At 42.7% G+C, this 52,835-nt stretch overlaps 3 protein-coding genes across 12 annotated transcripts; 1 reads left to right on the forward strand and 2 right to left on the reverse strand.

Annotated features, from left to right (window-relative positions):
- Positions 1–9,485: 9,485 nt before the first annotated feature.
- Positions 9,486–16,088, reverse strand: MRPL9 (mitochondrial ribosomal protein L9). 3 transcript variants are annotated; one of them, XM_067036236.1, is made up of 7 exons: positions 15,873–16,046; positions 15,557–15,713; positions 14,964–15,088; positions 14,699–14,749; positions 12,663–12,764; positions 10,327–10,410; positions 9,486–9,695 (listed from the first exon to the last, which is right to left on the reverse strand). In XM_067036236.1, exons 1-7 carry the CDS (start codon positions 16,011–16,013, stop codon positions 9,636–9,638), a joined length of 720 nt encoding a protein of 239 aa, XP_066892337.1. In that variant the 5' UTR covers positions 16,014–16,046; the 3' UTR covers positions 9,486–9,635. The 3 variants fall into 3 exon arrangements, with proteins under 3 accessions (XP_066892337.1, XP_058897275.1, XP_066892343.1); XM_059041292.2 differs by lacking the exon at positions 9,486–9,695 and adding an exon at positions 9,697–10,215 and having other exon boundaries at positions 15,873–16,088; XM_067036242.1 differs by lacking the exons at positions 9,486–9,695; positions 12,663–12,764 and adding an exon at positions 9,697–10,215.
- A 2,768-nt stretch (positions 16,089–18,856) lies between these two features.
- Positions 18,857–21,814, forward strand: OAZ3 (ornithine decarboxylase antizyme 3). The gene is given in 6 exon segments (XM_059065230.2): positions 18,857–18,943; positions 19,237–19,297; positions 19,299–19,373; positions 20,136–20,311; positions 20,805–20,890; positions 21,556–21,814. Coding segments are annotated over 6 exon segments (561 nt in total). The 5' UTR covers positions 18,857–18,923; the 3' UTR covers positions 21,699–21,814.
- Positions 21,815–23,288: 1,474 nt separating this feature from the next.
- On the reverse strand, positions 23,289–47,392 carry TDRKH (tudor and KH domain containing). Of its 8 annotated transcripts, none has more exons than XM_067036302.1 (15): positions 47,293–47,365; positions 37,251–37,300; positions 30,941–31,077; positions 29,734–29,840; positions 28,933–29,122; positions 28,074–28,213; positions 27,645–27,966; positions 26,263–26,423; positions 25,902–26,074; positions 25,596–25,660; positions 25,166–25,341; positions 24,833–24,934; positions 24,479–24,575; positions 24,187–24,274; positions 23,289–24,005 (listed from the first exon to the last, which is right to left on the reverse strand). In XM_067036302.1, the coding sequence occupies exons 3-14, from the start codon at positions 31,062–31,064 to the stop codon at positions 24,222–24,224; spliced, it is 1,710 nt and encodes a 569-aa protein (XP_066892403.1). In that variant the 5' UTR covers positions 31,065–31,077; positions 37,251–37,300; positions 47,293–47,365; the 3' UTR covers positions 23,289–24,005; positions 24,187–24,221. The 8 variants fall into 8 exon arrangements, with proteins under 8 accessions (XP_066892403.1, XP_066892377.1, XP_058897740.1 ...); XM_067036276.1 differs by having other exon boundaries at positions 25,166–25,317; positions 47,293–47,350; XM_059041757.2 differs by lacking the exon at positions 37,251–37,300 and having other exon boundaries at positions 25,166–25,317; positions 47,293–47,392.
- Positions 47,393–52,835: the final 5,443 nt, after the last annotated feature.

Here is a 52,835-nt window from a genome sequence, read left to right on the forward strand (position 1 = left end):
TGGTTCTTCTTTCTCTAATTGCTTTAGGTGCAAAGTTAGGTTGTTTATTCAAGATGTTTCCTGTTTCTTAAGGTATGATTCTATTGCTATAAACTTGCCTCTTAGAACTGCTTTTGCTGCATCCCATAGGTTTTGGGTCATCGTGTCTCCATTGTCATTTGTTTCTAAGTATTTTTTGATTTCCTCTTTGATTTCTTCAGTGGTCACTTCATTATTAAGTAGTGTATTGTTTAGCCTCCATGTGTTTGTATTTTTTACAGATCTTTTCCTGTAATTGATATCTAGTCTCATAGCGTTGTGGTCGGAAAAGATACTTGATATGATTTCAATTTTCTTAAATTTGGCAAGGCTAGACTTGTGACCCAATATATGATCTATCCTGGAGAATGTTCCATGAGCACTTGAGAAAAATGTGTATTCTGTTGTTTTTGGATGGAATGTCCTATAAATATCAATTAAGTCCCTCTTGTGTAATGTATCATTTAAAGCTTGTGTTTCCTTATTTATTTTCATTTTGGATGATCTGTCCATTGGTGAAAGTGGGTTGTTAAAGTCCCCTACTATAATTGTATTATTGTCGATTTCCCCTTTTAAGGCTGTTAGTATTTGCCTTATGTATTGAGGTGCTCCTATGTTGGGTGCATAAATATTTATAATTGTTATATCTTCTTCATGGATCGATCCCTTGATCATTATGTAGTGTCCTTCTTTGTCTCTTGTAATGGTTTTTATTTTAAAGTCTATTTTGTCTGATATGAGAATTGCTACTCCAGCTTTCTTCTGATTTCCATTTGCATGGAATATCTTTTTCCATCCCTTTACTTTCAGTCTGTATGTGTCCCTAGGTTTGAAGTGGGTCTCTTGTAGACAGCATATATATGGGTCTTGTGTTTGTATCCATTCAGCCAGTCTGTGTCTTTTGGTGGGAGCATTTAATCCATTTACCTTTAAGGTAATTATCAATATGTATGTTCCTATTACCATTTACTTAATTGTTTCCGGTTGTTCTTGTAGGTCTTTTCCTTCTCCTGTTTCTTGCCTAGAGAAGTTTCTTTAGCATTTGTTGTAAAGCTGGTTTGGTGGTGCTGAACTCTCTCAGCTTTTGCTTGTCTGTAAAGGTTTTAATTTCTCCATCAAATCTGAATGAGATCCTTGCTGGGTAGAGTAATCTTGGTTGTAGGTGTTTTTCCTTCATCACTTTAAATATGTCCTGCCACTCCCTTCTAGCTTGTAGGGTTTCTCCTGAAAGATCAGATGTTAACCTTATGGGGATTCCCTTGTGTGTTATTTGTTGTTTTTCCCTTGCTGCTTTTAATATGTTTTCTTTGTATTTAATTTTTGACAGTTTGATTATTATGTGTCTCGGCGTGTTTCTCCTTGGGTTTATGCTGTATGGGACTCTCTGTGCTTCCTGGACTTGATTGACTATCTCCTTTCCTATATTAGGGAAGTTTTCAACTATAATCTCTTCAAATATTTTCTCAGTCCCTTTCTTTTTCTCTTCTTCTTCTGGGACCCCTATACTTTGAATGTTGGTGCGTTTAATGTTGTCCCAGAGGTCTCTGAGACTGTCCTCAGTTCTTTTCATTCTTTTTTCTTTCTTCTGCTCTGCGGTAGTTATTTCCACTATTTTATCTTCCAGGTCACTTATCCCTCCTTCTGCCTCAGTTATTCTGCTATTGATCCCATGTAGAGTATTTTTCATTTCATTTATTGTGTTGCTCATCGCTGCTTGCTTCCTCTTTATTTCTTCTAGGTCCTTGTTAACTGTTTCTTGCAATTTGTCTATTCTATTTCCCAGATTTTGAATCATCTTTACTATCATTATTCTGAATTCTTTTTCAGGTAGACTGCCTATTTCCTCTTCATTTGTTAGGTCTGGTGTGTTTTTATCTTGCTCCTTCCTCTGCTGTGTGTTTTTCTGTCTTCTCATTTTGCTTATCTTACTGTGTTTGGGGTCTGCTTTTTGCAGGCTGCAGGTTCGTAGTTCCCGTTGTTTTTGGTGGCTGTCCCCAGTGGCTAAGGTTGGTTCAGTGGGTTGAGCAGGTTTCCTGGTTTGGGGGACTAGTACCTCTGTTCTGGTGGATGAGGCTGGATCTTGTCTTTCTGGTGGGCAGGTCCACGTCTGGTGGTGTGTTTGGGGATGTTGGTAGCCTTATTATGATTTTAAGCAGCCTCTCTGCTAATGGATGGGGCTGTAGACCTGTCTTGCTCTTTGTTGGGGATAGGGTATCCAGCACTGTTCGTTGCTGGTCCTTGAGTGAAGCTGGGTCTTGGTGTTGAGATGGAGATCTCTGGGAGATTTTCACCGTTTGATATTGTGTGGAGCTGGGAGGTCTCTTGTGGACCAGTGTCCTGAGGTTGGTTCTCCCACCTCAGAGACACAGCCCTGGTGCCTGGGTGGTGCGCCAAGAGCCTTTAATCCACACGGCTCAAAATAAAAGGGAGAAAAAATAGAAAGGAAAGAAAAGGAAGGAAGGAAGGAAGGGAGGGAGGGAAGGAAGAAAGGAAGGAAGAAATGAAGGGAGGAAGAAAGCAAGAAAGGAAGGAAGGAAGGTGGAGAGGAAGAAAGGGAGGAAGGAAGACAGGAAGGGAGGAAGGAAGGGAGGAAAGAAGGAAGGAAGAGAGGGAAGGAGGGAAGAAAGGAAGGAAGAAAGGAAGAAAGAAAGGGAGAAGACAAAATAAAGTAGGATAAAGTATAGTTATTAAAATAATAAACAATTAAGAAAAAAAATTTCTATTAAAAAAAAAAACAGAAAAACGGGTCGGTCTAACCCTAGGACAAATGGTGAAAGCAAAGCTATACAGACAAAATCTCACACAGCAGCACACACATACACACTCACAAAAAGAAAAAAAAGGGGAAAATAATAGTATATCTTGCTCCCAAGGTCCACCTCCTCAACTTGGGATGATTCGTTGTCTATTCAGGTTTTCCACAGATGCAGGGCACTTCATGTTGATTGTGGAGCTTTAATCTGCTGCTTCTGTGGCTGCTGAGAGAGACCTCCCCCTCTCCTCTTTGTTCACACAGCTCCTGGGGTTCAGCTTTGGACTTGGCCCCACCTCTGCGTGTAGGTCATCCGAGGGCGTCTGCCCTTCGCTCAGACAGGCAGTTGATTCGGGGGCTCCGGCTCACTCAGGCTGGGGGTAAGGAGTGGCACGGGTGCGTGGCGAGTCCGCGACGGCAGAGGCCGACAGGACGCTGCACAGGCCCAAGGTGCGCCGCGCGTTCTCCCGGGGAAGCTGTCCCTGAATCCCGGGACCCCAGCAGTGGAGGGCTGCACGGGCTCCCGGGAGGGCCGGTGTGGAGAGTGACCTGTGCTCACACATAGGCCTCTTGGTGGCGGCAGCAGCAACCTTAGCGTCCCACACCCGTCTCTACTGTCTGTGCCGACAGCCGTGGCCCGCGCCCGTTTCTGGAGCTCCTTTACGCAGTGCTCTTAATCCCCTCTCCTCACGCCCGAGGAAACAAAGAGGCAAGAAAAAGTCTCTTGTCTCTTCGGCAGCTCTGTGCCCGTTTCTGGGGCTCCTTTAAGCAGCGTGCTTAATCCCCTCTCCTCGTGCCCAGGAAGCAAAGAGGGAAGAAAAGGTCTCTTGCCTCTTCAGCAGCTCCATACTTCAACCGGACTCCCTCCCGGCCAGCCGTGGTGCACTAACCCCTTCAGGCTGTTTTCACTCTGCCAACTCCAGACCTTTCCCTGGGATCCGACTGAAGCCCAAGCCTCAGCTCCCGGCCCCTGCCCGCTCCGGCGGGGGAGCAGACAAGCCTCTCGGGCTGGTGACTGCCGGTCGGCACCGACCCTCTGTGGGAATCTCTGGGCTTTGCCCTCCGCACCCTATGGCTGCGCTGTCCTCCACGGCTCCGGAGCTTCCCCCTCCGCCACCCGCAGTCTCCACCCGCGAAGGGGCTTCTAGTGTGTGGGCATCTTTCCTCCTTCACGGCTCCCTCCCACTGGTGTAGGTCCCGTCCCTATTCTTTGTCTCTGTTTATTCTTTTTTCTTTTGCCCTACCCAGGTATGTGGGGAGTTTCTTGTGTTTTGGGAGGTCTGAGGTCTTCTGCCAGCGTTCAGTGGGTGTTCTATAGGAGAAGTTCCACGTGTAGATGTATTTCTGATGTCTCTGTGAGGAGGAAGGAGATCTCCGCGTCTTACTCTTCCACCATCTTTAAGCCATCTCCTGTTGCATTTCTTTCATGAGTGTTGGTCTTGGTTCTGGCATACTTGGTATTAGTTTGATCCTTTCAAGGGTTGCTTTCAAGCTTTGCATGATGGTCCAGAGTAGCCTTTATTCTAATGTCCTTTTGAGGACTCTACCTGGTGCTCTACCCACACTGGCTGTCAGGAACACAAAACATTCCCAATATTGTGTGAGTTCTGGGAATTGTTTCGCTTACTTCTTTCTGGTGTTTCCCCCATGCCGGCCTCATGGAGTTTCACCTGATGCATGCACAGATCAGTATTCAGACAAAGATTTGAGGGGACCCCACCGCAGATCTTCAAAGCTCTCTGTATCACTCCGTCATCTAGTGTTCTGCTTCTCAATTTCTCACCAACTTATCCTCCATCAACTCTAATCTCTGTCTTCCCCACTCACTGACACTGCTGGCTTTACTTGGGTTCCCCCTTCTGCACTGCTCACAACAGTACAGTGCAGGAAACTACCTCTAGGCTGTAAACTCAGGCAGTCAAAGGGCTCACCACATTTGTTTCCCTTTTCTCAGTTAACAATGTTCTGCCTTACCTGCTTTCCAATACCTATAAACATTTCTTTTTTCTTTTTTTTTTTTTTTGGCTGCACCATGTGGCTTGCGGGATCTTAGTTCCCTGACCAGGGATCAAACCTTGGCCCACAGCAGTGAAAGCATGTTGTCCTAACCACTGGACCGCCAGGCAATTCCCTGTAAACATTTCTTTTTAAATTTGTTTTTCTGGCTTTATAGTTATTTATATTGGGAGAGCGATTTAGGTAGCAGTAATTCCTTTATGAGTAGAAGTGGAAATCTTTCTGAGTCAGTTTTTGAGCTGGAAACAACTAATGAAAGAAGATGCTAGGTCCCTAGGAGAAAGGACCATGAAACATCATGTCAAAAGTATAAGGTAATAATTCCCCCAGTCCTATCCTGTAGGGACTTATGACCACTTATTTGCATAATACACTTTGGAGAAAGAGGAATATCCAACTATTTCAAGACTGTTGGATACAGGGTCCTATTTGACTTTGAAACCAAGTATCTGAAACATCATCATGGCCCCATTACAGTGGCAGTGTATGGGGGCTAGGTAACAAATGTATTCCAGGCCCAGGTCTGGCTCTTAGTAAGTCTACTGGGTTCACAGATCCACCTAGTGGTCATTTCACCTGTCCTTAATTGGACAGTTGAGATGGACATAGTTAATAGTTGGTAGACCTACATTAACCATGACAGGTTAAGAGCTATCATAGTGAGAAAGGCCAACATGAAGTTCCTGAAATTGCCTCCACCATCTCAGGCTAAAATAATAAATTTAAAAAATATCACATTAGTGCCCCTCTTGAAAACCTAAAGGATGCAGGGATGGTGGTCCCCACCATAATGCTATTTAGTTCACTAGTCTGGCCTCTGCTAAAACCAGACAGTTCCTGGAGAATGACAGTGGATTATGGTAATCTCAGTCAAGTAATTTCAATTTTATCTGCCATGCCAAATGTGGTTTCTTTGCTGGAGCAGATTAACAGCCTCAGGTAGGCAGTAGGTGACCGTTAATCTGAGCAATATATTCTTTTCCATCTCTATAAGAAACGAGGATCAAAGTTTGCTTTCACTATTGAGATGAGCAATAAAATACAATTTACAGTCTTGCACCTGAAACATGTAAACGCTCCCACGTCTGTTGTAATATAATCTGAAGAGACTTGGACCATCTGGACGTTCCACAGAATACCACATTACTCTATTAATGACATTATGGTAATTGTACAGGATGAGCAAGAAATAGCAAGTCCACTGGAGGCCTTGATAGGATCAACATTCTCAAGTGGTGGTACATAAACCCTGCAAATATTCAGGGAATTTTTTAGAGATTCAGTAGTTTGGATAATGCTAGGACATTTCCTCCAAAGTAAAGGAAAAATTTTATATCTCACGCATCTCACCACTAAGAGTGGGCACAGTGCCTGGGTAACATCTTCAAGGTCTACAGATAGCTTATTCCCCACTTGGGAATACTGCTCTGACTCATATATTGGGTGCCACAAAAGACAGTGAGGCCTAGAGCAGGAGGACTCTGCAGCAGGTCCAGACCATGCTGCAAATGCTCCTGTTGCTTGGTCCACAAGACACCCTATTGTATTAAAGGCATCAGTGATGGGAAAAGATGCCACATGCTGTTTATGGCAAGCCGCAGTAGGAAGTCACACATAGACCCCTACCGTGCTTGAGCAAGGCCATGCCTTCTGAAGGGGTATTATATACCTTTGAAAAGATAGCTCCTGTCGTGCTACTGAGTCCTAGTTGAAACAAAGTGCTTCAAGTGATCATGTAGCCAAAAATGCCTGTTATGACCTGGGGTTCTATCAGACCCAAGTCATAAGATTGGATGGGTCCATCAGCAGTGCTTCATAAGATGAAAGTGATATGCGTAGAACTGGGCATAAGCTGGGCTGGAAGGTCAAAGTAAGCTGCATAAGCAGGTGGCCAGACCCGTTACCCACTATTGCACTGCTGCTGCTTTTTCAGTTCATATCTATAGCCACATGGAGTGGAGGAATCCCTCATGACCATATGACAAAAGGCTGGGCTTGGCTAATATATGAGTTGTCTCTGTAGGTGGAAGCTAGCTGAAAATACTGTGGATGTACTATGGCCCCACTTTGGGGTAGCCTTGAAAGACAGCAGTGAGGGGAAATCTTCCCAATGGGCAGAGCTTCAGGCAGTACACCTGCCTGAGGAAAGAACATAGGCTCACAGACAATGGTGAGTGGCTTGGCTGGTTGATCAGGAGCCTAGAAGAAAAATTTGAAGGCTGAAGACAAGGAAGCCTGAGGAAAAGGTATGTAGTTTACTTGAGAATGGGTACAGTGTATGATGATCTTTGTACTGCATGTTAATTCCCACCAAAGAACATCCACCACAGAAAAGTCACCAAACAACCAAGTAGATTGAATGACTTAGCCAGTTGATGTTAGCCAGTCTCGGTCACTGGCACCCCAATGATGGCAAAATGGGCCTGTGAATGGAGAAGCCATGATTGAAGCTATGCATGGGCCCAACATCATAGCCTCACCAAGGTTGATCTAGCTACAGCTACTGTGACTGACTGTCCAACTCATCAGCAACAGACACCAACACTAAGACCCTGACATGTCACCATTCTTCAAGGAAACCATCCAGCCACTTGGTGGTAAGTTGATTACATTGACTCCCTGCTACCCTGAAAGGGGCATTGTTCCATCCTGACCTAAATTGATGTGTATTACGGGTATAGGTTTACCTTTCCTGCCACCATCATCCAAGGGCTTACAGAATATTTGATCCATTGGCATGAGATCTTGCATAACAGTGCACTGGACCAAGAGACCACATTATAGCAAGGAGGTACAGCACTGGGTACATGATCATAGGATCCATGGTCTGATCATATACCACACCATCCAGAAGCAACCCACCTGATACAATAATGGAACATCTTGTTAAAGGCACAGCCGAGACACCAGCTTGGAGTTGACACCCTGTAAAGATGAGACAACTGTCCTCCAGGATACAGTATATACCCTGGAGTATATATACCCTAGAGTGCTATCCCCAAGTAAAATATATGGGTATAGGAGTAGCCCCCCATTATCATCACTCTCAGTGAGCCAACTGAGGAAAGAGCTATACCTCCTCTCCCAACTCTGCGCTCTGAGGGCTTAATCAGGTAACCCATGTGGACTAATAGAAGTGTAAATTGAGGGGGTGTGGGGAAGAATCTAGAATGGGTAGTAGGAGGTAAGTACCAGTTTTAGACTTAAGCTACAGCAGCAAGGGCTATAGTCTGTCCCAGATCTTCCTCCAAGTTTTCCCAGGAAAGGAAGCCCATCAGGATCCTGAAGGGATCGTTTTAGAACTTATGAACAAACTGATCTGACAGCACAAGAAGTGGACTGTAGGGCTTCCCTGGTGGCGCAGTGGTTGAGAATCCTCCTGCCTATGCAGGAGACACGGGTTCGTGCCCTGGTCCGGGAAGATCCCACATGCCGCGGAGCGGCTGGGCCCGTGAGCCATGGCCGCTGAGCCTGCGCATCCGCAGCCTGTTCTCCGCAATGGGAGAGGCCACAACAGTGAGAGGCCCGCATACTGCAAAAAAAAAAAAAAAAAAAAAAGAAGTGGACTGTAGAGGAGACTATGGTGGGCTGCCCAGATTGCTCCCTTCAGCACCGAAGCACTCACTTCCCAAGCTGCTGAGAATGCGCACAGCTCTCATCTGAGTTCCCCTCTGGGAACTGCCTGTGCCTGAAATCAGTCACCTCACCCAAGACCCTTTCCTGGTCAGCGTGGGGTTCTATAGGTCTGGCCACTTGCCTCAACATGGTACACACCTAGATGGCTCAAGCCGCCCTAGCTTGAGCTCCCCGGGGGACTAAGGCCTTTGTTCAGACTGCATCAGCTCAACTTCTCCCTCTACCAAATTTTGCTTCCTTCACTCCCCAACAGGTGTTAATCTAGAGTACACCCTCAGTAAACTTCCTGCACGCAAATCTCCCAACTCAGTCTGTTTTACCAGGAACTCACCTCATGACAAGGACTTGAACACTTTCTGAGATTCGCTGTGTGGAATGCTGCTCCTGTTGCTCAGTTTCAGAGAGCGTCGTCATGGTGATGGTGGTGGTGTGGAAAGATGTGGTATTAAGTGAGCTTTCCATTTCAAGGACAGCAGGGATTGATGGCAAATCTGACAATCAAATGGCAATTGCAAACAATACTAGTGCTAGACCTGTTACAGAGTTCTGGCAAGTGTGAGGTTGGATACAGATATTAGTGCAACAACTGATGACAGAATGCTCAATAGCAGGGATGGCTTTGTGTGGATGAAAGTAGTCAGTTGGCTTGGCAAGGCAGGTGAGCTCAAATAGGATGATAGAAACCAATTTCTCTGGTAAGGGTAGCAATAGAATCAATGGTCTCATCTTTATCCTTCCTAAACTGCAAAATCTCATATTTATTTGAGTGACTCTGGCACAATCCACTTGTCAATAGTTGGTCTTTTTTCCAGGAATGGACCTTGAACTTATGCAGAACTATCTACTTGCCTCATCTCCTATTCTGTAATTACCTATGAACTAGTCCCATATCTTAACCTTGGTCTGGAAACCAAGGTATTTTCTTTTTCAAAATTTCAGGAGCCGGTTGAAGAAATAAAACAGAAGTTCCCTTTTTAAACTTCTTTCATCCCAGCATCATTTTCTCCAACAGTTTCCCTTAGGCCTTATTCAGATCTCCTTAGAAAAGTAGACTCCATTGTGCTTATTTGTACTGAGGGCTTTATTAGCATACCTAATAAGTTTTAAGACCATAAGGCATATCAACTTGTTGAGTAATTTGTCCATAGCAACTGTGGGCTGTAGCCTGCAAATGTATTCTCTTTTTTCCTTTTTAGCAGTAAACCCCAGTGGCTCAAGAGGACATCCCACTTAGAGGTCCTGCCGCCAGTCTACTCAGTCCAGGAAACAACACCTAAAAAGAACACAACCTTTTTATTTTTTTTTTAGACACAAATGTTTAGTTTGGATGATGAGAAAGAGCTAGCTCTATCATTTATTCCAATGAATTCCAATGTAGGAAGAGGCTAAATAGATCTAGACTCTTGGTCTATTAATATTTAGCTTATCAAATCTACAGCCTGGTACTTCTGCAGTAGGCCTACTCCAATAACGCTAGATGTGATAACTGTTGAAGATGGCAAATATGGACAATTCAACGTATATTCAGTCTAGTCTGCTGTCGCTGTCTCCATATGCTTTCTAAAATTCCATGTTTGGTCAGAGCTGGGAGTGATATCACGGTGCTGGCCCATCTTCGCTCCACCACTCCTCTGATTCTGCTTTGCTGCTTTCGAGGTACAACAGGTTCAGATGGTCTGGGAGCTTGTGAAGCTGGCAGCTTGCTGTGCTAACCAGTACTTATATCTTTTGGTCTTGGGCCTCTCAAAGTTCACCACAGACATAGGTACCCTCACAGTGTCAAGCCCATTTACCTGTACACAAAACAACAGGAATCTTCAGATCGGTGGGGCAGATATGAACTAACACCATCCAATCCCAGCTTTCTACCCAGTGAGAAAAAGGAGACAATGTGAAACACTCACCGTCACCTCACACCAGTACTCGCCCCTCTGTGTGATAGGCTCTTCTGGTAACTTTAATGCATGTGGGGCAACCACAACACCAAGCTGCAAAAAAAAAAAAAAAAAAAAAAAAAAAAATCAATCACAGCCAAAGGGAGCTCTGTTTACATGGGCCACTCCAGGCGACCTCTAGATTTTCCTGTACATGGGTGAATAAAAGTGGGGGATTTACCCTGGCTGATCCCATGGAAAGGCACAAACCTCCATAAATAGTGGCAGAATAACTCAGTCCTAATTTCTCAGAAAGGGAGGTGGATTCACAAAGAGAAACAGGGCTTGAGATCAAACTCACTTCATTCACAAAAGTAAAAATTCTCCAGTGAGTCACATTTCCCCAGGTTTTCCCTAGCTAGAGAAAATAAATGATCCCACCATCTTCTCCTATCAGTCTTCAGATTCTATGTGACCATCCTTAGTTATTTCCCTCCCACACCCCTGCAAACCAATCAAGAACGCTTTCCCTAAGATGGACAGCCGCATGTAAATCAGCGAAGTTAGAACACTTCCTCACACCATACACAATAAACTCAAAATGGCTTAAAGACTTAAAATATAAGACAAGACAACATAAAACTCCTAGAAGAGAATGTAGGCAAAACATTCTGACATAAATTGTACCAATGTTTTCCTAGGTCAGTATCCCAAGGCAATAGAAATAAAAGCAAAAGTAAACAATTGAGACGGTTTACAAGCTTTTGCACAGCAAAGGAAACCATAAACAAAACGAAAAGACAACCTATGGACTGGGAGAAATATTTGCAAATGAAGCTACTGATAAGGGCTTAATTTCCAAAATATACTACCAGCTCAAACTCAACAAAAAAAACAACCTAATCAAAAAAATGGGCAGAAAACCTAAATAGACATTTCTTCAAAGGAGACGTACTAATGGCTGACAGGCACATGAAAAGATGCTCACCATCGCTAATTATTAGAGAAATGGAAATCAAAAGTACAATGAACTACCACCTCACACCGGTCAGAATGGCCATCATTAAAAAGTCTACAGATAACAAATGCTGGAGAGGGTGTGGAGAAAAGGGAACCTTTCTACACTGCTGGTGGGAATGTAAATTGGTACAGCCACTATGGAAAACAGTATGGAGGTTCCTCAGAAAACTAAAAATAGAATTACCATATGACCCAGCAATCCCACTCCTGGGCGTGTACCTGGACAAAACTATAATTCGAAAAGATACACACACCTCTCTGTTCACAGCAGATCTATTCACAATAGCCAAGACATAGAAACAACCTAAATGTCCATCAACAGATGAATGGAAAAAGATGTGGTACGTATATACAATGGAATATTACTCAGCCATAAAAAAGAATGAAATAATGCCATTTGCAACAACACAGATGGACCTAGAGATTATCATACTAAGTGAACTAAGAAAGACAAATGTCATATGATATCACTTATATGTGGAATCTAAAATATGACACAAATGATGTATGGAACAGGACTTCCCTGGTGGCGCAGTGGTTAAGAATCCACCTGCCAATGCAGGGGACATGGGTTCAAGCCCTGGTGCGGGAAGATCCCACATGCCACGGAGCAACTAAGCCCATGTGCCACAACTACTGAGCCTGCACTCTAGAGCCCATGAGCCACAGCTGAGCCTGCGTGCCACAACTACTGAAGCCTGCGCACCTAGAGCCTGTGCTCCACAACGAGAAGCCACCGCAATGAGAAGCGTGCGCACCGCAACTAGAGAAAGCCTACGCGCAGCAACGAAGACCCAATGCAGCCAAAAATAAATAAATAAATTGATATTAGAAAAAAGATCTATGAAACAGAAACAGACTCACAAACGTAGAGAACAGGCTTGTGTTTGCCAAGGGGCAGGTTGCATTGATTTACATGAGGCTGTCCAACTTAGGGAAAGCGTTCTTGATTGGTTTACACAGGTGTGGGAGGGAAATGCTTGTGGTTGCCAGGTGGGGGAGGGATGGATTGGGAGTTTGGGATTAGCAGATGCAAACTATTATGTATAGAATGGATAAAAAATGAAGTCCTACTGTACAGCACAGGGAACTATATTCAATATCCTGTAAAAAACCATAATAAAAAATATGAAAAAGGATGTATATATAACTGAATCACTTTGCTATACAGCAAAAAATTAACATAACATTGTAAATCAACTATGCTTCAATTTAAAAAAAAATGCTTTCCGTAACTCCAGCTGGATGATCATACCCTTTCCTAACAGAGGGACCAATCCTGGGGTAGCTTCTTCCCAGGGGTAGTTTCCACCCTCAGGGATATAGCAGTGTTTGGGAATACTCACATTTCTGAGGAAGTGGCGGGCAACTATTTCAGGGTTTAACTCCCATTTGACATTGTTCTTCATCCCTACCTGCAGGTGACATTTTCTCAGAAATTTCACTGTCTGAGAGGAATCAATTATACACAAAAGATAGGTTAGAGTTGTAATCAAAGGAGAGGAAACATATTAGCAAGAGGCCAAGAGGCACACAGTCTGAGAGTTCAGGCAAAGCACAATTTCTGCCTCATAGCCAAGACAGGTGAGACAATGAATACGAAAGATAAAAATTCTCATTGTCTCAAGGCTGATATTATGGAAAGATGTTTTAGCAATGCTCTGGAAGGAAATGCTGCCTATACGTGGCTATTCCTAAGCAAGGAGAAACAAGCCATGTCAAGGTTAGGCTCATCAGGGACTTCCCTAGGGGTCCAGTGGGTAAGACTCCGTGCTCCCAATGCATGGGGCCCAGGTTCAATCCCTGGTCAGGGAACTAGATCCCACATTCACGCTGCAACTAAGAAGTCTGTATGCTGCAACTAAGACCTGGCACAGCCGAAAGAAAGAAAGAAAAATTAAAAAAAAATTTTTTAAGTGTTTTTTAAAAAAAACCCCAAAACCAAGGTTAGGCTCACCAATGGGGGCCGCTGGTATATCTCAGGATGGAATGATTTTCATAGACTGTTTTAACACAATATTCTGGCCCTTCAATCCCACCCCTACACCATAACGATTCCTCCCTGCTTACAGAACGAAGTATAAATTCATTAGCTGAGGATTAAAGATGTTTTGTAAATCATGCCCCAACCCTCTTTCCAGTCATATATTTCCTAATAGAAGTCCTCTGTTTTAGCTAGACTGGTTTACTTTCTATTTTAAAAGATGCTTTAACTGAGATATCGCCTCACACCTGTCAGAATGGCTATCATCAAAAAGAACACAAATAACAAATGTTGGCGAGGATGTGGAAGAAAGGGAACCCTCATACACTGTTGGTGGGAATGTAAGTTTGTGCAGCCACTGTGGAAAACAGTATAGCGGTTTCACAAAAAACTAAAAATATGACCCAGCAATTCCACTCCTGGGTATATGTCCGAAAAAAACAAAAAAACTAATTTGAAAAGATACGTGCACCCCAATGTTCACAGCCGCATTATTTACAATTGCAAAGATATGGAAGCAACCTAAGTGTCCATCAACAGATGAATTGATAAAGAAGGTGTAGCATATACGTGTATATACACACACACAAAAAAATATGTATGTACATAAACATACACACACAATGACTAAGCCATAAAGAAGAACAAAATCTTGCCATTTGCAACAACAAGGATGGACTTGGAGGACACTATGCTAAATGAAGTAAGTCAGAGAAAGACAAATATGTGTGGAATCTAAAAAATACAACAAACCAGTGAATATAACAAAAAAGAAACAGATGCACAGATATAGAGTGTAAGACAGGCTACAAGGATGTATTCTACAACATGGGGAATATAGCCAATATTTTATAATAACTGTAAATGAAGTATAACCTTTAAAAATTGCATAAATTTTTTAAAAATTCAACAACAACAACAACGTGCCTTAACTATCTACTTTTCCTCCCTTAAGAATACCTTTCCCACCCTCCTGGTCTATCCAAAGCCTACTAATCCCAAAAGGCCTAATTCAATCCCATCTGAAAAAAATCCTTTCCCAATCACCCTAATCCATTTTGGTCCATGTCACTCATAATTTACTGCCTTGAGTTTATTACTTTCTCAAGTGTCTATTTTCTCTCCAACTTGTCTGTAAACAACCCCGAAGGCAGAGTCCTCATCTCACTTTTCCATGGGTCCCCTGGTACCCAGGTTGGGGCCTCCCTCAATAAACTAGAGCACTTCACCCAACAGGTCAGGATATCCTAGGATATCTCAATACCACTTATGGTAGCCACAACACTTCCCCTTGTGCTTGAAATCAGAAGACTTCAAGGAAATCAAGAAGTCTTTCAGGAAAAGGTTGGTGACCTTGTAGGTGACCAATAAATAAAGATTTTCTATGTTTCTACTCACCGTCTCACCTGCCTTGGTCTGGATCTTCTCTAATTTTCCTTCTTGTCTCAGCTAGAAAAGAAAGTTACAGATTAAAGAAAAAGAAAAATGGGTTTGTGGTAACTAATAACAAACTTTTGTTATGCTTGGCATAGGCTGGGCTTCTGAATTCCTATTCTTCTAGCCCCTGCTTCATTTGAAAATGAAGCAGGGACTAGAAGAAGTTGCTAGTGGTAATCTTAAGGTTTTAATTCCTCCAAGTCCCTCTGCCATCTTCTGGGCTCACCAATTTCTCCTCTTCAAACAGCTTCCTGTTTTCAGGAGATGCATATACAGCCAGTCCTTGAGGAAGTAGTCGATTACGGCCTACAGATTTTTTCACTGAGACCAGGTCACCTCGGACTCCAAGTTCTGCCAACAGAGAACAGAGACACTGGATCAGAATTATCGAGCAGTCCCTAAAAAAGGAGATGGTCAAAGGAAAAAAGACCTCTTATTCTCTCACAGTGCTTATTCTTCCTAGAAGAAATATTAGTATTCACTAGGACAACACTTAAGAGATTTCTAATTCATTTCTTTAGGACCTGATTTAGAAACTTAATATTCCCTGTACAAAGTGAAGCACTGTCCCATCATGGGATTTCAGTATCTGTGGCACATACTGTCAGGCCTCTTTCTCCCCACACACTGTTAATGTTGCTGCTGCATTCATGTTCTGATTTTCTATGTAGGAGGCCAATGTCACCATCACAGTACTTTTTACGGCTTCCTCTTCTCAAATATGAGCTGGTCATTCCCCCAAATTAGTAAAAGGGCAGAAAAAAGCTGATGCCAAACAGGACCAGCCTGAGACAGGAAGCACCTCTGCCTGGGCCTTACCCTCCACCGACTGCGTGAGGATGAGCTCCAGGTTGTCTTTGGGCCGGTGTTTCGTGTCCTCCGCCAGCTTGTAGACGCGGTGCCGCCGGTGCAGGCGCGGCTTCCGGCCCTCTCCCGCTAGCGGCACCTTCCACCAGCGCTCCACAATGACCGTGCCCTGGCGGCCGGGGGAGCGAGGGTGAGCGAGTCTCCACGGAAAAGCCTCCTCCTCTGGCCGCCGGCCCCTGAAGGAGAGCCCACCACCCGCAGGCCGGGGCCCCACCAGATCTCAACACGCCCCAGTCAAAGAGCCCCAGAAAGCACACACGGTCCTCACCCGACTGTGAGACAGGCTGAAGTCGCGCTCCGAGCCGGAGGTGCCCCCTTCAAGTCGCGGCCGGAGGAGCTCCCAAACCCCTCCTCGGACCAGCCGCTCAGTGCTCGCCCGCAGCAGAGCTCTGCCTGAGGCCGCCGCCATGTTCTCGGGCGCAGATGGAGGCGTAGAAGGCCCCCGGCGCTGGCGGCAGGAAAGGCCCCCACCGGGTGCCCGCGGCGCGCCTGAGCCGGCGCGGCTCTGTCCAAGCTGAGCCCGGGGGAACCCCGGGCCCGGATTGGGCTGCGACTTGGCTGCCTCGAGACCAGAGATCTGGGATGAATGCTCCACGATTCAGCATTCCTCTCCTCCCTTCTCCCATATTCTTTTCGGGGGAGGGACACCCATAGCCACTGACACATAGTGGAGTGACTGTTAGGTGCACTGACACCGGGAAAGACACCCTCTCCCTCTTGGCTTCACGTTGTCTTTAAGATGGGGGCTTCGACTGAGCTCTAGTAGCTCTCTGAGGGCACTTCCAATTCTGACATTCTGTGATAACTGGATGCTGAGGGGAGAGGGTGCTGCTCTCATTTTTTCTTACTTCAAACCTGTCTAAAAGTGGTGGAAGGATGGGATCCTCTGGAAAACTTGCAAGCCCCAGGAAGTCCTCTAATCCTTAATCGTGACACTGCAGTATTTAGGCTCGTGTTTAAAGAATTCTAAATCACGAGGGAGAGGGTTCCCTCCGTGGAGGGTCTCAGTACTGGGGAGTAAACCATATAAATGGACTGAATAGGGTCTGTTTGGCAGAAGAGATTTATGGAAAGATGCTCTATACATCATGTTATTTGACACATAAACAGCCTTTGACCAGTAGTCCCTCCTCCTAATTACACTTTCTTAGCTTCTAGGACACCAGTTTGTTTTTATTTCCTTCCTACTTCACTATTTTCCTTCACAGTCTTCTTTGCTGATTTCTCTTTTATTCCCCACTTCTCAGAGGGCCCCCAGGACTCAGTTTTTGGATCTTTACTCTTCTCAGTGTACACACTCTTGATGATCCTATTCAGTCTCATGGTTTAACGTACGATTTATATGCCAGTGACTTCAAATTTGTCTTCACTCTAGTCTTCTAAACTCCAGATATGAATATCCAACTGCCTGTCATCTTCCCCTTATATGTCTAATGGACAATTCAAAGTTAACATGCTCCAAACTAAATCCATCTCTATACCCTGCCCCACAGTGCTTCACCTGCAGCCTTTTCCCTCTCAGTTGATGGTAACTCCATTCTTTCAGTTCTCGGACTCAACTTCTCTCCTACGCCAGGAAATCCTGTAGGTGCTACCTTTATACTATTTCCAGAATCCAGCCACATCCCATCACCTCCAATGCTCCACCCTGGAATAAGACACTATCTTTCTCCTGGATTACTGCAATAGTCTCCTAACAAACATTGTTTAAAGCTCTACAGTTTATTTACAATACAACAGTCAGGATCTTTCTAAAAACACAAGTCAGATCATGTCTTTTCTACCCAAAACTGGCAATGACTCTCCCCTTTACTCAGAGTAAAAGAAAAAGGCCAGACAATGGTCTATAAGGCCCTACAATGATCTGGCCCCATTAGCTCTCTTCTTTTTCTACTCTCCCTATAGTTTATACTACTCCACCCACAGTGGACTCCTGGCTGCTTTTGGAAAACATTTGACACATTCACCTTAGGGCTTTTGCACTGGCTGTTGCTTTGACACAGAATGCTTTTACCCTCAGATGTTCGCTTGGCCTAAATCCCTCACCCCCTTCAGGTCTTTGATTAAATGTCACCTTTTCAATGAGGCCTATTTAGATCACCCTATTTATTACTGCAATTGCCCCACTTCCTTCACACTCCTGATCCTTCTTTATTCTACTCTATTTTCCTCCATAGCAGATATCATCTAACAAATGAAATAATTTTCTTGTGCTTAGTGTTTAGGTTTGTTCTTTCACTCTTAGAAGTTCCATGGGGCAGGGAATCTTTATTTTGTTTACTGTGTATCCTAAGCTCATAGTAGGCCCTCAATAAATATTTGTTAAATAGATGAATAAATGAATATGCAGAGGTCTCAAACTGGTGGCCCCAGAACCAAATTTTACTCACCATGTTGATTTTTTTTAATCAACAATTTTTAAAGTTAATAGCCAATATTTTATAAAAATTTGAGAAATTTATCACAAAAATCTATCTTTCTACTTTCTGTTGAAAAATTATATGATCTGGTACCACTGAGTCTGCATTCCTGCATGGCAGCTGTTTGGAGCTATTGTGTCACTTTTTTTTAGGGTGTGAGTTTTTCATTTGGCTTCAGCCCCGCCCAGCAGCTCCACTAATTTCCATTAGTTGTCCAGGCCCCTGCAGGCATTTAGTTTGCAATTCCTACCCTATAAGGCAATGAGAAAGTTCAACAACAGGTAGCACCACTGGCTTATTAAAGGTAGGGATGATAATAAAAATATTTAACTGATAGGAACCAGGAACCAACCAGTCAGGTCAGATGCTGGATCAGGGCCTTAGAAGCTTCCTGCAGTGTCAGACCCCAACCCTTTAGTTGCTGAAGCGTGTGTTTACACATGCACATGCCAGAGAGGAGCCCACATTGTGTGGGCACAGGTGGTCAACCAGGGCTGTTTACCAACCACTACAGAAGCCAAAGTATTTTAACTTCTGGTATAGCTGTGAAGTGCATACTAGTTGAACAGGAGCCTTGGGGCTACCTAAGGGGGTAATGGGGTAGGGAGCAGCAGAGAGGAGTCCTGAGGTGATGTAAGGGCTGACGCTTTGTCCATGTCATAGTGCTCACCGTGTCACAATGGCACCAGTTGCCTGAACCTCTGCCACCCATCCCTGAACCTCACTTTGCCTTGGGGAGGCAATGAACTAAGAAACTGCCTTGTTACAGGTCGCGCCCCTCTATCTACACCCTTTCTTATATAAAGAGGGGAAAAACACGGAACTACCTCTACCCGATCTGGTCACCATACGCCTATTACCTTTACTGTTACAAATACCGGATCACCCTCCGGGAGAAGATGCTGCCTTGTTATAAAAGGTACTTGTTTTCATCTCTACTTGTAGTTGTTTATATAAACTCTAAAGAAAAAAGAATTGGAAAGAACTTCCCAAGTGGCAAAAGATGATAATAGCAAAATAGGTTAGAAGGTTGGCATGGAGCTTCATAAACTTTTTCTATCTGGCTGGCTTGGGAAAATGGAAACAGATAGGTTGGTTCACATAAGATACAGAAGATGGTGCCAGAGCCTGGCCCTGTGTACCTGGAAGTTAAGAGTCTTTCCCATCTCAGACTCAGAAATAAACTAATTTGGACTTCTTTTTCCCAATCAGCATCACTTATAAGGTACAGGAGGACTTGACACTCCGACCCCGTTGCTGCCTTCAGTGCTCCTGAGTCCCTAGTAGGCCTTCACGGGGGGAGAAGCAGTGAGCAGGGTGATCAAGACCAGCTTAAAGAATTGTATTCGGTAAGTGGACTGGGAGCTGGTGCTGTGACATGGCAGCCCCTTGCTGTAATGATATCTTGCAAAGGGACATTAGCTAGTTCGAAAATAAATCATAAGACGCTAGAGCTAGATGAGACCTCGGAGCTCATGTGTAAAAGCTACTTTATAGACAAGGATTCTGGTCCAGAGATCTTAAGGCAAGGTCCTAGGGCTGGCAGTGCAAAGCAGGATGGGAAAAGAGAAAGTGGAAACAAAGATAGACCGTATTAAGACATAAAGCTGTTTAGATGCTAAGTTCTGGGACTAGAACCCAGAACTCCTGCCCTTGCCTTTGTATCATATCTCAATAACATGCCTGGGTATGAGCTATGCATTTTAAATAAGAAATGGGAGAATTTAGAGAAAACTTATATGATGGGAAAAAGTAGAAGAGTATTATTAGTGAGACAGTAAATAGATGGCACAGCTTTGTTTAAAGAATAAGCTCTCTGATGTAACTATAAGTTTCTGAATGGTTAGAGCATGCCGAGTGAGGTCAGCAGGCAGTAATACTCCATTGACTTCAGATTCCAAATTATTTGTATCAAAGAGAACTCCATGATAGGAACAGAGTTAGGTCCCAGGACTAAGGGATATTAAGACCTTGGCTCCACTTCTCCCAGGCTCTCCGTCAGCCCCTGCCTTGCTTCCATAGACACACCCAAAATGGCCTGAGATACGATTTGAGGGTTAGGTGAGCACAGAAATAGGAGACTATTACTCTCATTTTTACTCCTTTTCTAGACTGGGAACCTGACGGTGCTGGCTACTGACCCCCTGCTTCACCAGGACCCGGTGCAGTTAGACTTCCACTTCCGCCTCACCCCCCAGACCTCTGCCCATTGGCACGGCCTTCTTTGTGACCACAGACTCTTCCTAGATATCCCATACCGGGCCTTGGATCAAGGCAGCCGGGAAAGGTGACTGAGCCTGTATGGGGGAGAGGGGAGGAAAGAGGTTAGGGGATTTCGCTCTTATGTCATAATCAGGTAGTGGGCATGCTAACCAGTGAGGGCTTATTCAGGAGCTGGATACATTCAAACCACTGAACAAGCCTGTGAGCGGAGCCAGGATCTGGGGTTCAAAGGATAAGAGCCCACGGGAGTTTGCTAAACTGATTCAGAAACACAAGTGGGAATCCATAAATAGTTGAAAGGAAGTACTCTCTAGCTGTCTGTCTTTATAGAGTGGCCCCTTCACCCCAAGCCCCTTCCACGGCATGGGTGTCAGTCCAGTAGTGTATAATCTCTTGGCTTCAGAGAAAAAATCTATCAAAACTAGTTTAGCAACTTTCATTTCCTGGCTTGGGTCAGGAAAAACTGAGCAATAAGATTTCTTCTGCTGCAAGTAGGCATCTTTCTGGATTTTGAGTTTGCTGAACATTACACTGACCATTTTCCCTCTGGTCCCTAGTCTGACTGCAACACTGGAGTATGTGGAGGAGAAGACCAATGTGGATTCTGTGCTTGTAAACTTCCAAAACAACCGGAATGACAGAGGTGGGGGTCTGCTCTGTCCTTCCTGGCCCTTTGTGCTGAAGCAGCTGACAAGTGACTTTTCCTTTGTAGACTTTCTTCCCCTCACTCTTTAAAAAAGGGCATGCTCAGGCAGTTCAGGGATTCAACACTCACCCCCTACTCCCCACCAAGGAAATTAAGGCGTCTAGCATTCTGTTCATTCAAGTTATAACTAGACTATAACTAACTACGTGCAGGAAGGCCCTGCACGTAGATTTCAGAATCTAGACTGAAGGAGCACTGGTGAAATTACAAAGAAGCCATTCAAGGGATCTGGCTGGTAGGACAGAAAGCATCTCAAGTGTATTAAACACCTATAGAGTGAAAGGGTCAGGCAGTAGGCCAGGAGGATAGGAATATAATTAACCAGATGCTAGGCACACGTTACAGAAACTACACCTCCTCCCTCAAGTTTATACTTCATTGGATAGAAGACAAAGATGGTCAAGAGTTTACTATACCTTCCTGGTACAGTAAACTCCAGCCAGGTTAGAGTCTGGGTTTGTTTGACTCCAAAGCACATCATCTCAGTGCCTGCACTACACTGTTCCCCACACCGCCCAAGTCATTCCCTACTGGAAGAAGCCAAGGCTGGGGGAACAGTTGTACTGAGTTTCAGACTGTTCTAATTTCCTCTCTTTTCACAGGTGCCCTGCTACGGGCCTTCAGCTACATGGGCTTTGAAGTGGTCAGACCAGATCACCCGGCCCTTCCTCCCTGGAACAATGTCATCTTTATGGTGTATCCCCTTGAAAGGGACCTAGGCCACCTGCCCAGTGAACCTCCCTGAACATGCTTATTCCTACTCTGTGAAGGGCTGGGAGCCTTGATAAATGAGAACCAGGGGCCCAGGATGTGATTCAGAATACCTTCCATCTTAGGAATAAAGGGTAGTGCAATCTTCAAGTGTTCAGTTTCTTTGAGCCTTACAGAGCTAAATTCACTGTAGGATAGATAGATAAACATTTGATGACTGAAAAGATCAAAGGGGCCTGAGCCAGAGAGAGAAAGGACCCAAGGATTTTCAGTTTTTGCCTTCCCTCATTTATTCTAACCATCTGAGCACCTGCCAGGAGCAAAACCAAGCACTAGGGAATTCAGGAAGACTTAAGCCTTACTGGGAGACTTTCATCCATATATTTTGGTTCAAATTGGAGACAAGTGCTATTTCCTTCTCTTTGATGTGGAGGATCAGAGAAGGTACATGGTTCCTGTGGCATTGGCTCAAGGGGAGGAGCATCCCAGGAAGCAGGAAAAGTAGAGTTATATTGGAATAGGGAACCCATCAGAATGCAATGTAAACTGACAAAGCTTAAAGGCCACATTAAAGGAACAGGCTTTCACACACAGTAACAAACTACAGTTAAGAATGAAACACTACTCATTTTCCAGAGCAAGAAGTCCTATGAATGATTTCTATCAGGGGACCTCTCAAGAGTAGAGGCTGATAACAAGGTCCTACTGATAGCACACGGAACTATATTCAATATCTTGTGATAAACCATAATGGCAAAGAATATATAAAAAAAGAATGTCTATATGTGTATAACTGAGTCACTGCTGTACAGCAGAGATTGGCACAACAGTGTAAATCAACTACACTTCAATTAAAAAAATAAATATTCAAAAAAAAAAAAAAGGCGTAAAGGCTGAGGAAACTGGGGACTAACTGGCCTCACGACCCTGTTGTACAGCAGCTCCAATTCCAGGGCCGAGCCTGCTTCACTGAGTGAGTGCAGCCAAGGTCTGAAATGTCATATCAATGGCGGTCCTTCACTGATTCCTGTGGGACTACTCAAGAGATGCTCCTTCACTGAAGCCTTTCTGCTACTTGGTACTGAGACTTTTCTAAGACAATAAAATTTGAAAATTGTGTCTATGGGAAAATATAGTTGCCATGTGTATAGGGGTGGACGTCACTAATTCCTAGATTTAAAAAATCCTGCATATGATAGCCTTATATACTAGTTTTAAGTCTTGTACTTTACCTTGCTGATCTTTAAAAAAAAAAAAAGTTCACTTGCCATCATTCTACCACCCACATTACTTTCAAATACCTTCACAGTTCTCACTGGATCCTCAAAATACTGTCAGAAATGGAGACATACTATAAGGAAACAGGCCCCATAAGTTCACAGCAAAGATCTATCCCTAGAACCCATGTTTCTAGAATCCTAATCTACTCCTTTTAAGTGGGGTCTTAGTGAATGATTAATTCTGAAGTTGCTTTACGGCAAGAATATGATCTGTGCACGAGAGGGACAGATGTTTCATAGACGGGCCCTTCTGTGTGAGGTGTTTGGCAATTTTCACTAGATTTCACTTCACAAGATACCCATAGACTTGTTTCCACCTTGTGATTCAACAAGCATTTAGTTTTAAATAATTTTCTTGAGAACTTTATTCAGCAAAGGAGCCCCAAATGATTTGAACAGCTACATAAGTTCTCTCTATGGCTGTGTGTGTATACATATACCAGCAATTTAGAATATCTCCTGAGTTAGGTAACTCCTTGTCTACTTGTATTTTAACCAAAGTTTACTGGGAAATAGTTGGAGCACTGTTTCAAAAACCTCGTCTCCAATAACATATCAGCAGTTGAGGCTGGGAGGCAGTATTCTCTTCCCACTTCCCAAGACTTTTCAATATAATTATGCTGAATTTTGCCTTTGCCTCCTGACTCAACTGTAGTCTTTGAGTTCACCACTCAAAAAACTCTCCGTAACCAGTCACCTGATGAGGTGAGTCAGGAGTCTGTAGAATCATCATTTTCAATAACCAAACCCTGGCTGTTTCCCAGCCTCCAGAGGACACAGCCGAGCAGTAGTGTGCTCTGAGTGGCTGAGGGGAGCTAGCTGGACCCCGAGCAGGCTGGAAGTAGCGCAGCAGGACTCAAACGCTGGAAGGGGCACAGGGGTGGTGGGGGAGTAGGGGCGTGTGTCTATCTCCCTCCACCTCTCATACTTTCTGGTAGTCCAGTGGAAGGAGCAAATGCATTTGGTCCACAGCAAGCCAGATCGTGTATATAATGAAGGAAGAACTGCACTGATCTCTATCACAGGCTCCTCTCTCCAGGCACCAAATCTTATGCCAAATCCTGCCAAAGACACAAACACACAAAGACACAAAAAGCTTGAAAGGGCTCAGTCTGAAAGTAAAGCTGCAGGAAAGCAGCTGCAGAGAAGTAGTAGTAAGATGGGCTATGGGGAACAGGCAAGGCCCCTGTTGTCACCCTCATTACTTTCCTGTTGCTACAGACAGATGATAGCTCTACTTACCGCAAAGCGGATGGCTGAGGCAACTGAAGGTGACTTCAGAGTAAGTAGTCATCTTCAAGGTTATCATCACCAGACACAGAGGCAGCTTCTATTTAGCGGAAATGAGGATAAAGTTAGATACTGCCCTAATTTAGCAGGCACTGCCACTGAGGCTCAGGGAAAAAAATGGGCTTCTTGGTGCTTGATGACCACCTTGGTTAAGAGGTAAGTCTTAACAACCTCCCTAGTTGGAGAGGCTGACTAAGAAATGGTAACTTCCAGAGATGCTCTAGGGAGCAAATGCTGTTTGTACCTAATAAACTGAGGCAGGACAGGGTATTTGCCATCTCTCCAGGGCTCTTCTTGGTCTCAGTGACCGTGCTGCGGAGAGAGACATCTGTTTCTGTGGCCTGAAGGGATGAAAACAAGAGAAAAAGGAAGAATGTGTTTGGCTGGTGGGAAAGGAGAAGTCGCCCCATCATTTTGCTCACAGAATCTGGTTTGGCTGCTGAGGCACACAAGGTCTCCTTTGATCAACTAGTGGAGCAACTCAGAGTCCTTAAGAGAACGCTCTACAAATTGTCATGCATCACTAGAAGGCCTCGTGTCTCAAGGCACCAGATTTGCCCCAAAGCAGCACCCTGAGTGACTACAATGGCTCACTCACCACATCGTGCAACATTACTGGGACAGCTCTGTTTTCTTCCATGTCTTCAGGAAGCTCAATTGCGTATCCTTTACGAACTAATTCTAACCCAATATCAAGTTTCTGAGAAGAAAGATGAAAAGGGAATGATGTTCTCTCTGAAGGAAGGGCAAATCGGAGGAAATAAGGCAGAAGAGCTATGATTGATACTTAAAAAAATTCCTTTGGTGGTTCAGTAAGCAGGATCTTATGAGTTAGGAATATCATCAAATAAGGGTTTCTGGGAGAGAAAAAGTAAATGAGGCTATAAATACACTGAAGAGACAGTGAGCAACGTGTGAACCCCAGTCTTACCTTCCCATTGCTAGTATCGTATAAGTGGATCTTGGGCCAAGTTGAGATCCCAGACTGGATGTAGCTAGAGATCTTGGCCACCAGGGGCTTCCAATCAGCACAGTGAGTGAGTCTGTCAAACTCATCCAAAGCTTCCTCTTCCCATTGTTCACCTCGTAAAAAATCATAGAGAGAGCCTAAGAAGAGGTCAGTGCTGACAGGGGTGGGATTATGTCCTGGAAGAAAACTGGAACTACCTTTGTCTACTTCAAAAGGCACCTATGTCTGACTGCCAGGCAAGTCTCTGACCATTGCTTTCTAGCACTGGTGATGAAAAGGCATCTGAGCCCCCGGAACTCAAAAAGCCTGGGAATGTGAGACTCCCTCCCATGTGCTCTATGAAAGTTATTCTATATGGAGGCAAAGTCAATAGGTAATAGGACTAATTTACCTGAGGGGGCTATCCGTGCTAGACTACACTCTATTGCTTGAAATGGAAGGCTTAGGAAGTCACTCCTAAAGTGAAAGAAATTGGAATTAGAATCCTAGTGCCCAAAGGGCCTTCTTATATTCCTGGCTTCTAGACAGCAGTTAACCCAGCAGAAGATGATAATCATCTGATCACTGTAAAGAGGTTCTCTTCCAATGCCCTCTGGTGATAAATGCCAACAGCTCACCACCCTATGGCCAGGACTGAGTCAGTAAGTGACACTCCAGCCTGACTCCAGCCTGACTCCAGCCTGGCCCCCACACTGACCTGAGCACTCTGAGGTCCCTCAGTGGGCAATCTCCATTATCTCCAAAGTCAACAAAGTAGAGGTCCAGGTTCCCATTCTCCAAGGTGCCAAGAACCCGGGCTCGATACCAGGAACCATTTGTAGGTAAAGGTGCTGCGACAATGTCTCCTACATGCACAGTCAAGTCTTCAGGCTACACAAGGGGATGAGGAGGCAGGAGAGGGCAGAGTTACGAAGGGGTAGGCTAAAAAATAAACAGTGGATACCAGAAGGAAGGAAGAACAAGCCACTGCTCCACAGAAAAGGGAAGAGAATATGTTACAATGAAAAAGATATGCCCCCTTTCCATCAAACCCCTGCCCTGTCCCGATGGCAACTCACCAGACTATTTTCATAGTGCTGGGTCATCTCACTGACAAGCTTATCCAGTTGCAGGCTGCGGGAGCCAATGATTTGGATCCAGAAGTGGTTAGGATGTTCAGAGGCAGAGACATAGACTTCTAGGAATTCATCAGCATGGAAACTGAAGTCTGGACTGGGGACTAACCACAGGGATAAGCAAGTTAAGCTGCAGAATCATTATTACCTAATATGGTGACCATTATTAGAATCATCTCTGGTTGAAATGGGAAGACTGCATCAGGGGGGTGAGAGGTACAAATACCAAGTGGCTATTACCATTTAAAAATGGCTAGAGCATCGGGGCTTCCCTGGTGGTGCAGTGGTTAAGAATCCGCCTGCCAATGCAGGGGACACAGGTTCGAGCCCTGGTCTGGGAAGATCTCACATGCCGCAGAGCAACTAAGTCTGTGTGCCACAACTACTGAAGCCCGTACACCTAGAGCCTGTGCTCCGCAACAAGAGAAGCCACTGCAATGGGAAGCCCACGCACTGCAATGAAGAGTAGCTCCAGCTCACTGCAACTAGAGAAAGCCCGAATGCAGCAACGAAGACCCAACACAGCCAAAAATAAAAATAAAATAAAATAAATTTATTTTAAAAAATAATAATAAAAAAATAAAAATGTCTAGAGGGACAACTGGATGCATCATACAAGAACATCCTGAGGAAAAATGCTAAGCTATGTTCTGTTCCTTTCTATGTATCTGAGTAATAAGAGCTTGGTCACATTCTTAGTCATCTGCTATGTATTCAAATCAGCCACCAGTTATAATGAAGGGAAATCCTCATATGCTAGCTGCAGCATGGACCAGGGAGAACATACATGGACAGATGTGGGCCTGTTCCAGATCCCTTTCTACCACTGACTCATTAAGTGACCCTGGACAAGTCTATGAATCTCTTAGGGGCCCTGGTCTTCCCTGCCCACCCCAGTACCTATACATAGAAGAAAAAGTCCACAGCCTTTTTATTCTTCTTGAATGGTGTAGATTTTTTAAAACAGTAATGATTCAGGAAAAAAACTGGACTCAGTATTTTACTTATTTAAATAAATAGGTTTGGAGAAAGAATACCATGTAATTCAATTATCTGATGTATTACTCACAGACTAGTTTCCTGTGAACTAGCATATTTCTATATTGTTTTCTATAATTATTAGAGGGTTTGTATTCAGAAAAAAAGTATTTGTGCTTAGTACTAATCCCAAGTAAAATATTGCCAGAAAGTCCTATCTGTGATTAAAGACTTGTAAGTGTAGTCGAGAAAATATAAATTTTTATTTTTTTGGTTCCTATTTTGGGTTATCTAAGCCACTTTTTCTATCTTCCATATGGCTCATGGGTTCCCTCTTTCTTACATACTTTCAAACATGGATGTCTCTGGTCTGGTCTGGGCTCCAAACTGCTGAAAGTTGTCATCATTAGGTTTCTCGCAGGAACGCTCTTCTGGTCCTACAAGAGACGTGTTGCCATGTCCTTTGCAGGGAGGAACTGCCAGAGGTGCAGCCTGCTCCAAGCTAGTGCCAGTGTTTTTCCATAAAGCTGGCTCTCCAGACCCAGCTGGCTCTGTCACTTCCTCTCTTCTTACGCTGATTGGCTGCTTCCGTGGGACTCTCGTTTCTGCAGAATGAGCAATTCTCTTCCTAAGTTCTTCATCTTCTGAAACTTTCTCCAGTATCAAATGCTGTGGAAAATAAGACAAGGGATGATATCTACGTGGCCAGATATTGACCTGGGATGGAGTAAAGTGTTCTCACTCTTAGATACAATTCAAATCTATCAGCTACTTGCCTTAGCTGCTGCCACTTCCTTCTGTGTTCCTGAGATTTTTATAAGTCTTGATAGTAGCAATATCCCCTCTGATTCTTTGTCACAGGTTATTTTGGCTCCCGAGGCCTTACAGATAGAACGAATTGTCTCGCCGCCTCTCCCTGTGTTTAATAATACATAAAAATCTGTCCTTCCCTCCTCGATAACTTTAACTACTAGAGACACCACTGTTTTGTACATACTAGGAGCGGAGAGTCAGTTCTCATTTTCAAACTAAACAAAATGGAAGGTAGTAAATGGAAAGCAGGAGCTACCGAAATCTGTACTATACTAAGGGGGATACTGGATTATTTGCTCTATCCATTTTATTTAAATTCTACACATTGGCTAGGTTAATGTGGTCATGTCACTTGCTTTTTTGGCCACTCGGCATACTTTACATCCCCACTTCATTAGAAGATACCCTACACGGTGTGTGAAACACTGGACCAGGGACAGGACATTTCTCTGCCTCTACCAGCAGCGTAAGGAATGCTCCAGGGGAAGGCATAATAGGTATTTTCTAGAGCACTGTCTTGAAAGATTTGGGATAAAATGAGCATCCTTAGCTTCCCTTTAAAAATCTGAGGTAAATACATTTACCTGAACCCTTCTGGAACCTATTTGTAAGGTTCAGATCATACAACTTCTTGAGGTAATGAGTTTTGCTTTACCACTGCTTTTACTTCTGTAAAAACGTAAAGCTCTGGTCTCAATGTCCCTGCCTTTTTTTCTCAGCAAGGTGAAGCAGAAGTAGGTCAGGAGAAACCCTTGGGAAGGTGTGAAAGAAAGGTGAAGGTAAACAAAAAAGGAAACAGCAAAGGAAGCTGTCCAGTGGTACCTATGATTCTGCCCAGAGATCTCTTCGGAACTGAGAGCTGCTCAGACACTGGGGTACTCTCAGTCAGGATCTGATGAATTGCTGCTTTGGCCTTGCACACCTGAACAGGAAAACCACTGATAAGCAGCACCCGCTCATCTCCTCCATCCTCCATGTCCACATCGATCCGAGCACCTGTCTGTTTTCGTAGCTGCAGAGAAAAGGATATGTGGTAGTACGCTCTGGACAAGCTCTCATCTGGGTCAGCGAAGGAGACTCTAAACCTAATCCTGGTGGTAGATGGAACTGGACATAGTAATCAGTGAAATCAGGGTGCTATAAGCAGTCCTCAATTACGTGTACTTATGAAGGAGATTAGAGACAGAGGTAACCCCAAATAGCAGTTAATCCAAAACAGTTTTTCTGTGTTTAGAACACTCTTTCTCCCTAATTTGGATTAGAGAATCAATTATTTTATTTTATTGACATTCCAACTGAACAACAGGAGATGGTAGAAAGAATCAGGGAGCAATTAATTAGTTACTGTCAATTAATGAGAGTTCATAATTTCATAGTAGAAAGGAATGATTCAAGCTATACCAGGCTGAGAATCATCCAATTAAAAATCCCCATTTCAAGTTAAGTCACCCACTCTCTAGGGAGAAGTACTCATCTCTAGAAGGAAAATAGCAGTTAGCTAAAAAGTTCCTGTATTTTTTCTGTTTAAAATATAAATAGTGTGAGTGGGTTTTATGGAATGGGGGCAGAGGAGGGAAAGCAGAATCAATCCCTGGGAAAGTCGTTGCCTGCTCACACAGGTACCTGTTTAATATTAGCTCCTTGCCGGCCAATGATGAACTTCACAGCTTCCTGGGGGACTCGCATCTCTATCTCGATGTCATCCTTCCCAACAAATGTCAGCCGCTCTTCTGCATAGATCATCAGGTCATACTTAGATAATACCCAAAGCTACTACCTGCCCTCCCCTAAATCTAGCTATCAAAGAGATGTGGATGCAAGAGATAAACTGAGGATCTGAATGGGAATTAAAAGGTCCTGAAAGACCGGAAGATGGGCATTCTCTCTGGGCTACTGTTTTCATATGCTAAAATGGGAAAAGTCATTTGGTTCTGCAAGGAAGGGGTGATGGATTTTGGGCAAACTACTTCTCCCAAGACACAACTCCTGGAGAAGAGTGAAGGCTAGAAGTTGCTTGAGGAGCCCAGTAGGCTCAGAATTTCTCTTGTTTGTATGTAAATCATTTCTCTAGGTCCTACTCCCTAGGTCCAACCTGTGGGAAAACTGGACCAGACAGCTAGCCTTCTAACAATAGAAGGAAAATATAAACAAGTGTATGGGTATAAAAAAAGGAGAAAGAAAGAACCCATTGTAGTGTTGGTGTTGCTGAAGGGAAGAGATCAAAAGAATTATAAAATGAGTTCTTTATTTCACAGACTAGCTTCACATTAACATAGAAAAGAAAAAACTTTGTTTCAAAGATCCCTCACAGGGACTTCCCTGGTGGTGCAGTGGTTAAGAATCCACCTGCCAATGCAGGGGATGCGGGTTTGAGCCCTGGTCCGGGAAGATCCCACACGCTGCAGAGCAACTAAGCCCATGTGTCACAACTACTGAGCCTGAGCTCTAGAGCCCGTGAGCCACAACTACTGGAGCCCACACACCTAGAGCCCATGCTCTGCAACAAGAGAAGCCACCGCAATGAGAAGCCCACGCACCTAGAGCCCATGCTCTGCAATAAGAGAAGCCACTGCAATGAGAAGCCCGTGCACCACAACGAAGAGTAGCCCCCGCTTGCCGCAACTAGAGAAAGCCCGCATGCAGCAACGAAGACCCAATGCAGCCAAAAATAAAAAACAATTGAATTTAAAAAAAAAAAAAGATCCCTCAGAGAAAGCCAATTACATCCCAACAAATGATACCCAGTCTGGAAGGAAAGTTTTCATTTCAATTTAACAAGGCCAGAACATAGTTTAAACATTTCCATATGTATAGCCATGGATTCACATACCTCTGCTTTCCCTATATCTGCGGTATAAGATATAGGCAACCACTACACCGGCTGGGATCCCGAGGCCCAGTGCTATTTTCTGAATAGTGGACAAACTTGTCCAAGAAGTCCGTTCAGTGGACATTTTCTGCTGCCTCCTAAAATAAGCAAATGAAGGAAAAGGAGTTTTCACACAACTTTTATGACAGGTAGAGAATGGGAACACATTACAATATTAAGAAGAATATTACTGCCTAATTTCCCATTTCAAGAGCTTGAGCAGTCTCAAAGTCTACTTCATGTGAAAGTCTCAGTATTTTTTTTAAAAAAGTTAGCTAAGGGACACATATACATACAACTAAATAGAAGGTTACTTCTCCCTCCCCAATTCCCCCAAAGAGAACTATACACTGATCAGTTTTAAAAGACAAAGGAACAAAAAATTAAATGAATCAAATATTTTAAAAAATTTAGTTTTCATATCAAACTATTTTAAATTCCTTATATGTGCACTTCTATACCTCCTGGTCTTTCCTGAAGCTGTTGTCTCTGCAAGGAATGGCTTTCCAGGCCTAGTTTCAAGCTTTGCTACTTCTACTTTTCTTTCTTGGAAGTGTGGTCTATTTACTATCTGTACTCTGTATTTCTACTTACTCTTCATCTAACAGTGAAATGGGGTTCTCTCCTGTTCCTTCATCAAAACTACAACTTCCCAGGTAATCAACCTAGATGGCACATATAAGCCTTAACTAATCTTACCTCTGTGCCCTCTTTCCCATGGTTTTTACTGTTTACCTGGAGGAGTCTTCTGAGTTTTGAGCTTGTCTTCCAGTGGCCTCTATCCATTGCTATTGTCAGTCTGCTCTCTTTGGGCAATTTTATCTATACTTGAAGCTTGAACTACTACCTATATGCTAATGACCCCAATATTGTACCTGAATTGATTCAGAAGCTCATCAAATCTCATTTAGACCACTGCAATGGCCTTCTTGCTATTAGTCTCTCTCTGACACTCTATCTTCATTTTGCTGCCTAGCATATATATTTTTAAAATTTATTTATTTAATTTATTTATTTTTGGCTGTGTTGGGTCTTCGTTGCTGTGCATGGGCTCTCTCTAGTTGCAGTGAGCGGGGACCACTCCTTGTTGTGGTGAGCGGGCCTCCCATCGCGGTGGCCTCTTCTGTTGCAGAGCATGGGCTCTAGGCGCAAAGGCTTCAGTAGTTGTGGCACACGGGCTTCAGTAGTTGTGGCGTGTGGGCTCAGTAGTTTTGGCTCGCGGGCTCTAGAGTGCAGGCTCAGCAGTTGTGGCACACAGGCCTTGTTGCTCCGTGGCATGTGGGATCCTCCTGGACCAGGGCTCGAACCAGTGTCCCCTGCATTGGCAGGCGGATTCTCAACCACTGCGCCACCATGGGAGCCCCGCCTAGCATATTTCAATATGTCCCTCACTCTATTTCCTTATTCCATGTACTTTCTCACCCTCCCAATTATTTCATACCACCTCTTCTCAAACCTCTAGTGCTTCCTTCTCCATCCTCCCTCTCAACTGATGTCTTTGCTTCCTATTTCACTAAGAAAGTAAAGCATTCAGAGAAAATATTAACAAACTTCCAAACTGACCCACCTACCTCCATCTGTGCCTAAATATTCTATCTTCTTTCCTGTGGCCATTGATGAACTATCTCTGCTCCATATAAATGTTGCTCTCCTTCCTTATCCTGCATCATTAATGTTTTCCTCTCTACTGAATCTTTTTATCAGCAGACAAACATGCTATTATTTCTCCTTTCTTAAAGAAAATCCTTTCTCAATTCCACTTACTCCTCTAAATACTACTCATTTCTTCCCTTCCTTTTACAAGAAAACTCAGAGTGTCAATACTTCTGTGTTCAATTTCTCTTCTTGAATCCACTCTTAACTGCTCTTGTCAAGGTCACCAGTGACTTGGACTTGCTGAATCCAATGATCAATTCTCAGTCCTCCCTTTACCCCCGACCCCTCCCAGGGTCTGGCACAGCTGGTGACTCCCTCTTCTCTAACACTTTCTTCCCTTGGCTTCACATCACTCTTTCCTGGTTTTCCTTCTCCCTTTCTGGCTGCTCCATCAGTCTGCTTTGCTCGTTCCTGTTCCTTTTTCTTACCTCTAAACACTGGAGTGCCCCAGGGCTCTGTCCTTTGCCCTCTTTGTTCTACCTCACTTCTCTGGGGATTTCATCAAGTCTCAGTCAGTCTTGGCTTTAAACCTCATCTATATGCTGATTTAATCCCCAAATTCACAGATCTAGTTAGGACCATTCCCATGAACTCCAGGTCTGTATATCCATCTGCCTATGAGATGTCTCCATTTCATGTTTAATAGGCATCTCAAACTAAACAGGTGCAACACCTAGCTCCTGATCTCACCCTCTTCCTGTAGTCTTCGCCATCTCAGTTAATGGCAACTCCATTCTTTCAGCTCCTCAGGCTAAAAATATTACTCTTCTTCCCCTCAAACAGCACATCCATCCTGTCAGCAAATCCTATTTGTTCTACCTTCAAATTATCCAGAATCTGACCACTTTTTAACCTCTCCACTGCTATGACCACCATCTGCTCTAAACCACCATTATCTCTTGTCTAGATTATTGCAACTGCTTCTTAATTATGTCCCTGCTTTTGCCATTGTCCAGTTTATTCCCAACACAACAGCTGGAGTAAGTCAAATAATGCTACTCATCTGCTCAAATCCTTCCACAGTTTTCCATTTCACTATAATTAAAAGTCAGTCATTATAATAACCTGGAAGGTGTTCATTTTGTCTCCCCATTAGAAAGTTAACTCCCCAAAGGCAGGAATTTTGTTTTGTTTTGTTCCTCAGTACTTAGCACATAGTAGCCACTCAATAAATATTTGGTCAATAATAATTTGTTGAATGAATACACATCCTCTTATTCTTCAGCAACTCTCCTGCCTACATGTAAGCTCAGTGGCATGAAAGGTTCTTTATAATCTAATCTCTGCCTACCATCTTCACAGCCTTATATTCTAAACCTACCCTCACGAGGGGAACAGGATGTACCCTCTTAAGTATCCTCACTCTGACACATGTCACTTCCGTCTTCACAGTCTTACTCCCTAGCCCATCAATACACTTAAAACCATTCTGTTTTTCACTTTAATAAATCACATGTGATGAAATAAAATTGCATATTCTAAGGCAAGTCAAGGATAATTTAAACATAAAAAATTTTCTCTGCCCTTTGGCCTCCTCTCTCTACTGTGCATTGTGTATCTGCACCATGCATTGACCAAACCTCCCCACTGGCAAAAATACCTGCCCAACCATAAAGCGTAACATTCTTGGGGAGCTAGACTCGGAAGCAGCACACATTTGATCCACCACACTGTCCCCATAACACTGTTCAGATCATATCTCATATCTGAATTAGGTTACCAAATTAATAATGGGAAATCATGCCTCAAAGGCCAAACAGCTCCTGCACAGACAGACAGCCAGCCACCTATGGGTATACCAGCTGGGTTTATGTATGCCTGCAAGTACTTAACTGGAAATTAGAGGAAACCCCACCCTGAAATGGCCAAGATTGGGTTTTCTTTTTGCATTCCAAAACTGATTTTTTTGGATTGCAGTTAAAGCTGGCAGTCTCCTGGATGTCTGCCTGCAGGATCTACTGGAAACAGTGGTAAGAGTTTCTCCTTTACAAATTAGGTTAGCAGGGAGAAATATTTGTATAGGGCTAGCTTTTTTAATCCTTTGGATCCTCTGAATTGGAAAAACTTCCAAATTGTTAAAATTTTAGAGAGCTCTCATCTTCAACTATTGTACGCATTTTAATTGATATGCAGAAGCCCCCCAAAGCTCCAAAATTTCAAAACAGTCCCATTGAAAGAATTGTTGTAGAAGGCTAATGAAAGAGTAATGGTACCTAAAACTTTAACTGCTGCTCCCCTCTATCCTCCTTTGAGTACTCATTCTAGTAATCCTCTATCTGAATTGCCTTTCTACTCTGAAGACACTATTAAACGGTTACTTTTAGAAATGGGACCACCTGAGGAATGTAAGTTGGTGCAGCCACTATGGAAAACAGTATGGAGGTTCCTCAGAAAAATAAAAATAGAATTACCATATGATCCAGCAATCCCACTCCTGGGCATGTACCTGGACAAAACTATAATTCAAAAAGATACATGCATTCCTATGTTCATAGCAGCACTATTCACAATAGCCAAGACATGGAAATAACCTAAATGTCCGTCGACAGATGAATGGATAAAGAAGATATGGTACATATATACAATGGAATACTACTCAGCCATAAAAAAGAAATAACGCCATCTGCAGCAACATGGACAGACTGAGAGATTATCATACTAAGTGAAGTAAGTCAGAAACACAAATACCATATGATATCACTTATATGTGGAATCTAAAATACGGCACAAATGAACCTATCTACAAAACAGAAACAGACTCACAGACATAGAGATCAGACTCACAGTTGCCCAGGAGACAGAGGGAGGGAAAGGGATGGGCTGGGAATTTGGGGCTGGTAGATGCAAACTATTACATTTAGAATGGATGAACAATATCTCCTGGGATAAACCATAATGGAAAAGAATGTTAAAAAAAAGAATATATATGTGTAAAATTGAGTCACTTTGCTGTACAGTAGAGATAGGCACAACATTGTAAATCAACTGTACTTCAATTAAAAAAAAAGAAAGAGAAAGAGAAATGGGACCATCTGAGGCTGTAGGCCATAGTTAAAGAATTTCTTAAACCCAGGAAGGATCCTCAAAATTGTTTGTAAATGGATTAGCAAGATGGGAGGCCAAACTGGTCTGACTAAACTGACCACAGCTGATATTCAGAGCCTGATAGGAATTTTACTGGTGGGGGGGTCCTTGTCCCCTAATCTAAATGAGGGAACATAAAATTCCAACAGTGAGTGGGTATGTCAGTCCTTTCACTAAGGTGGTCACCCAATTCTTTGAGGAGTTAAAAACAACTGTCCTTGTTTTAAAATTCTACTCTTTACAGGACCAGAGATGTGGCTCCAGAACCAATACAAAACCCACCAAACCTTTCACCACTCCCCAACCTCACCTATTAAGATGCTCGTAAGTATTTTTTAAATTAATTAATTAATTATTTATTTATTTTTGACTGCATTCGGTCTTCATTGCTGTGCATGGGCTTTCTCTAGTTGCGGCAAGTGGGGGCTACTCTTTGTTGTGGTGCACGGGCTTCTCATTGCTGTGGCTTCTCTTGTTGCGGGACACAGGCTCTAGGCGCATGAGCTTCAGTAGTTGTGGCTTGAGGGCTTCAATAGTTGTGGCTTATGGGATCTAGAGCGCAGGCTCAGTAGCTGTGGCGCACAGGCTTAGTTGCTCCGTGGCATTTTGGATCTTCCCGGACCAGGGCTCGAACCTGTGTCCCCTGCACTGGCAGGTGGATTCTTAACCACTGCACCACCAGGGAAGTCCCAAGGCTTGTAAGTATTGAAAAACAAAAATCTAGCCTTTAAGGAACAAAGTCCTCCTAGGAGGAACTTGCCTTTCTCCTCCTATGCCTTTGAGATGCAAATATTCTATTTGATTTTCTCCAGGAACTCTTATCTGGACCATCTTTTTTTTTTTCTTCTTTTTTTGGTCGGGCTGCTGTGGCTTGTGGGATCTTAGTTCCCTGACCAGGGATCGAATGGGGTCCCCTGCAATGGAAGCGCAGACCACCAGGGAATTCCCCAGACCATCTTTTTAAAACACAAATTTCACACAAATCAAAACTGTAATGATGTACTACCTCACATTGTGCAGAATGGCCATCATTAAAAAGTCTAAAGGGTGTTGGGGAGACAAGATGGTGGAACAAAGGGACTTGAGCTTACCTCATCTCACAAAAACACCAAAATCGCAACTAACCGCTGAACAACCATCTACAAAAAGATTCAAACCTACCAAAAAGATATTCTACATCCAAAGACAAAGAAGAAGCTACAATAAGATGGTAGAATGGATGCTTTCGTGATATAATCAAATCCCATACCCACCAGGTGGGCAACCCACAAACTGGAAAATAATTATATCGCAGAGGTTCTCCCACAGGAGTGAGAGTTCTGAGCCCCATGTCAGGCTCTCCAGCCTGTGGGCCTGGCATCAAGAGGAGGAGCCCCTAGTGCATTTGGCTACGTCAGTGGGGCTTGAGTGCAGGAGCTCCACAGGACTGGGGGAAACACAGACAACACTCTAGGAGGGCACACACAAGGTTTCACATGCACTGGGACCCAGGGCAAAGCAGTGACTCCATAGGAGTCTGGGCCAGACCTACCTGTGGGTCTTGGAGGGTCTCCTGGGGAGGCAGAGGTTGGCTGTGGCTGACTGCGGGGGCAAGGACACTGTTGGCAGAGGCCCCAGTGAATATTCATCATTGTGAAGTCTACCAGAGGTCACCATTTTGGCATTGAAACCTGGCCCCATCCAATAGCCTGCAGGCTCCAGTGCTAGGACGCCTCAGGCCAAACAACTAACAGGATGGGAGCACAGACCCACCCATCAGCAGATAGGCTGCCTGAAGTTGTCCTGATCCCACAGTCACATCTAAACACACTCCTTGACATGGCCCTGCCCACCAGAGGGACAAGACCCAGCTCCACCCACCAGTGGGCAGGCACCAGTCCCTCCCACCAGGAAGCCTGCACAAGCCCCTGGACCAACCTCACCCACCGGGGGACAGACACCAGAAGCAAGAGGAGCTATAATCCTGCAGCCTGAGGAATGGAGGCCACAAACACAGAAAGTTAGACAAAAAGAGTAATGATAGTAAAGATGATCCACAATCTTGGAAAAAGAATGGAGGCAGAGACCAAGAAGATACATAAAACGTTTAACCAAGGGCTAGAAAATTTAAAGAACGAACAGAGATGAACAATCATTGAAATGAAAAATACACTAGAAGGAATCAATAGCAGAATAAATGAGGCAGAAGAATGAATAAGTGAGCTGGAAGACAGATGGGTGGAAATCACTGCCACAGAACAGAAAAAAGAAAAAAAGTGAAAAGAAATGAGGACAGTCTAAGAGACCTCTGGGACAACGTTAAATGCACCAACATTGACATTACAGGGGTCCCAGGAGGAGAAAAAAGAGAGAAAGGGCCTGAGAAAACATTTGAAGAGATAATAACCAAAAACTTCCCTAACATGGGAAAGGAAACACACAAGTCCAGGAAGCATAGAGAGTCCCATATAGGACAAACCCAAGGAGGAACACACCAAGATACATAGTAACCAGACTGACAAAAATTAAAGACAAAGAGAAAATATTAAAACCAACAAGAGAAAAGCAACAAATAACATACAAGGGAATCCCCATAAGGTTATCAGCTGATTTTCAGCAGAAACCCTGCAGGCCAGAAGGGAGTGGCACAATATATTTAATGTGATGAAAGGAAAAACCTACAACCAAGAATACTCCACCCAGCAAGGCTCTTTTCAGATTTGGAGAAATCAAAAGCTAACAGAATTCAGCACCACCAAACCAGCTTTACAACAAATGCTAAAGGAACTTCTCTAGGCGGAGAAGAAAAGGCCACAACTAGAAACAAGAAAATTATGAATGGGAAAGCTCACTGGTAAAGGCAAACATACAGTAAATGTAGGAAATCATCCACACACAAATATGATACCAAAACCAGCAATTGTGAGAAGACAAAAGTACAAAAGCAGGATATTGGAAATGCATTTGAAATTAAGAGACCAGCAACTTAAAACAATCTTGTGTGTGTGTGTGTGTGTATATATATATATATATATATATACATATATATATATATATATATATAGACTGCTATATCAAAATCTTATGGTAACCACAAACCAATAATCTACAATAGACATACACACACACAAAAGAAAGCAGTCCAAACACAACACTAATGATAGTCATCAAATTACAAGAGAGGAGAACAAAAGAGGAAAGATAGAAAAAAGACCTACAAAAACAAATCCAAAACAATTAACAAAATGGCAATAAGAACAAACATATCAATAATTACTTTAAATGTAAATGGATGAAATGCTCCAACCAAAAGACATAGACTGGCTGAATAGATACAAAAACAAGACCCGTATCTGTGCTGTCTATAACAGACCCACTTCAGATCTCGGGACACGTACAGACTGAAAGTGAGGTGATGAAAAAGGGTATTCCATGCAAATGGAAATCAAAAGAAAGCTGGAGTAGCCAATATGCATATCAGACAAAACAGACTTTAAAATAAAGACTTACAAGGGACAAAGAAGGACAGTACATAATGATCAAGGGATCAATCCAAGGAGAAGATATAACAATTGTAAATATATATGCACCCAACATAAGAGCCCCTCAATATATGAAGCAAATGCTAAAAGCCATAAAAGGAGAAATCGACAGGAATACTATAATAGCAGAGGACTTTAACAACACACTTATATCAATAGACAGATCATCCAGACAGAAAATCAATAAGGAAAGACAGGCCTTAAATGATACATTAGATCAGATGAACTTAATTGATATTTATAGAACATTCCATCTAAACGCAGCAGAATACACATTCTTCTCAAGTGTACATGGAACATTCTCCAGGATAGATCACATACTGGGCCACAAAGCAAGCCCCAGTAAATTTAAGAAAATTGAAATCATATCAAGTATCTTTTCCAACCACAACAATCACAACGCTATGAGATTAGAAATCAGCTACAAGAAAAAAAACTGTAAATAACAAACAAGTAGAGGCTAAACAATATGTTACTAAACAACCAATGGGTCACTGAAGAAATCAAAGAGGTAACCAAAAAATACCTAGAGACAAATGAAAATGAAAACATGATGCTCCAAAATCTATGGGACACAGCAAGAGCAGTTCTAAGACAGAAGTTTATAGCAATACAATCCTACCTCAGGAAACAAGAAAAATCTCACTCAACCTAACCTTATACCTAGCAACTAGAGAAAGAAGAACAAACAAAACCCAAAGTTAGTAGAAGGAAAGAAATCATAAATATCAGGGCAGAAATAAATGAAAGAGAGATGAACAGCAGAAAAGATCAATGAAACTAAAAGCTGGTTCTTTGAGAAGATAAACAAAATTGGTAAACCATTAGCCAGACTCATCAAGAAAAAAAGGAAGAAGACTCAAATCAATACAATTAGAAATGAAAAAGGAGAAGTAACAACTGACATTGCAGAAATACAAAGATTAGGAGAGATTACTACAAGCAACTCTATGCCAATAAAACGGACAACCTGGAAGAAATGGACAAATTCTTAGAAATGCACAACCTGCCGAGACTGAACCAGGAAGAAACAGAAAATATGGACAGACCAATCACAAGCACTGAAATAGAAACTGTGATTAAAAACCTTCCAACAAACAAAAGTCCAGGACCAGATGGCTTCACAGGCGAATTCTATCAAACATTTAGAGAAGAGCTAACACCTATCCTTCTCAAACTCTTCCAACAGATAGCAGAGGGAGGAACACTCCCAAACTCATTCTATGAGGCCAACATCACCCTGATACCAAAACCAGACAAAGACGTCACAAAGAAAGAAAACTACAGGCCAATATCACTGATGAACATAGATGCAAAAATCCTCAACCAAATACTAGCAAACAGAAGCCAACAGCACATTAAAAGGATCATACACCATGATCAAGTGGGGTTTGTTCCAGAAATGCAAGGATTCTTCACTATATGCAAATCAATCAACATGATACACTACATCAACAAACTGAAAGAGAAAAACCATATGATCATCTCAATAGACACAGAGAAAGCTTTTGACAAAATTCAACACCCATTTATGATAAAAAAACCCTGCAGAAAGTAGGCATAGAGGGAACTTTCCTCAACATAATAAAGGCCATATATGACAAACCCACAGCCAAAATTGTCCTCAATGGTGAAAAACTGAAACCATTTCCATTAAGATCAGGAACAAGACAAGGCTGCCCACTCTCACCACTCTTATTCAACATAGTTTTGGAAGTTCTAGCAACAGCAATCAGAGAAGAAAAAGAAATAAAAGGAATCCAAATTGGAAAAAAAGTAAAGCTGTCACTGTTTGCAGATGACATGATACTATACACAAAGAATCCTAAAGATGCAACCAGAAAACTACTAGAGCTAATCAATGAATTTGGTAAAGTAGCAGGATACAAAATTAATGCACAGAAATCTCTGGCATTCTTATACACTGATGATGAAAAATCTGAGAGTGAAATTAAGAAAACACTCCCATTTACCACTGCAACAAAAAGAATAAAATATCTATGAATAAACCTACCTAAGGAGACAAAAGACCTGTATGCAGAAAATTATAAGAAACTGATGAAAGAAATTAAAGATGATACAAATAGATGGAGAGATATACCATGTTCCTGGATTGGAAGAATCAACATTGTGAAAATGACTCTACTATCTAAAGCAATCTACAGATTCAATGCAATCCCTATCAAACTACCACTGGCATTTTTCACAGAACTAGAACAAAAATTTCACAATTTGTATGGAAACACAAAAGACTCTGAATAGCCAAAGCAATCTTGAGAACAAAAAATGGAGCTGGGGCTTCCTTGGTGGCGCAGTGGTTGAGAATCCACCTGCCGATGCAGGGGATACGGGTTCGTGCCCCGGTCCGGGAAGATCCCACATGCCGCGGAGCGGCTGGGCCCGTGAGCCATGGCCGCTGAGCCTGTGCGTCCGGAGCCTGTGCTCTGCAACGGGAGAGGCCACAACAGTGAGAGGCCCGCGTACCACAAAAAAAAAAAAAAAAAAAAAAATGGAGCTGGAGGAATCAGGCTCCCTGACTTCAGACTATACTACAAAGCTACAGTAATCAAGAGAGTATGGTACTGGCACAAAAACAGAAATATAGATCAATGGAACAGGATAGAAAGCCCAGAGATAAACCCACGCACATATGGTCACGCTCCTTATCTTTGATAAAGGAGGCAAGAATATACAGTGGAGAAAAGACAGCCTCTTCAATAAGTGGTGCTGGGAAAACTGGACAGCTACATGTAAAAGAATGAAATTAGAACACCCCCTAACACCATACACAAAAATAAACTCAGAATGGGTTAAAGACCTACATGTAAGGCCAGACACTATCAAACTCTTAGAGGAAAACATAGGCAGAACACTCTACGACATAAATCACAGCAAGATCCTTTTTGACCCACCTCCTAGAGAAATGGAAATAAAAACAAAAATTAACAAATGGGACCTAATGAAACTTAAAAGCTTTTGCACAGCAAAGGATACCATAAACAAGACCAAAAGACAACCCTCAGAATGGGAGAAAATATTTGCAAATGAAGCAACTGACAAAGGATTAATTTCCAAAATTTATAAGCAACTCATGTAGCTCAATAACAAAAAAACAAACAACCCAATCCAAAAATGGGCAGAAGACCTAAATAGACATTTCTCCAAAGAAGATATACAGATTGCCAACAAACACATGAAAGAATGCTCAACATCATTAATCATTAGAGAAATGCAAATCAAAACTACAATGAGATATCATCTCACACCAGTTAGAATGGCTATCATCAAAAAATCTAGAAACAATAAATGCTGGAGAGGGTGTGGAGAAAAGGGAACACTCCTGCACTGTTGGTGGGAATGCAAATTGATACAGCCACTATGGAGAACAGTATGGGGGTTCCTTAAAAAACTACAAACAGAACTACCATACCACCCAGCAATCCCACTACTGGGCATATACCCTGAGAAAACCATAATTCAAAAAGAGTCATGTACCAAAATGTTCATTGCAGCCCTATTTACAACAGCCAGAACATGGAAGCAACCTAAGTGTCCATCAACAGATGAATGGATAAAGAAGATGTGGCACATATGTACAATGGAATATTACTCAGCCATAAAAAGAAACGAAATTGAGTTATTTGTAGTGAGGTGGATGGACCTGGAGTCTGTCATACAGAGTGAAGTAAGTCAGAAGGAGAAAAACAACTACTGTATGCTAACACATATATATGGAAACTAAGAAAATAAAAAGTCATGAAGAGCCTAGGGGTATGAGGAGAATAAAACACAGACCTACTAGAGCATGGACTTGAGGATATGGGGAGGGGGAAGGGTAAGCTGTGACGAAGTGAGAGAGTGGCATGGACATATACACACTACCAAACGTAGGGTGGATAGCTAGTGGGAAGCGGCCGCATGGCACAGGGAGATCAGCTAGGTGGTTTGTGACCACCTAGAGGAGTGGGATAGGGAGGGTGGGAGGGAGGGAGGTAGATGCAAGAGGGAAGAGATATGGGAACATATGTATATGTATAACTGATTCACTTTGTTGTAAAGCAGAAACTAACACACCATTGTAAAGCAGTTATACTCCAATAAAGATGTTAAAAAAAATGTGGTACATATATACAGTGGAATACTACTCAGCCATAAAAAGTATGAAGTAATGCCATTTGCAGCAACATAGGTGGACCTAGAGATCATCATACTAAGTAAAGTAAGTCAGAAAGAGAAAGACAAATAACATACGATGTCACTTATATGTGGAATCTAAAATATGACACACATGAGCTTATGTACAAAACAGAAATAGACTCAGCCTTCGAAAACAAACTTATGATTACCAAAGGGGAAAGCAGGTAGTAGAGGGATAAATTGGGAGTTTGGGATTAGCAGATACAAGCTACTATACATAAAGTAGATAAACAAGGTCCTACTGTATAGCACAGGGAACTATATTCAATATCCTGTAATAAACCATAATGGAAAATATGAAAAAAGAATATGTGTACATATGTATAGCTGAATCACTTTGCTGTACACCAGAAACTAACACAACATTGTAAATCAACTATACTTCAATTTAAAAAAAAAAGATAAAATGCATGTTTCAGGAAGGGTGTAGGTAATTTGGAACTTGACTTGTCAATGACAAAATCTTAAGTGTGTCTCCATAAGTATTAGTAAAAAGGTTTAGCTATCTAAACAGGTGACTTTGATTTGTTCCATGTGCCAGAAACCCAATTTGAATCCAATAGCTTGTTACTGATGGGTTTAATATTTTTGTCCCTGATTCATGGTTGAAATTTTGGAATGAAAACTATGGAGTGTCTGTTTCTATGTATCTATGTGTGTTGTAGATGTGTTGTATTGACAAAATTAATTTGTACAAGAATTCTATTTAACTGGCTTAAAGAAAATTAAGCACTTATATAAATACTTAGAAATATAAAAGAAACTGGCAGGAAGGAATTTCAGATTCACATGATCTTGTAAGCAGATAGGGTAAGAGGTCCCTGGGTATGGTTTTCTTGACAGCAGAGAAGCCATTTTTGGCCCAAGTCATTATGTCATCCAAGCCTGGCCACAATGCTTGTCATTGAATAGGTCTCAGTAATTAATGATTTTAAGGGAACAAAAGAATGCAGAAACAATGACTTATCAGGCAAGAGAAGTAATGATGGCAAAGATAATATATCAGTTGTAAAGACTCCTGGTTCTGTTTCAGTAGTAAAGATTAGCCTGAAGCACTGAACCACCAGATCAACTGGCACCTAAGGGATGATGATGTTGACTTTTTCTGACCCTCCCGACTTTAATCAACTAAAGCTTGGACTCTCAACCACCCAAACCCCTTCATGAATATGCATGCACCCTTACTTAAAACTTCCCCTATTTTGCTATTTGGGGAGACACTGCTTTAGAAAAGATCCTCAGTGTTCTCCTCACTTGCTGCAAGAAATAACTCCTTCCTTCTCCTGATCTTTGGCTTGGTTGTGTTTTTTTGCTTGACAGCCACCAAGAGGTGAACCCAGTTTTCTGGTCACAATCTGGGAAATATTTAGTATTGAATTAATATCAGGTATTAAAATTAGCTTAAGCTTGTTGGTTTAATTAACAATATATACCTTTAGAATCATCAACATTAAGTATAATACCTTTATTGTACCTAGGTTTACTGGAAATCAAACTAGATCTTATTATATCTGTTGCAAAGTTTGCTGGTAAGAAAATAACTTGATATGATGAAACTTTTAAGTAAATAAAATAGAGATAAATGAGATAAGAACTTTTAGGTAAACTCTTTAGGAATAATTATGTTTGGGAATGTCTATTTAAAATACTCTCTAGATTTCGATAATTTGAAACTTCAGAGTTTTGTTAAATTAAGTTAAATGATGTAAGTCTACTGAATAGATAACTCCCAAATAAAATGAGATACTGAAGCATTAGTTACTGAACACAGACTTCCTTTTACAAAGAAACTAAAGATATTTGAAACTATTTAATATGTTTGGTGCCACACTAAGACACTTACTATAAAAAAGCACGTGTTTTCTAGAAACCATAAATACTATGTATAAGCTTGCTAATCTACAGAATGCTAATGTAAAAGACAGTTAATAATTGCTTACTTCTTAGTTTTCATTAAAACTTACAGTTTTAAGAGCTGAGATTTCTAATTAATATGCATAATTTAAGCTACTAGAATAAGCGAAACATCTCAGTATACAAGGAAAGAGGAGTGTTTTCAGGAAAATGAAGGTATGAGGAATGGAAATACATTTCTGTATTTGCCTTTGAGATCTTTGTCACTTTGATTCAGTGAATAAGTATTGTTCCACAGTGACCTATGATCCTACTTGACCAAGTGTTTTAAACCTTTTTGATATTTCTGACAAACTTCGCAAAGATCAAATTCTAAAGAAAGTTCGTTTGACCTCTAGCTAACTTTGAGGTTTTCCAAAGCGTGCGAGGAACACCTCAAAATGTTTTTCTCTCCATCTCAGAGAGAGGATAGAATGACCCTAGTATGACCCACTATACTGAGTTGGGTTTCATTGCTACTGGTTTCCACAGTACACCAACCATCCCTTCATAACACATGCATTGCTTGTAATTCTTGATTAATGGCTATGTCTGTAGTGAGAATGAATTAAAGGCAGCAACAGCAGGTGTAGGGAGACCAATTCAGAGGCTAGTCCAGGTGTCAGTGATAGAGATGGAAACAAGTAGACAGATGGTTCAGAGAGTTTTCAAAGGTAGAACACACAAGACCCAGCAATTGATTTATGGAAAGGTTAGAGGGTGAGCCAAGGAGCTGGCTACCAGGTTTCTCATTTGAGTAGATGGTAGCATTTGAGATAGAATATTGATGATTTGGTGGTGGAGGGAGTGTGGTTGGCAGGAAGATGAATGTCCGTGACAAGGATGAATTTATCGGGTGACTTCTATTTGAACGAAAATCTAAATTTTACTAACACCTCTTCAAATATTACATATGAAGTCTGTGCTAATTTTGTTATCAGCTGATGTCTCACAGAAAATCTACTTGATTAATATTAATCAAGTATAGTTTTGTTTTCAAACAATATCCTTTCATATTGTTGTTTCTCTTAAGAAAAATAAAAGTGGGAAATATGATGGAAATGGGAATAACTGTATAGTACCAAATGCTAGCTTGTTTGATTTTATTACTGCAAATTGAATGTGAAGAGGAGACTAGAACTTAAGAGCATAGCTCCTAGGGGAAACCAGGTAAAGAGGAGACATGTGGGTCATTTCAAGGTTGAGAAATATGGCTAGACAACGCTTTTCAGAAAAAGCTAACTTTGAAGTTTCCTGACATTTGTATTAAATAGTTGCTAACAACTATCTGATATGCATTTCAAAACACAAAGTGAGCTCCATGGGGGCAAGGATCTATCACTCCAGTATCTCCTAACAACCAGAACTTACAAAGTACCTAAAATATGGTGATCGGCTTGTTGAACTGAAGCAGTTCATTCAATTTTCTCATCCTGGCTACATTTATTTTTAGAGGAGTGTGTGAAAGAAGCCTCCACCCATTTCTCGCAAGCTAAGGAAAGACTAGTTTTGACACGGGAGTCTTGAGCCAAAACCCACGATTCTATCTGTATTAAGAACTAAAGAGGGAAGTTGGAAAAACAAACAAACCCCTCTTACTCTGATGACTGTAAATAGTCATCCTATCAGAGATAATCAAAGAAAAAGCTGTGTTAAAGGCAAACTGATAAACTGATGGTGATTGGCTTGGGGCAAATCCTCCCACACTGGTGCAAGGGTCCGTCGTGGCTATCCTGGGACGAGCGCATTTCCCCTGGATACGGTTACCAGCCTCGGGGTGGGAGAAAGCTTTCCCCACACCCTCGCCTCGTCCGGGGGCGCATCCCTTCCCTAAGCCCCACATTTCCGCCTCCTTGTTTCCACTGGCGCCCCTGGCCCAGCCTCCCCCACCCCCCAAACCTCCGCTCCCGGTCCCCGCCTTTACTGCTCCTCGAGTCAGCCGTAGCGCGCTCCGCCTCACACCTCAAGCCGGAGGCCGTTGTCTCCCCTCACTCGCACAGCCACTCGGAACCCCGCGGCCCTAGCTTCAGCTGCCACTTCCCCGCCCCCGCAGCCCGCCCGCACCAATCAATGCCCGGTTCGCAGCCCGACCAATCAGTCTTCCCCCCCATAACCAATCCTCGCGGGGGCTACCCCTGAGCGACGGCGCTGCTTGGTGCTGGTACCCAATTACCCGGATGGAATTCAAAGCCGGCCCACCAGGTCAGCCAATAGGCTCCAAGGGAAAGCCGACATCGTTAATTGAGATTGCACCTGCTGAGTATTAAACAGCCAATTAGAGGCTCCCGGAGTACTCCCTGCCAATCTCTAGGCCAATTACTGCGGAGGCTTCCACCTCCTAAGCCTGTGGGGGAAAATCGCGCTTCCAAGGTGCGACGGGGTGGCATCACTCAGTCGCATCACCGTTCGCACAAAATTAGTGCCTTTGTACAAAGCCAGTGCGACCCCACAACCCATTGACCATTGGGGCAGCTGCCTCCTGATGGGCGATGCTCCGTCACTTGTTTCTTCTACGATCTTTTGTCTCGATCGGTCCCCATACTGTGACAGGGACTCAGGAGACACGGAAAACTTTTTTTTTTGCGGGAAAACATTAAATAGGCTTCGTAGAGATGGAGAGAAAGCCAAGGGGAAGGAATTGCGCGGTAGAGAGTGAGGGGCTCACTCTACTTCTCTGTCGAGGAATGAACAGACGAGGAGCACCGACACTGCAGCAGGAGAGATGGCGAGGGACCCGAGTTCGGAGCACCCCGTGGTAAGGGAGCTGTGGGTAGGGCGGTCATCAGGGGACACCCCTTTCCTGGGGATTAAAGGGAGACGGGTCGGGGCAACAGGCGCGAAGGCACAAGCCACCGGGCCGTTTCTGTGGGGGCGAGAAAAGGGGAGGGCTTCTGCAGACGGCGGTTTGCTTTGGAAGTGTGCATTCCAGCCGCCGTCTGGGTCCTTGGACCGTTAGAGACGGTTGGACCCTGCTACGGACTCTGAGCCGCCGGGAGCCTCGCGAGCTGGCCCTTGGGCCCTTCCGGCCTCCAGTCCCCGCCCCGCACTAGGGGCTCAACCCTTGACAGGGGTTGAGCGCTCCTTGTAATGCGGGGATCTTTCGCACCAGCTTCTGTCACGATGCCTGGCGCGTGATACGCACGCAGTAAACGTTTGTTGAGTGAATGCAAGATTATATCTCTGGTCAGCTAAGGAGATGCCAGTGGGCCTCAGTTTTTCGTTTTGTGTTAATTTGAAAAATATATATGTGTTTTGAGTAAGTGATACATTTACATTCTATAAAGGAATAAAAGGTCTCCCCTAAGAAGCAACCGGTTTTACCAGATTCTTGTGGATTTTTCACAAGATATTCTATAGTAAACATGTATACATTAAATATATTTATATATATTACCCGGTCGGTAACATGTTATACATTACTATTTTGCAGTTTCTTTTTATATGGTCTAGATATCTGTCCATAGCAGCACATAGGTATCTGCGTAATAGTTAAGTTTCATAGTAAGCCTGAGGGATGTATTAAGTTATATTCAATCAGTCCCTTTAACATTTTACTGATACCCAAGTATATTTTGTTTGGCTCTTGTATATCTGTACAATAAATACTTAGGGCTGCAAACACTGTCTGAGAAGTGTGTGTATTGTTTCTTCATTTGGATAGATACAATTTCACAAATTCTCTTTCTCCCACAAAGATTTTTCTCATTTTCATTCCACCAACAATGTTTGAAAAGGATTTTGGTTAGTATTGCCAAATTGCCTTCCATGCAAGTTTTACCAATCTTCTCTCCCATCAGCAAGCTTATACGGCCTGTTATCAAATTTTTGATTTTTGACAATCTGATAGTGTAAATGGCATCTCATTGCAATTTAAATTTTCATTTCTCTTATAAGGCTGAGCATCTTTTAATATGCTTAAGTGACAGTTGCTTTCTGTTTTTCTGTAAATTGTTCATACACTTTGTTCATATTTCTATTTGGTTGTCAGGACTTTTAATATTTGCGTTTTGTTCATGTATAAGTTGAAAATATTTTTCCCCTTTCCCAGTTTGTCCTATGTCTTTTTACTTTCATGGTGATTTTTTTGTTATGCAAGTATTTTTTATTTTTATGTAGCTGAATTTGTCAGCATTTTCTTTGATAACTTCTGGGTTTCATATCATATTTAGAAAAGCGTCCTATGACCTAAGATTATTAAAAAATTATCCTTTGTTTTCTTTAAATATTTTTATAGTGTCTTTTTGCATATGTAAATATTTGATTCACCTGGAATTTATTTTGGTGTTAAGGTGTGAAATAGTGATCCAGTTTTGTCTTGTCCAACCCTTATTGAATAACCCATATTTCCTCCATTGTTTTTGAATGCTACCTTTCATAAGATCCAAATTGTCATGTATTTGGGTCTATTTCTGGGTTTTGTTTTTTGTTTTTGCGGTACACGGGCTTCTCACTACTGTGGCCTCTCCCGTTGCAGAGCGCAGGCTCCGGACGCACAGGCTCAGCGGCCATGGCTCACGGGCCCAGCCGCTCCGCGGCACGCGGGATCCTCCCAGACCAGGGCACGAACCCGCGTCCCCTGCATCAGCAGGCGGACTCTCAACCACTGCGCCACCAGGGAAGCCCTATCTCTGGGTTTTTAATGTTCCATTGATCTCTCTATTCATGTTCTAGTACCATACTGTTTTTTAAAATTGATGTACATTATGTGTTATTTTTACCACAATTTTAAAAATTGATGTACAATATATACACAGAAAAGTGCACAGATGAAAAGTATACATGTTGATGAATTTTCAAAAATGGAACACATTTGTGTAACCAACACCCAGATCAAAAAACCAGAACATTATCCCTTCCCAGTCACTACTCCCCTCAAGGGTAAACTTGCTTCTGACTCCTAGTAGCAGAAACTTGTTTTGCTTGTTTTGTTTTTTATACAAAGAGAATCACACAGTAAGTACTCTTTTGTGTCTGGTTTCTTTTGTTCAACATTATTTTTGTGACATTCAGCTATATTATAGTTTTAGTGTATAGTGTATAGTTTTAGTCCATTCATTCTCATCACTGTGTAGTATTATATTTTGGGAATATACCACAATTTCCTTTCTGAGTATACTGTTAAGGTTATATTTTGGAATCACATATTTTTAGATTACATAAGGGAGAATTATTATATTTATGATATAGAATCTTCCTATAAACATGTGTAAGTCATTGATGTCCCATCAGTAGCGTTTTAAAGTTTTTGTCATGTAAAATTTACATATATTTTTTAAAGATTATTTCTAGGTATTTGAGTGCCTTGATTGCTATAGCTATTTTTACTTTTAAAAAGGTAAAGAGTAGTTCAGACCTAAGGAAGAGTGTCCATTGTTGCTATAAAAAGCACAGGCCTACTTTATGGGCTCATCGTCTTCCAGCTCCAATGGGAGCTGGTGAGCAAAGAAGAGGAAATGAAGTGGAAGTCCAAAAAGAGTGATTAAAATTAAAAATTAAACCACAGGATTAATTTCTTAATCAGGGCAGTGAAAAGCCAGGTATAATCACTTTTCCTGGAAATTTTCTGAAGGAGGGTGGACTTCTAATTGGTTGGGTAGGGAGACTGGGGAGTAGAAAGGATAACTTTAGGTGAGATTATTCCAAACTCACTCTCAAGTCACTGTGTATTTGGGATTTGTCATCTCATTCCCCCTCTAAGAGCGCAAACCAGTATTGAAAGATTGAGTTGTGAGAGACTAGGATTGTGTGGAATGTGATTTCTTTATTCTCATCTCCCGTTCTGAAGAGTCCAGTTCTGTTTCCCTGAAGGGTGTTCTGAACAAGGTGCAGGTGGCAGTAGGTGAAACTAATTAACGTAAAGTGTGGGTTGTCCAGAGAGTTCAGTGGGCAGGTGTTTCCACTCAGTAAGCCAAAGCAGGAAAGTAGACTTTAGCTAAAGGGCTGCACAGGGAGGGGTTCTCAAACACAGTAGCCTAGTTCTAGAGCCTTGGCTGCTTACAGATTTCCCTTCCTGGATAACATGCAAACCATTCAAATGATATTCAGCTATCTGAGGTTTTGGAAAACAGCACACTCCCCTTGTCCATTGTAGGAATCACCCCTTCTTCCCCCATCACTCAAGGCTCTTCACCAGAAACCAGCAACTGGGAGTGTGGGCCTTAGTATCAGAAATTATGCTGGTGCTACTCTTTTGTCTTTCGATCAGATTGATGAATTGTGGCAGGGTGTCCTAGGAAAGAGACATTCTCCTCAGCTTTTCTGGCCACCACCATCCAGCTCTAACTCTTCTTCCTTAACTCCCCTTTACAAAGCAGTTTGGAGGAAGAGGACTTAGGAGTCCTCTGATCTCACATGCTTGCTGGCCTGAATCATCACCACACTCACTTCTTAGAGCAAAAGTCCTATGCAGAGTCTCCTGCCTCTCTCTGAGAGACAGATGCTGGGGGAGACTGAGAAGAAAGATTAAAAACTAACAACCAATCCTCAGCTTCCTGAATCAGGTGCATTAGAGTCACTGAAGGAAGGTGAGAACCAACAACTGACCCCAGTTCGCCTTAAAAGAGTTGTTCAGAGTGGGTGGGGCTGAGGGTGACCCCTGGATTCTACCTTTCTCACAGGTCAGTTCCTGCAGCTGAGAGACCCTGGGGAAGGGGGTTATAAGAGCAGACAGTGACTGGAGCAGTATGGCAGTGTGGTGGAAAGCATTTGGATTTTGAGTTAGCCCTGAGTCCAGAAGCAGCTCCCTTACTAACCAGCTCTGTGTACCCGAGGAAGTTAATCTATTTGACCTTTAGTTCCATCAGCCAAGATTCCCTGTCTTATAGGGTTGATGTGAGGATTAAATAAGAAAACATACATGTAACCACTAATACAGAATAAATGTTATTTTTCTTCTATCTCCACAACTGTCCCTCCAGGGGAGAGCTGCCATTGGATTGCCTCTGATGTGGACCATAACATCCCTGCAAATGCGCAACACACCACTCGCCTGCGTCTCTGGTTGCCATCACACACTTGTCCACACACACACACACACACACCCGAGCTAAGGGCAGCCTTTCCAAGCAGATGGGGTAAGGGGCTGGCTTTCTGATGATTGGACAAGCTGTGAAAGTGCTCATTGCTGTAACCTTGTTATGGTAACTAGCGTCCCTCTCTGAAGGTGTTCTGGAAAGGCCATGTCAGGAGAGCAAGGGGTGGTAGTGGGGGAACCCCACAGGCATTTCCTCTAGGTTGAATGTGCTTCTCGAGGGACACTTTGCCCACCTCTGCTGAGGAGGCCCTAGTCTACATGCAGAGTTACAGTGTCTGGAGCTGTGCTGTCCAATATAGTAGCCACTGGTCACATGTGGCTACTGAGCACTTGAAAGATGGCTAGTGTGACTGAGGAGTAGAATTTAAAATTTATTTAATTTCATTTAATTTAAAAGTTAAAACCAATACTTGATTTAGTTATCAGAAAACTTTTAATAATGAACAACTTGGTTGGAACAACTTGGACGTGT

The sequence above is a fragment of the Kogia breviceps genome, chromosome 1, assembly GCF_026419965.1.
Source record: "Kogia breviceps isolate mKogBre1 chromosome 1, mKogBre1 haplotype 1, whole genome shotgun sequence".
NCBI lineage: Eukaryota > Metazoa > Chordata > Mammalia > Artiodactyla > Physeteridae > Kogia > Kogia breviceps.

Coding starts and splice junctions, on each gene's coding strand:
- MRPL9 (XM_059041292.2), bottom strand. CDS start 16,013: ATGGCGGCGGCCTCAGGCAGAGCTCTGCTGCGGGCGAGCACTGAGCGG. Junction 15,089..15,556: donor CCTCACGCAGTCGGTGGAGG/GTAAGGCCCAGG, acceptor CTCTGTTGGCAG/AACTTGGAGTCCGAGGTGAC. Junction 12,765..14,698: donor AGACCAAGGCAGGTGAGACG/GTGAGTAGAAAC, acceptor GATTCCTCTCAG/ACAGTGAAATTTCTGAGAAA.
- TDRKH (XM_067036261.1), bottom strand. CDS start 31,064: ATGTCCACTGAACGGACTTCTTGGACAAGTTTGTCCACTATTCAGAAA. Junction 29,123..29,733: donor AAGGAGCTAATATTAAACAG/GTACCTGTGTGA, acceptor TTTTCTCTGCAG/CTACGAAAACAGACAGGTGC. Junction 27,967..28,073: donor AGGAAGTGGCAGCAGCTAAG/GCAAGTAGCTGA, acceptor TATTTTCCACAG/CATTTGATACTGGAGAAAGT.